Genomic DNA, 55,350 nt, shown 5'->3' with positions numbered 1-55,350 from the left:
TAAATTTTAATTTTTCCAATATGGTTGCCATGCAGGGAAGTTGGCCCATTTCGTGGGTGGGTACGTTGCAGAATCCCTGGTACGTTGGCCAACTTGCCTTCGTGAGGTATTATATGGAATGATAATGATTGACTAATTAATACGATGACTTATTTTTGCAAGATTGAAGTAGCCTATCATTAAGTATCCAAAGTAAGTAAATCGCGGCTTTACATCGGCATTAAATGATCAATAATACACTTCCTAACATCGTTTTTATGCCACAGATTGCGACAACTTATTCCAAACCCATATTGTAATAATAGAATAATGGTAAGTAATTATATCAAGAAACCAATCGCGGAAATGTGTCTCAGCAGGTGCATGAAGAGGGGCTAACGATGTTGAAGTATGGTGTAAGTCTAAGAAAAATATGCAACCACTTCTCAAGCGACGGTTTAAAACGTAGCCTACCCCGTTTCGGAGATACATTAAAAAATGTTCCGATGTTGGTACCCAATGCAAAAATGGGGTTTGTACTGCAAGCAAGGTCCTACGGTCCTACCTATCAGTAGGCCTATCGTTAAACCAGATCGTTAGGAATTAAAGGCATGCCGTTCCAACTACATGATATTTGATACAGCCTTCGTTATTTTCGAAAGCTTATTTGGTATAACTTACTCATGTAAAAAAAAGTTTAGTGAGGTAAAATACAGCCAAGAAATACCGGTAATTAGAAAGAAAAGAAAATTTAGGCACTGTTTAATATACCATGGGTGGACATGTTGGCCACGTGGCCAACTTACCTTCCATGGTGGGCCAAATTACCCGCACAGGAAGGCAAGATGGCCCATTTTAATTTTTTCGGAAAACTTGAAAAATTATATAGCCTACCTAAGAATGTTGGTTTGATGCAAGAATATGTCCACTTTTAGAGTGATAAATTCTCTACTCTTCAATAGCATTCGCTTTAACATACGTTTTGTTATTAGCTCACACATTCAATTTTACATTTTGCTGGGCCAACTTAGCCTACCTGACAGGGCCGGATTTAGCTGATGGGGGGCCCGGGGACTTTTAAATCGGGTGGCCCCCCTGCAAAAAAAATTTTCGCGCCTACGGTGCGAAAAACCACCTCTGCGTCTACAGTAGCATCAATCCAGCACTGCATTTTGCAGAAACTTCAAAGGCTGAAAGGAAGAAAAAATAACACAAAATCACATTTTTTCCACGTAGGGGGGCCCTTCAAAAGTCGGGGGGCCGGGGCACCTGCCCCCCCCTAAATCCGGGCCTGCTACCTGATGAGTCTCCCCTACTAATTTTATGAAAGTATCCCAATCCAATGTGCTCCAATATTGAAAGTAATGCTTCAAACGTATAACTTACAATATCAACATGTTTAGCTGACATTGTAGCCTGCAAGGGTAGTTCATAAAGTTTGAATAACTTTTCAACTTATTTTTAACATCTGAGAATATCTGGATGCTTGCAAATTTTATGAAAAATGTATCCTAATCGTCGTAATCGAGATGTGCCGACAATGATTTTGAAAGTGGTGCTTAACAATAATATCAAAACGCTCAGCTGAAAATGTAGGCTAATCTACTTAACAAGTTTAGTTTATAAAACATTAAAAATAACTTTTAACTTGTTAAGATTTCGTTATGGGGCTTTCGCATTATTTGGAGCCCAGCGTGGTCCAACTTCTTTTCATCGCTGGCCAAAAACACTTTTTTTATCTTGCGGGCCAATGTTTTTAAAATAACGATTCATAGGCTTATTGCTGGAAAATTATACATAGCCTATGGCATATAGTTACTACTCTCTAAAACCTCTAGCCTACAGCTTGTTTCACCCTAAAGGGGGGACCATCTCTAACTTTATCAACATTAGATTTTAATTTTAGACAATATAGCGTTGGTATCCACGAGAATCGTAGTTGTGGCCATGCGAACGCAAGCGGAAGAGTCTCGTTTCCAAGTTGATTTCGATGTTTGGTTTTAACATTGTTCATTACCGAAAACGTACATTCGCAAATGTATGTAGGCCTACTTCCTAACATCCAGAGGCCTACAGGTTCAGAACAGCATCTTCTAAAAGGGGAAACTTCTCCTTTGACACTAGCTTCCAAAAGCTTGCAGGATTTCCTATTTCCTTTTACAGCAAAAACGGATCGTTCTGAAGTTCACATAATTGGAGTTGAAGCTTTGGGGGCTGTGTACTAGCTCTCACGCCCATGGGAAAATTTTTTGAACAAAGTAGGCTAGTAGCCTATAGTTATGCATCACAAAGGATCATTCACAAAGTTTTTTTGTCAATTACAATAACAAAGAAACAAAAATTGAAGTGATATTGCTAGATTAAAGCAAAGCTGACTATCAGTTCGACAGCCAAAAAAACGGAGCTCGCGGGCCTTGCAGTTGGACTACGCTGATTTGGGTGATAGGCTACTGGTAGCCTACCCAGTAAACATTAAACCTTTTCCGACCCGTTACCCCACTTAAGCATGCTTGGCATCTTAAATCTATTGTCTATTAAATCACACAACCTTGTCCATCCATAGCGATTGGCATCAGAGCATGATTGCCCTGCGGTTCAAGAGGTTTACGTCAGAAAAAAAGTAGCACAGATAGGCAACCTTCGACAAGAACACGTTAGTTCGCCCCGTTAGTTCAGTGGTTACGCGCCTCTGCTCAAGATCACGCGGCGCTGGTTCTACTCTGGCACCTAGTGATTGGAATAATTCCCCGGAAACAACACTTCAACAATCGGAAAACTTCATTCTGACAATCTCGGTAACCGGCCCTGCGTCAAGAGCTTCTACAGTCTACAAGTATGCGAAACTACCAGGAATGACCTATCAAGGCTTTGTCAGTCCGAGGATAAAGATTCAAAACCAAACGAAGCATGTGGTTCTGCATCTTCTCATGAAGACTTCCAAACAGCAACATAAAATTAATTTCATTTGTACCCACTTTATTATTCTTTGGCAATCAATTGAATGGAATAGCCAAACCAGGGGCGGATCTACCGGGTGGGCCTGATTGGTACAGGCCCACCCAGATTGACAGTGGGCCCACCCAAAATCAGATTCATGAAAAAAAAAACATATTAATGTTTAACACTAGAACAACCAAGTGGCACTGAATTGTCTGTGGCATTACTATTGCACAGCATTTGTAAGAGATATTCGGTAACACTAAATTTTGTATGCTGGCCCGCTGTGGCATTATTGGTGAAGGCCCACCAAGATATTTACTAGGCCCACCCATAAATTACGTTCTGAATCCGCCACTGAGCCAAACCCAACAATCATTTAATTTTGATTAAAAACTGTAGCAGTGGCCAGCGGTTCTTAACCTGTAGGTAATTACTTAATCTGGGTTAATTACTCAATGCTCATTACCCTCCGGAAGACCTCAAATTTTCCCAGATTAAGTAATTACCCACAGGTTAAGAACCGCTGGCCACTGCTATAGATGCTTGTGTAAAAATCAAAATCGATGTGACTTTATTTGTTTATAAAACTGTTTTGTTAAACGTCTTGTTAAGAAAAGTACTACGGGTATGTTCATTTGTTTTCTCCGTCACTGATCTTCATTTGTGACGATATTACTCTCAGATGAGGAGTAAAGGCAGCTGATATGGTTTCAGAACTGGTTTTATTTCTCACGGTGCTAGGCAGAAGATACCGAAAAAGGTACAATGGCTAGGACCCTCGTCCTGTAAGGGCACTGCTCACACAGAAGGCAACTGCAAACCACTGTGCTATCTTAGTGCAAAGAAAATTATGGTCATAAACAATTAATTGACTTAAATTTTCGTTCATAAACAGTCACGTGCATTATTGCATATTAGCAATGTTAAGCGTACTTTATAGTAGCTTACCCAAAGGTTTGCTAGGAGTTTAGTTTTAATGCCTTGATAATATAAATTATAGTAGGCCTATCTAATAAACTCACTGTTATTTTAACTCCAGCGTCAGTTATGATCATTACCGATTACTGCGATTTTTAAGCTGTAAAGCTTCGCAAGCAGCTGTGATCACACACTTAGGAAGTGAACCTTGCTTCAGTGCTTCTCACTATAACTACACCTATCAACACTATTACTGAACAAAAGCGTTATGCAGCAGCAAGCAACTCCAGAACTACAACAACGCAATTCTGAAAGCTCTGGTAACAAGAAAGAGAAAGCAAATTATACTTCTCAGGGTTATGCCGTCACAAACACTAGAAATATGCAGGAGCATTCCATCTCTACGATACTCGCTTCAATTAAGCTCAAACAAGACAAATCGTTCCTATTCTCTCAATAAGGGTAATAAAAGCATTTCTATTTACTAAACCAGCGATTAGTTTATCACTGGAGCAGAACTTCAAGAAATATGCACACATTTTAAGACTGGACTTTGAAAATCTATCAAACGATAGCAATAATAATTTGTACTGGTTAGAGAAGACAAACGGCGTTAACACGATTACCGTAAAGAATGTGTATTAATGTTAGAGGTTAATAGAACATGACGGTATACCCATTCCCCAACCAATCATATACGAATTACAGAATTATAACATACTGAGTAATAGGGTGGATCAAAAATGGCAAAAAATAATTTTTTTCTCAATTTTAATTAGCTAGATATGGCAAAAGTTGCCAATATATCACCATAACACAATGTTAAAAATTGAAGAGGTTTGAACAAGTTTTTGATCTCCCCCCGCTACATACAAATTTAGGCACTTATACATACAAGAACTGCATGGCAATTTTTTTGTCGATTTTAACTCGCTTTGCAGACATGGCAAAAGGTTCTAATATAACACCAAATACAATGAAAATGTGTGTAGGCTACTTAAGAGTTTTGACTTCACCCTCTTTCAGCATATTAGTTTTAAAGTGACTTGGCTGATGGACCACCCGTGGTTCCAACAGGTAGGCCTAAACGCCTATTAACCATCACCATCAGATGGCCGAGTATAGACTCACAAGCTTAAACTTTGTATGACTGATTTGACAGGTGGCCCATTGGCAAAGTCACTTCCTATTAATTTATGTGCTCATCCATACAAAGACTGCAAGCAATATAACAAACATTTACAAATATTGAAGTGAGTAAAGTCACGTTTAGACTCAAATGTTGGCATTAACTGACGAGAAGCAATTCGGGCACGAATGAAGCCGTCTCGAAATTTCGGTCCACAAACTGCTTTAGATGCATCCGTAACCAGCTTGCACGAGCCTTTCAACAGCCCGCGTGTGACATGGAAATTCGGGAAAAAATACAGTGGGAGTCACATCTATCATGATGAATTGCAGGAGCTCAGCATCCGTCATTGTTTTAATTACAGGAGGCTCCATGATAGGAAGATCTGTCCATTTAATCAATTCGAAGTATTTCACTCCATGATTTCACTGCATCAAAATTATGCTTTGAGGGAACTTTAAATTTTTGTATTTCTCCGCTGGGTTTTGCAGCTCTAGCTATCATCACTCCACGCAGGCCTAGTTCTCGAATATGTGGTCGATGGTAACTTTTCATAACCAAAATTATATTTTCCGGATGAGCAAAGTATGAGTTGCGGTGCATAACTGGGTCGATAATTTTCTTGTGCTCCTGACTAAGATATCGTGATGTGGTTATCATTTGGTGCATGTGTCTAGCTCCATCTTTGCAAGATGAGTGTGATTTTATTGTGAACCACATTGGAGCATAAACGCGGATAGTGAACATAACCAATGCTTGTCGTCTCCCATACAGATTGTTATCGCTGACATATAATCTAAGGGTTCTATTAATTAGCTGTAGTCAGCCATCGTGAGTGTCTGAGTGATTCAAGCATCCTGGGTTTCGCATCGCCAGATCAATGCTACATTCACCAGTGCAGTCAAACTGGTAGGCTACGCTGAATGGTGAAGATTGATGAAGGGAGTACCAAGTAATAATAAAACTAGGCCATCGCCCAGAAGAGTTACCCGTAGGCCTACTAGTCTAAGTGAGCTGCCTTTTAATCTGTAAGAAGCGCATATAACTTTTATTAAACTTTGTGGAACCTGCAGTGCAAGCAAATTCCAATAATTGTACTATAAAGCTTCTTTTATATCTAGAATTCTTTTGAAGAATCAAATGCTACATCAGCTAATTGCTGAGATACCCAACCGAGTATTTTAGCAATGGTGATAAAACGGTCAATTGTAGCCTATCTGTTTAAACACAAGTCGCTTATTATGACAATATGACATCATAAAGCGCATAAGTGTGTACCGACTGCTGTCTTATATTCGTCACCAGCCATATCTGCAGTGCAGTTATCATAATTCTACTGTTTAGCCCTTTCAAGTTTCAATTATTATTTAATTAGCTTTGCGCCTGGCAACCCGCGTATGAATATATTTGGTGATAAAACACGCTAGCATGGCAATATTCGTTCTTTTTTTCAAATTGACACAACTTGGCGTGACCTGTTCTTGTCTCGGCTATCTGATGACATCAACTTGTATGCTAGCATGGCAATATTCGTTCTTTTTTTCAAATTGACACAACTTGGCGTGACCTGTTCTTGTCTCGGCTATCTGATGACATCAACTTGTATGCTGGGTAATCAATAAAGAAACCCTTTTGAGAAGCAACAGTAGTGCTTTGTCTACGTATACAGAATGTTAGTTTAGCCACTTCTGTTACAATGGTGACCCCGAGTACATCTTCAGAACTCACGACCTGCAACAACGACATCCACGCCACCTGGTAATGTACCACGTTTTTTTTCAAATATTTTTTTAACTTTCTGAAATTATCTCTAACTGTAGTCTACATGCATAGTTTCTAACTTCTATTCCTAGATACCTTATCCTTGTGGTTGCCATACAAACCACCGCATAAAATTTTTTAACTTTCTGAAATTATCTCCTACTTTAGTCTACATGCATAGTTTCTAACTTCTATTCCTAGATACCTTATCCTTGTGGTTGCCATACAAACCACCGCATAAAATTTTTTTAACTTTCTGAAATTATCTCCTACTTTAGTCTACATGCATAGTTTCTAACTTCTATTTCTATGGTACCTTAACCTTGTGGTTGCCATACAAACCACTGCATGCTAAAATTTTTAACCTTATGTAATTATCTACGGTAGTCTTTATGCATCGTTTATAACTTCCATTTTTTTCTACGGTACCTTATCTTTACTGTTGCTATAGAAACCACTGCATAAACAATTTTTTTTTCACACTTTTTGTAATCAACCATTACCCACTGTACCCTACAGGCAGTTGCCAGCCATACTTTTTACTAATCTCCCCACTATGCCTCGATTCGTTTCAGTTCTTACTGACATACCGGTAACTCAACATTCCACTCCCGCTTGCGCTGCGGCCACACATTCCACCAATCTTTTTTCAAACTATCAAATACCAATGCATTCCAACAATTCCTTTTACACTTTAGATAGTACAGCCTCCACCACCCCCATTATGACGTCCCACGCAGACGCAACCTTCACCACACCCATGCGCTCCTCCGCAACTGCGCCACACGATATCACTACAATAGGCTCCACTTCTACGCCTACCTACTATCCCCCTGGCAATACTAAACTTCCTGAATTCTGGACGGAGAATGTGCCCCTCTGGTTCAGCATGTGCGAATCTCTATTTAGGTCGCACAACCTCAACAATGAACAGATCCAGTTCGATCTTGTTCTAAATACTTTGTCCTATGCTCAATTGCGTGATGTTGACCACGCCGTCCTCACCGGTCAACACACCCATCAGCCTTATTCTACACTCAAACAGGCTCTCATCTCAGCCAACCAGCAGAGCTTTTCCGCGCGTCTATCCACCCTCTTCCACAAATGCACTCTAGGTGATAAAAGACCTACCGTCCTCCTAAATGAGATGCGTAAGCTGCTGGGCCATGACAATGCTCACAATCCCACGGCTAATGCCATTCTAAAAAATTTATTCCTGGAGCGCATGCCGTCACAAATACGACCCATTTTAGCTGCCTCCACGCATCTAGATCTTGACGCCCTGGCCCTTCAGGCCAACGACATTCTAGACGCCTCCACTTCACAACATGACCCTCTCACATCCCACGATCATTCTTCTCAGTCTCTAATCAATCAGCTCTTAGAACAAAAAATCTCTTCACTTACGCATTCTCTCGAAACCTTCATGTCGCTGCCCAATCAGCAATCTGCACCTCTTCCAACGCGAAGTCATGGTCCACAATCGCCCACGTTCTTATCCCCAGGCCATGCCGCCCTTCAACCCTCATCATCGCACCGATAACAGCACATGCTTCACCCCCCCACCTATCTGTTATTACCATCACAGGTTTGGACACCAGGCATGCAACTGCTCCCCTCCTTGCGCATTCTCCGGTCCACCAAAAAACGGCGCCGCCCCGCTGCCTCGTCAATAGGACTTACAGCGGGGCTATCCACACAGTTATATCCTTCATCGCCTCAACCTTTTTACATTTACGATTCTGTTACTCAGCTTAAATGGCTTATCGACACAGGTAGTCCTTATTCCATTTTTCCCGTGCAACATGCACCTTCTCAACGTAGTACATCCCATCTATATGCTATTAACAATACCAAAGTCCCCACCTTTGGCTACACTAAACTGCATCTCTCTCTAGGGTTCGACAAATCATTTTCATGGCGTTTCCTCATCGCGGATGTTCTTCATCCCATTCTAGGAATGGATTTCCTTGAACATTTCAAAATTTCACTTGACATCCCAAAGCGTGAATTAATTCTACCACCTGATAAGCATCCTCCATGCTCAAACGACGCTCGCTCTTCCACTAATGTTAATATGTGTCCCCGTAAATTGCCTTCAGCAAACTCCATTCATGCACATCGCAACATTAATCGAACTTCTACGGCGCCACTACACAAACTTGCCTCGCATAGCATCTCTAGTACAGTTCCTGCGCCATCTTCCATTGAATCTCTCCTCGCCTCCTTTGCTGACGTTTTTGATCAATCGTCCTTTACTAAATCTATTTCTCACCACGTACAACATCACATCATCACCTCCGGGCCACCAGTCCGCTCACCCAAACGGCGCATGTCCCCAGAAATGCTCGACACAATGTCCAAGGAACTTAATACTCTTTTTGATCTTGGTGTCATTGAGTATTCTAATTCACCTTACGCTTCACCCATACACATGGTTAAAAAAAAGGACGGAATGTCCCATCGCATCACAGTTGATTATTGCAAACTTAACCTCCAAACTCAACCAGACCGCTACTCACTTCCCTTCCTTCACGATTTTGCTAACCGCATTAATGGCTGCAACGTTTTTTCTAGTTTAGACTTACTCAAGAGCTTTCATCAAATTCCTGTAGCATCTGAAGACATTCCCAAAACTGCTGCCATCTCGCCGCTTGGCTCCATTCAATTCCGTTTCATGCCCATGGGCCTATCGAACTCTAGCCAAACCTTTCAGCGCCTCATGGATGAAGTTCTACGTGACTTACCCTTCATTTTTTGCTACATCGACGATATACTCATTTTTTCAAAATCCCAGGAAGAGCATTTATTTCACCTGCAAGAAGTCTTTTCACGACTTGCCAACTTTGGCCTAACCTTTAACAAAAACAAATGCACATTCGCAGTACCCCAAATCACCTTTTTAGCTCACTTTCTCTCATCGCAAGGTATTCAACCCAATCCTGAAAAGGTAGACGCAATTCAATCGTTTTCTCAACCAATTACGATGAAACAACTCCGCAGTTTTGTAGGTATGATCGCTTTTTATTCCAAATTCATTCCCAACTGTGCTGACACTCTGCGACCGCTGCATGCTTTGCTCACACACAACAAAGCCAGTCGCAAATGTCTCACGTGGACTCCTGAAGCCGAAGCAGCGTTTGTTCAAGCTAAATCATCCTTATCCAAGGAGTGTCTTCTCGCATTTCCCGCGCACGAAGCTTCCACTTTTCTTGCGGTAGATGCATCCGCCACTCACATACGTTGCGTACTGCAACAAACCGTACACGGCCAATCCCGGCCCATAGCGTTCTTCTCAAAATGTCTAACTACTGCACAACGCAATTACTCAACGTTCGACCGTGAACTTTTAGCCGTTTACCTCGGCATACAACATTTTCGCTATTTTTTAGAAGGTCGTACCTTCACCGTTCTCACGGACCACAAGCCGCTAATTAGCGCTCTCCACCGTCCTACCGCATCACATTCGCCGCGACAGATTCGCCACATGTCTTACATAGCTCAATTCACTAAGAATCTTTAGCATCTCGCCGGTGAAGACAACGTAACTGCTGATTGTCTCTCCCGCCCTCCTATAGCCGCTATTTTTGAGGACGTTCCGTCTCTTGATTATAATCGTATGGCTATCCTACAGAATCAAGACACTACGCTTCCGCCTCTCCATGACAACTCATCGCTAAAACTGACCACTCGACCCGCCCCAAATGGCCTCTCCTTGTTAGGCGAGACATCTACCGGCCGTTTTCGCCCTTATGTTCCTCCGCTCATGCGCAAACAAGTATTCGACATTACCCACTCTCTGGCTCATCCAGGCATCAAACAAACACAGCGTTTACTATCTGACCGCTTTTTCTGGCCTAAGCTTAAAATCGATGCTCGCGACTGGTGCCGCACCTGCTTACACTGTCAACAAACTAAAATCTTTCGCCACAATCTCTCACCCTTACAGCAATTTCAACCTCCAGCTGGTCGTTTCGCTCACATTCACCTGGACCTCATTGGCCCGCTGCCATCTTCCCAGGGCTTCTCCTACATTCTTACCATTGTGGATCGCTTCACTCGTTGGGTCGAGGCCATTCCATTACGTGATATAACTGCAAAATCATGCGCAGACGCTTTTCTCATGCACTGGGTCAGCCGATTCGGCGTGCCTTCCCGAATTACCACTGACCGGGGCGCTCAATTCACTTCCACTCTATGGAAAGATATTGCACAATTTCTTGGATCTAAGCTCTCACATTCCACTAGCTACCATCCTCAATGCCAGGGCGCTGTTGAAGAATATAACCGCGTGATTAAATGGGCTTTAAAAGCACAAACTACCTCTGCAGACTGGGTCCCCAACCTTCCATGGGTTTTATTAGGTTTGCGCTCTGCTTTGAAGGAACAAATCGACTGTTCTGCCGCAGAATTGACCCTTGGCACACAACTCCGTCTGCCCGGCCATTTTTTTACTCCTTCCGATGACACACCTTCATCTCACACTCCACTCGTCAATGACTTCATCAAGTTTATGGCCGCGTTGCGTTATGCTCCTACCCGCGTAACGCGCAACCGCCAAACTCACATTGACGATGCCTTATTCTCATGCTCCCATGTCTTCATTCGCGACGACGCAGTTAGATCTCCACTTCAGCGTCCGTATCAAGGGCCTTTTCGTGTTCAATCACGTTCTGACAAATTTTTCACTTTAGACCTCGGTTCGCGCATTTCCAACGTTTCCATAGATAGACTTAAACCATTTTACCCGCTTGCACCACTTGACGTCACCCTTTCACCTACAAACACACCTCGTCTACCGTCCGTATCTAATATTAAAGACAACTGTTCTACCTTGTCTCAATTACCTTTCCCCCAATCAGTATCCATCGTGCGCGAACCTTCATTCATTCACTTTCAACCCAAAGCGACTCGTAGTGGACGCACCATCGTACAACCTTTCAGGTTTACAGACTAACCTCCACTCAACCAATTTATTCTACAGCAATTTACCGTCCTGAGCAAGACGTCAAAACTCCATCCATTCTGTAGCTTACGTCCTGGACAAGACGTCAAAACTGCATCCATTTCTCCATTCTACAGTCATGTGACGTTACAACAACTTTTTATGCTCGTGTTTGTCGCTTTTTTTTAATGAGTGCTGAGCCTACTCAGTACCTATACTACGACTCTCATAGTTTCTTGTCTCGTTTCCTACCTATCCAGCCGGCATTGCCTTGCCAATTTAATAACTTGTATGCCTGCATATATCGCTATTCTTTTTTCATTATGTGTCCCATCATCAGCCGGCGTCTGCCGCCCATGGCACTGCCATATTGCAACTACTTGTATCCCGCATGTATCGCCTTTTTTTAATGTGTCTGAACTGCTTATGTGTAACTTTCTAGCGGTCGCTACTTTGTATCAATTTCGTTTCAGACCTGCCTATCAACACGGTTGCTGCGAGAGGTTGATGCGAGACTTCAAGGAACTTCAATACAGCACCACGATGATGACACGACAAGCTCACTGATGAGACCACTTCAACATGGCACCACAGCACCCCATGTTCTTCACGACTTGCACTGAGTTGAACAGTCCCTCATCACATTCCTCACCATGAGATGCCTCCACGGAGATGATTTCAATACGGCTATCCACAGCCACCGACGCAACCAATATGGTCAACCCCATATTTGTCGCTACTCCCTGCGACACACCCTGGACGTGCAATTGCTGCATCGTTCATCATTCAAGCCTTCTCTGCGTCAGAAGCACAACGCATCGTTTCAAGCCTTCTCCACGTCAGAAGCACACCGCCGACGCATCCAACATGGTAAATCCCATGTCTGCCGCAACTTCCTGCGACACACCTTGGACGTGCAATGGCTGCATCGTTCATCATTCAAGCCTTCTCTGCGTCAGAAGCACACCGCGACGTCAACCCAACCAGTGCCGCTATTTTGCGCCACTTTCGACATGCAATGGCTGCATGTCACACAGCTCGCAACTATACAAGCTGGCCTCTTTCCTGTCATATTCGGCACACATCAACGGACTCACAACTCAACAGCTGTCGTGCTCGTCATCCTTCAATGGACTACTAACTGAACTGCTTATCACCTGCTGTCGTGCTCATCATATACATCACCGAACTTCCAAATCAACTGCTGTCGTCTCGTCCTCCCTCATCGAAATACTCGAACTAATAGTATGACTTTAGAACATCTTTCTCGCACAACCGCGCGCACACCGTCAGGCTACATTTTTTTTACCATTCTGGTTTGCTTCCATGGGTGTCGGGTCCTATCTCTTCGGAGGCAGGACATGGACAGCCATGAACGCTTACCTGCTTGTGTAGCCTACTTAATTTGTCCACCACACTTGTAAATTTTACTATCATTGCATTTTCAATTACAGTTGCGCCCCAGTATTCAATTTCAGTTTCTAACCCTAAATCATAACTACTGTTTTCGTCATTCACGACATCTCTCCTACGTATCAATGTCGTTTTGACTGGGGCCAACGTATGTACCGACTGCTGTCTTATATTCGTCACCAGCCATATCTGCAGTGCAGTTATCATAATTCTACTGTTTAGCCCTTTCAAGTTTCAATTATTATTTAATTAGCTTTGCGCCTGGCAACCCGCGTATGAATATATTTGGTGATAAAACACGCTAGCATGGCAATATTCGTTCTTTTTTTCAAATTGACACAACTTGGCGTGACCTGTTCTTGTCTCGGCTATCTGATGACATCAACTTGTATGCTGGGTAATCAATAAAGAAACCCTTTTGAGAAGCAACAGTAGTGCTTTGTCTACGTATACAGAATGTTAGTTTAGCCACTTCTGTTACAACTACAAGTGAGTCACACAGTATTTATGCTTTTGACCAATTTTGCGGGAGACTTTCTCCAACCCGATATTAGGTAAATTAAAACCTTGCGGGAGGCGATCAGGGCTGGGGGCGATCAAAAAATTGTCAAAACCAAAAAAAAATTTGCATGTAGCCTACGTTATTATGCGTATTTCGCACCTTTTTGACATACTAGCTTAGAAAAATAAAAAAATTTCGATCCACCCTACTGAGTAATGTTAGGATGTAATAAAATAATGCTTGTTATTGTAAAATAACCAGGCGTTACATACGCATATTCATGAGATGTGTGGCAATTAGAGTCTGTAATTCTTTCGCGGCACTGTAAACATAATCTAATTTGCACTGTAGGCTACAGTAGGCTATATTGTATTTTCTTTACATAATCGATTAAAATTGAACATAAACTATAAGCTACAAACGTTTTCGGCCATACACACGTTAGCCCTTATCAAGTAACAAAAAATAACTGCTTATCATATCTACAATGAAAATGAATAACTGATCTAAACACTAAATTTTATCAGTTATTCATTTTCATTGTAGATATGATAAGCAGTTATTTTTTGTTACTTGATAAGGGCTAACGTGTGTATGGCCGAAAACGTTTGTAGCTTATAGTTTATGTTCAATTTTAATCGATTATGTTAAATGCCGCGTGGTTGCTTGGTTGTATATGTCTGTGGTTGAAGAAAGTGACCTCTTTACCAAAATTGTATTACATAATTAAGTTGCATATTGTTTTATAGGTACTTGCAGGTCCACAACAACGTCTTCTGATGAGGCATGAAGTAGCGCAGTCCACTGTGTTTGTAGACTTTCATGCATGTCTTCTCGCAGTTGTGAATTGTGCAATTAGTCCTGTAGAATTTCGTCTAAAAATGGGTCAACCTAGAAAAAATTCTTATAAAGACGAATTATATATCGTTGGAAAGATAATTTTATCAGCTTTTCAATGATGGGTTTTGTCATTTTTTTTACTTTGGGGAAAAAAAGTTACGACCAAAAACGTGCCGGAGGAGTAAAAATTGAAATTAGGAAAAAAATTAACATAAGAATATTTATTTTCTTATTATTCCTGTAATGGCTGAACAAAAGGTTAGAAACTTATGAATTATCAACAGTAAAGCAGAATATAGATGCAAAAGGTATAAATGAAAATAGAAATATATATCTGTTTCAGGGGGTAAGAGTGAGCAAGACGGGGGGAGGGGGCACCAGTAAAGCTGTCGTTGTTTATTATAACTTTATTATGTTATAGTTTACTTACTACGGTTAGTGTGACACATTGCAGATGGATTCAAGTCAAGAAGAAACAGCAATTTGTGTTAAGTGTCTATCGGACTGGTGATTCACTGTGTCATGCTGGAGCTTATTTCTGCGGGAGTGATAGTAGCCTACCACACACCCTTTGGACACGATATTTGGTCATGCTTTGAAAATCGATTGTGAAACGTTGGTTGCAATGGAGAAAAATAGAGAAAATGACCAAATTACATACATCTATACATCATGCCGTAATTTCTTGAGAAACCATGCGAGATCCAAGCAACGTCCAGCCTCAAGCAATGAACAATCCAGTAGCAAGACAGTATCGACCAGGTCAGATCAACAGTCGTTCGACTTTAAAAAGCAGTGTTTTTACTGTGGATATACAGGAGTTGTATGTTTGATGAACGGCACCCTGATCAAAATAAATTTGAAGAGGTGCAGACAAAATCGTGAGGAATATATTACGTAACACTTGCTTTATGCCAAAGTAGAGACGATGAACTTGCTAAAACTGTTCAGAAACGACTGCTTAGTGCACACGACCTGGTGTTTGCTGAAGCCAGATACCATGTACCATGCAGAACAAGGTTTGAAAATGCTGCTCAGTATTCAACACCTGGTCGTCCAACATCCACTGAAAAAATGACATTGTTTAATACTGTATGTAAAAAAAAAGGATCATGATAGGCTATGGACTTGTAGGCTACACCGTTGTCAGTATAGGATTGGAATCATGATATGATTACAGAATGCCACCCAAACCGTATTGTTTTTCATATTTACTTTCAGGAAGACCTTCACAATCGCTTTATTGATCTTCTCTGGAGCGCATCTTACATCTTCAAGAAGTCACCCCCCAGTTGGTCTGGATACATGAGTGCGAAAACAACATCGCAATCTAAGCCAAAGTCTGTTGTAACCATGTTACCGGTGATCGACTTACATGCCACAGATTTAACAACTTAACACTCGTTTCTATCGTTTGTGGTTGAACAGTGCCAAAAACTGAATGTCCGAATGGCATGTGTAACCTTCAACCAACAGCTTCATATAAATGCATACGACATAAAATCATCAAATAACATGAACGTATTTGTTCGATTGGGCGGCTTTCACCAGCTTATGAGTTTTCTGGGATCAATTGGTTTTTTTATGGAAGGAAGTGGCTTGAGAAGAGCTCTTGAGACAGCATAGGGGAAGGGAAGGTAATTTGATACGGAAGGTAATTTGATACACCCCCCCTACAGAAATGTACAAAAAATATTGGTCAAAAATATTGTCATTAGGTGGAAGATTTGTGAAAATAATGCCTACAAAAATTGCACCATGCAGCTAACTCGTGCTTTTATGGCATAAAATTGTGAAAGTGTGTTTTTTGAGTATTTTCGTAAAAATTTTAACTCATGATTATCTTCGTCTGGAAAATTAAAGAAAAGTTTCTGAAAGATGAAACCAAACTCATTTGACAGTTCATTGATAAGGCTTCAAGGGCATGTCACGTTTTTTCTGCAATGTGCATCTAAGCATACAAAAATCAGTATTTTATAACTTTTTTTGAAAAAGGTAAATTGATACATGTGAAGAAGGTAAATTGATACAGTATATTAAATTCTTTTTTGTGACTGTAATAAATGTTGACATTGATCTACTTGATTTAAATAAGTTATTCTTTATTAACAAGACCTGCTACTTTGGGAAACAACGATTATATAAGCTTTCGTAGGCCTACACGCTATCTGCTGTCAAAAAATGAGAAAAGTGCAAAGCACTCCCCTTGAATAAGAACTCCAGCCAATGATCCTTCCCATGACCATCCCGCTGCAGAAGCTTGGCCGCACACATGGGCCTCAACAGTCATCTTTGCACCCAAGCACGCCAACCACATATTAAATTTTCATTTATTGCTTTGCTGTCAAAGGGGATTTCTGTATTAGTTTTACTGTATCAAATTACCTTCCGGGTGTATCAATTTACCTTCCGTGGAAGGTAAATTGATACATTTGAGTGACGTTTTTAAAATTTCAATTAAAAAAAAAGTAACAAAAATAAAAATGTGAAAATGTTTTTAAAAAGTGTGTAAGGGATCAGACTTTCATTTCAGCTTAAAATCAATAGTTTGTGTCAGATAATTTTCAGTTAACAGGCAAAAATGTTAAAAGTGTATCAAATTACCTTCCCTTCCCCTACGCTCCTGTAACTGTAGGTAGGGCACATGTTTAGTGGGAAGGCAGTTCCCCGCGCTGTTCGAGGTCATCTGTTATGCGCAACAGCTATTTTGTCGCTTATGTTGGAAGAATTTTGGAGTGAGTTGACGCCCGGAGAGCAGAGTGCTTTGTAGAAATTTTGTGACTCAGACAGTCCTTCTGATCATAATAATGATAACATTGGGCATAAGATGATGGCATTTTTCACCGATAACAAGGAGCAGTTCACACGAGAATCACGTACATCAGCTCTGTGTTTGATCTATGTTAATTACGTTTCAGTTGTGCTGGAGTTTATTCAAGCAGAGAGAACAAGCAACTGGTTACTACACATTTCTGCGTCAAAAAGCATGCTGAAGCTATTTGCTGCCACAGGTCACAACAATTGTGCAAAAACATGTCGCCTGTATCTTTAAACAATTGCAGAATTGGAAACAAGTCCCCCAGATGTCTACCAGCAATTTATGTACGGAAATCACATCGTCAGGCGTTCTAACAAACAATTGTATGGGCAGAATTCTGAACTGATTCTCATGAACTCTTTAAAAGGAAAAGGCGGAGTCATTGGCAAGGGCACCACCGATAATGTATTAAGGGTGTGGAATAAAAAACCATGCATAATGTATTAAGGGTGTGGAATAAAACGATGCACAGGTGTGCAGAAGTGACAGATGCACTCAGTACAGTCTCATCATTGTCAAATTCTGATGATAAACACAAAGAGGCATTTGCTGGAAGAATCAAACGTGATAATGATGATTTAAAAAAAGTACAAACCTGGTTTTGTTCACATAATCCGTTGGAGTTCAGCTTATGGCTCTAGACTCAGGGTTGATTGATAAACAACAACAGTGTGACCTGTGACCGATCTGAGGAGATAGGGGCGTTTATCCAAATTGAACTTGATGATAAGACCTTTACTAATAATTGTTCCTTCAAGAGGAAGAAGCAAATAAATGCTATACAGACAGAGCCTTTATGCCAGTCTAAAAATTGGTCATGATACTATCGCCATTGATCCATTAACACACTTTTTGAGATTGGTTGTTGTCATAGAGAGAAAGCCAGAAAACAAAATTGCAGACTACCGGTACTTCTTCTACGAGTTATCACCGTACCCAATATCACTGTTTAAAGATGGAGTTTTACGAACTGCGCAAAAATCAAAACTGAAGTCATACATCTTGCACAAAGTTAAAATGACAAAAGAACCTGACTCCATTAAAATTATTGATGGCGGTGCCTTGTTGTGGTGTTGTGACAAAGAAGAATGAGAAGTTCCATGAGTTCTTCAAAGAATACATCAGTTTTCTTCAGCACTTATGCGACAACGTTATTGTTTTTGATGGCTACAGGGTTGGTTTTGAATCTTTATCCTCGGACTGACAAAGCCTTGACAGGTTATTCCTGATAGTTTCGCATACTTGTAGAGGCTTTTGACGCAGGGCCGGTTACCGAGATTGACAGAGTGAAGTTTCTGATTGTTGAAGTGTTATTGCCGGGAAATTATTCCATCCATTAGGTCCTGCTGAATGAAAAGCAGTCCTTAGAATGCGTTGCCCAAGCGCACACACCGAGCTTCGAACCAGCGCAGCTTGATGAAGCTTCTTCGTTCACGAAGTCACGGGCTAACCAATTAAGCTATGGGGGTAGACGCACATGGGAAACGACCACAGAAGTACAAGGAAATGGTCATGTCTAATCGTTCACCTGTTGATCCGGCTCTTCTTCCACCATCACCACGAGCTGCATACTATCACGGCCTCAGAGTATATCACCAGCTGAAAGTTTGGAGAACTTTAAGCAACTCAGATTTGAAACCATTGTCATTGGGTTGGCAGAAGAAAGATGACATGTTTTCTCCAGTCATGACGGATGTAGCTGCTGCACCAAAAAATGTCTTGAAAATCTTTCGATGTAGCTGCAAGGGATCATGTGACAGACGCTGCTCTTGTCGGAAAGCGGGCTTAACAGGCACATCATCAAGCAAAGAATGACACGGTGTCAACCAAAGATTCCACCCATCAAAAACGCTCTGGTACGACGTCTCAAACTATTGAATTGAATGATCAAAATTCTTGCCAAACTGAAAGGAACATCTTTTTCTCAAACTATACAAACAAAGATTTGTGGTGGCTTTAACGAAACAACTGGAGTTGAATGGTTTTAAAGTTCATTTGTGCCCTAGTGTTGCAGATACAACAATCGTTCAAGTTGCTTTGATTTCGGTAGGTAGGACACCTGTAACTGTGTACTCCGACGATACTGATGTCCTTTTCTTACTAGTGCATCCGTGACTATTCTAATATCTTCTTGCCAAACATTACAAGAGGGAAAAACTACCAGCAAAGACAGTGCTACAGAGTTAGAGATGTTATTGCGAAGGTAGATGTTCTTGTTTTGGAGTGGCTGTGATACAACTTCAGCAGTTCATAAATTCGGCAAGATGTCTATTTGAGAAGTTGTAATCAAGCAAGTTTGCGAAATGTTGCCGATGTTTTCTACGAAGACGACATGTCTCCACACCAAGTTGGCAGGGCTTGGATACGGTTCTTCGAACTTTTAAACTTGTCTACATATAGGCCTACTTTACCACAAATCATTAAACAGAAGTACGAGGAAATGGTCACGTCTAATCGTTCTCACATTGATCCGGCTCTCCTTCCACAATCACCACGAGCTGCATACCACCACGGTCTCAGAGTATAGCCTATCATCAGACATGCACAAATATTACAGTCGTGTTTGATGACGAATTGGGAGAAGAGAGAAATTTTATGGATGCGTTTGCATCACTTTGAGTGAAATGCGTTTACATTTTATTAGAACTTAAAACTGTAAATGTCGTTTTTACATATTCACAGCTGGTTTAACCCTAGCAAGACCGGGCTTTTTTGGCACTCCAGGACTTGGGGGACACAGTGTTTTTGTAACAAAACACCCTATGAAATAGCATTTTAACTTAAACCTTCTTCACTACGTCCTAGATACCTTTTATGTGTTGCTTACAGTTACATACCCTTGCTTATAGAAGAAAAACCTTTTATTTCGGTGAAATCTATCCTGTTATCTCCGTCTCGGTCAACTTTTACTCTCTTACACGTGTGATATATACCTCCTAATTAGGTTATGTTTTATATTTTTGCTTTCCGATTGTTAGTTTGCTTTGTTGATAGTAAAATTCCAATTTATGGTGTTGTATTCTGTTACAAAAGTAACGTATTTTAGCTTATAATTGTATTATAATATTGAGCAAATTAGTGTTTTACTCCCCCGGCACGTTTTTGACCGCAACTTTTTTTCCCCAAGGTAAAAAAATGACAAAACCCATCATTGAAAAGCTGATAAAATTATCTTTCCAACGATATATAATTCGTCTTTATAAGAATTTTTTCTAGGTTGACCGTAAATTCTACAGGACTAAATGTGCATGCGTGGACGGGTGGTGCATTGCACCATTCGAATAAATGTATCTTTCAACAAATTTACGTTTGTTTACATCATTGACTTAAATTTGCTCAGTATAAGAAGATGGTCATCGTATTGGCATATGGGTCATCAGGACAGTGTCAACTTGAAATTGTAGGTTAAGTTAATCAACGTTGCTCTACAACGATTGGTGCAAAATACGTTGAACCAGTGTTGTACCAACGATTAACTACGATGGCAGTAGAGTTGGGATAACGTTGTGCCAAAGATTTTAAAACAAGTTGGCCCAACTGTGACGAATGGTGCAAGACACGTTGGGTTAACTTCCACCACAACGTAGTGCCAACGGAGGAGCACTATTTTACGCAAGGCAACTTGGCGTGCTTGGGTGCAAAGATGACTGTTGTGGCCCATGTGTGCGCCAAAGCTTCTGCTGCAGGATGGGCATGGGAAGGATGATTAGCTGATTAGGAGTTCCCATTCAAGGTTCGGGCCTTACGCTCGTTTTTTGACAGCAGAGAGCGTGCAGGCCTACGAAAGCTTACCGGTATAAAACATGTAACCTGTAGGTACTGGTATATACCTGTTTCCCAAAGCAGGTCTAGTTAAAGAAGAACAACTTATTTAAATAAACTAGATCAATGACAACATTTACTACAGTCACAGAAGAGAAATTAATACAGGCTACAGTACCAATTTACTTTCTGCACATGTATCAATTTGCCTTTTTCAATTTTTTTTTATAAAATTCTGATTTTTGTATGCTTGGATGCACATTGCAAAAAAAAACGTGACGTGCCCTTGAAGTCTTATCAATAAACTGTCAAATGAGTTTTCAAAACACCTCCTTTTGCGCTGAAAAATATATATTTTTACATAAAAAAACGTAGCACAAACGGTTGCATTGATCAACTAAACTTTGGAGAAGTTTGTAAAACGAACACTATAAATTTATGGTAAAACAGTAAACTTGTCAAATATACCACTGATTTGTAAAATTTGAGACCTCACATTATTTCGTCATAACATTAGTTAAACGTAATTGTTGTGCATATTGTTAAGACGTAACAACTTCAAGATTAGGTTGCTGCGACAGAAGAAGCGTTTTCATTTATAGAAGGAAGAAATCTCGCTATAGCAGACGTATCCACAGCTGACGGCAATTTTTCACTTGCTGTAATCGCCTTCTTTCCAAAGTCTTGTGCCTGAAAATAAATTCAATAAAATGCGTCCAAAGCAATCTAATGACTAAAGCTATTTCGTTTCGATTTTGTAAAAGTCAAAGTGTGTGGTCTGGAGCCATCCAAATAAATTTGCTAGTTGCAGCCTAAAGATAATATTAAACATCTGGGTGTTCATACCAACTCGACATTAAAAGACGACAATGACATTGTCACGGCGGCTCGTTCGCCCTCTCTTGGGTTTGGAATTTGTGCCAACGTTATTTTTTCGTTATCTCGCGTTTGTTTTTGATGACGTGGCCTGTTCGCGGACCATAAGCATTTTCACCTCTGCTTGGGTCTGCTACTATTGGGAGAACCGGATTTGGAGAAATCCCTATTAGGATCCCTATCCTAGTTGGATTTACAGAAGGCGTTGTTGGATTTTCAAAAAAACTCTGAATCGGGATTTCTCCAAATCGGATTCTCCGAAACGGGCCATTCCGCCTCTTCTGCCTGCCAACGGCCTTTGTGCTGAGAAGCAATGTACCTTTTTGAGTTGGAAAGCCAGTAGTAGGCCTATTCGTGAACAAGCAAGAGAATGACAGGACGCCTTCCTAGACATTTGTGATATTAGTTTGATTTATAATAGTGTGTGAGTCCATACAGTGTGTGAAAAAAATCAAGTTTTTATTCTCAATTGCAGACTCAAGTAAATCAAAAAATAAAGGATTGGAAGTTATGTGTGCGACAGTAGAGCGAGCGAAAGAAGGATTGTAGTAAGGCATCAAGCCTCTACTCTTTATAAGAATCAGACATACAGACAAACAAGACATCGTTATTGCGTTCGAGATAAGTTTAGAGCTGGCTTCTCGAAGTGCTCAATTTCATCAAATTTCAGGCGCATTGTGTTTCTTTAGATGCATGTCTTTGGTGTAATTTATTTCGTGCCTCTATCAATCAGTTGCATGTGGCATACAACGCTTGTTGCATGGCTTACCTGGTTATGCTGGTGCTAGCACGATTTAAATTGAAATTACTTTTCTGACAATACCAGTTGTTTTTTGTTTTCAGCCTACTTTCAACAGAAAAATAAATTCAGAACAGAGCAGAACAACACTGCTCTGGTTTTAAATTCAAAGTTATAAATCAGCAGTCTACGTAAACGTTTGTTAAGCGATGATGACAAAATCTTCATCGTCGACGTCGATTAAGCTTCTGGGGCTGAAGGTTCTTCCTTTCACCACTCTAGGTTGGCGGTGTTTCCAGACTACATAAAGAGCCCACGTGGGACATACAGTCTTCATTTCAAAAATATAGCAACGATTCTATGACCCATGAATGGAGAATTTAAATAACATCCGCAAATTGAGAGTTTTTTATTGCAAGGTTCAAAAAGGAACTGACTTCCATAGTTACTCTTTGGTACAATAAATGGAAATGCTTTGAGCTTAGATTCCAGGAAACAGACTCGAAGTTTGCTGAACATGAGTTTAGTATCTACATTTTGGGCTTTTTATTTTTTTAGATTAGATTTGAAGTATCTGTTGATTAAAGCAACTTAAAAACAGAGATGCGTAGTACCGGGTTATTTTTGTAGCGCTGCTACTATCGCACTACTTTTTTGGTAGCAGCGCTACATTTTTGTTGAAGTAGCAGCTCCAGTAACGGCGCTACTTTGTTCCAATGTAGCGGTACCAATGCACCACATTTCTTTCAGTCGCATTCTCGCTACTTTCCAATTTAAAGTGAAAAAAAAATGACTCGTTTTTGGGGATTTTTTTGGAAACAATGCGTAAAAAAATCAAGGCAGAAATCATTTGACTATTGCGGAAATATCAAGCCACGTTGATACCGACAAAAGTGACACCAACACCAGTCACGACTCTGAGAAAGAATTTTTTGGTGTGTACCATCGCATGAAACGTCGGTACGAAGGAAAGTCCTTTGTGAAGGCCTTTTTTCAGACAAAAGCAAGTCCTTGAGTTTTCTTAGTACGATTTAAAGCGTCTTTTTATTAAATACAACACTCCCATTCCTTCCAGTGTTGCGGTGGAGATACTTTTCTCCGTTGGTAGAGACATAAAAAACCCAAAGCTGGTAGAACTCAGCGACTCGCTTTTTGCAATGGTCGTGTTTTTGAAAGATGCAAACAATAAATTACTACAACGACGTTAAAATGGCGATGTAAACGAATGATATCATTAATTTTTAAGGCCATTTTAACGTCACAAAGTGCTGGGTCAGTTTAAGACAAAAGTAGCGGGAGAAGTAGCAACAGCTGGCGGTACTTTAGACTAAGTAGCAGGTAGCGCGCTACGTTTATGGATTGGTAGCAGGTAGCTCACGCTACTTTAACCCGAGTAGTGGGTAGCGCGCTATTTTAAAAATAGCGAATGCCCATCTCTGCTTAAAAAACAATATGACTTTTTATATGAGAAAGTGGGGTTGGCGGCAAAGTCATACTGGTATCATACAATACTGTAACGGCAACATTATGCAAACTGCAAGTTATTGAAAAAACTATCAAAAATATAAAGGGCTAGCATTCTTTGCCACAACAGACCTATGGTTTAAAATCGTTTTTGCATATTCAAACAGAAATTTTTTCAAGCTAGAAGCAATTGCAATGTTATGATCAAGTATTATTTCATCTTACTCTTGTAATGTCGTCCACCATGAAGTAAAGCATGCTGAGGGTGTGACATATCTTCGATATTGCTTCAAAGTTTCGTCTGGCTGATTGCTCTCTGATGTCATAGACAGCGTTAAGCATTTGAATAGCTTCTGATTCTTGCGCTTCGTCTGAAATAAAGTTCAAAATATGATTGGAAGTAGACAAGTAGTGCCGGCGAGTCTATTAGGCGAACTAGGCAGTAGCCTAGGGCGCAGCTTTCAAAAGGGCGCAGAACCTGTGTTATTTTGTATCAATTTCGTACATTTTTTTGAAATAGTTTTTGTTGACATAAAAATGTTTTGTGTTTCGAATGCTAAAACTATATATACTTGTAAATACAAAGTTGATTTTCAGTATCTTGAATCTTTCTTTTTCTGCTTAGGTTGTGCAAAAGTACTAAATAATATGCTTCAAACGTTTATTCTTCCAATTTTGAAACGTTTTCTACAGGATGCGAAAGTTGTGCACTGTCATTTCTCAGCTTCAATCAAACGTATTATAGTTCCGAGTGACACGTTTCAGGTGGTATTCGTATCAAGCCTTTCAGTCACTGGTTCTCTAACCACTGGCTGCGGCCCAAGTTTGGGGCGCGGAGAAATTTAATTGGGATCGCATGGTCAAATTGGTCATTGCTTACAGGGGAATTGCAAGAAGACTTAAAGCGAAGCGAGGTTGCAAGTGAGCCGTGAAAGCCATTTCAGCAAAACGTAAAGGTGTTTTATAGACCGCAGCGAAAAAAGCTCAAGGCGTATTGTTTTAACCAATACAAGACTGAAAATAAGTGATTAATAGCATCGCTAGAAATCTTTTAAAATTGATGATGCCTCACGATTTGCCGTTATTTCTGGTGCAGATGAACATTTAAACAATATATCAAATGTTTTAACTGCTTTATGAAAATTCTTAGTTACTTTTATGAAAATTCTAAGTTACTGATGCTTTAAGTATCTACGACAAGCCCCAAGCAAAATTTTTCGATGTTAAAACTTATTAAAACGTTTGTACAACAACGCAATCAGGTCTGCGCTGGATGAACTGAGCCACGACATCTACGCTATTGAGTCTGATAACACTCATCGATCGACTTAGCAAAACTGGTAGCAAAATTTGCAAATTACAAACATGGGATTTGAACGTAATCTATATTAATTTAGAAGTTTGCGCAGATTCCCGCAAAATTCATAACATTTATTATTCACGTATAAACAATGCAATGGGGCACAACAGTCAACAACTGACGCTTGTCTAAGGTGCAAAATAACCTTGCGCCGGTCCTAATTGAAAGACAAGAGTTTCCTACAAGTCAGCAATTGGGTCATTCCAGCCCAACTCAACCAGTGCTTCCATGGGTACCGTCTCAGATTTTGCTCAAAATTGCACCAAATGTACCCCAATGGGAGCAATGAAAAATCCCCAAGTTTCAGATGAAAATTCCAAGCAGCTTAGATTTTACGGCCATTTAAACTTTAAGGGCCTCATCCCTTTTTCGTAACAGTGGACCGCCGCGTTCATTTTCAGTGGTTTTTGAAGGCACATATCTTCATTTCTATGCATGCAATATGCCTGAAAATTGGTATTATGGGTATTTCTGGGCTGCTCTTTCAGAATCTGCTGTCATAATTGGACTAGGATGTGTTGATAAAAAGTTACAGGCATCTCAAAACTGGATTTTTGTTGGTCAAAATGTAAATTTTTCACATTTTGACCATCAGCTGTGAGTCTCCCTCTATACCAACATCACCAAATTTGTGTAATTTAGGCAATAAGCATTGTGTAGAAGCAATAGAAGCAAAATGTCTTGATACAAACATGAAATAATGGTTTTAAAGGCTACTGAAAATGGTCACCACTTAAAAAATACCCTTCGGCCCCCTTTTCCGGGGGGGTAAATAACAATGTAGATGGTACCCCAGAGTGATGAAACTTTCACCACTTAAAGATACATGTCTCTGGCTATGCCTGATATAAATTAGAAGATCTCAACTCAACTCCTTCTTATATTACTCAGCTATTGAAAAGAAGCAGTTTTCCTGTACTCGGCCTGTACATTTTTAGGGTCATTTCATATCAAAACAGCCAATATGAAGATATCTTGTATATGGTACCTCTCAGATTTTGCTGAAAAGTTGTCATACTATGCTTTAGGCTACCAAACAAAAGAATCCTAAGTTTTAGATCAATTTGAATTTCGGGCGTTACCCTCATTTTTGACTTGAGGGGGGGGGGGGTAGCGAATAGCAATTTCAGCCATTTTCAGAGCCCTATAACTTTTATTGTAATTGTAGTAGAAGACTAAAAATTGCTGTGATAGTTCATCATAAACTATACTACACAATTAAATAGTAGAAAACAACATCTCTTGATGCATAAGTGTTAGGTGGGTCATCAAAATCCTGCTTTTTTGCCTCGTGTAAGTGCTTTTTTTCAATTTTCAAATGCTTGTGCTACCCAAACCAATCAAAATATTTCTCTAAAACCTAATTGTTTGTAATATTGGGAAACTTTTCTTCTGCCAACTTGAATTTGGGAGTTGTGGTGCCATTAACAGAGATATTATGGGAGTTTGAAAACCCTATCAGGCAGAAATGGCCCTTTTTTACCCCTATGTTTAGAGCCCCGAATGACCACGTGGGCATTTTATGGTCATGCTGAAAGTTATACCAGACAAACACATACATTTATTCTTTCATTTCATGAAATAAAATCTTTGGTTATCAAACTCCTTCACTATAAATTTTATGTCTTTAAAATGTAACATTTTGGTAATTTTTGGCAAATAATCTCAAGTCCGTAATGTAGGTCAGAGAAAATTCAACAATAATTTATCATGAAGACAGTGAAAATAATTAGGTACGGTGCTTACTGATCATAAACATTGGAATGCTGACATTGCATGCATCGAAATGAAGATATGTGCCTTCAAAAACCATTGAAAATGAACGCGGCGGTCCACTGTTACGAAAAAGGGATGAGGCCCTTAAAGTTTAAATGGCCGTAAAATCTAAGCTGCTTGGAATTTTCATCTGAAACTTGGGGATTTTTCATTGCTCCCATAGAGGTACGTTTGGTGCAATTTTGAGCAAAATCTGAGACGGTGCCCATGGAACTTTTATTAATGTTGGTTGAGTTGGGCTGGAATGACCCAATTGTAAACTGAGCAAATAGCAGTTGAGCAAGTGACAATCGAGCTTGCAACACATCAGCAAGTAGCTGAAATTGGCAAATGAGGAAAATGAGCACGTAACAACCGAGCAAACTGAAACTTGGCATGTCACAAGTCAGCAAACTCAATTTAGCAAGCGAGTCCGAACTGAGCAATTACATCTCATTTGCTGACTTGGCAGTAGCTGAAGTGTACTTGTTGAGTTGAAATACTTATTGAGTTGTCGCATGCCGAGTGGTCTGACGACAGGTAGACAAGGTTTCTAATTTTCTGATGTAATAATCTTATTTTAATCACAAATAGATTGTTAAATATCGTAAGAGCTGATAACGTGATTTCCCTTCTGAAAAGAAAATGCACAAGCCATATAGTTTTGAGTGCTAACTTTCTTGATTGCCCAAGATAATATATATGATATGATGTCAAGTGACATTGAACTGCGTAACAAGCTATACACATTTTTGCATTAGGCTATCAAAGCTTGTAATCTCAGCTACCATAAGTAACATAAAAATCATTCACCGAGCAGCTTATTCTCCAAGTGTTCTCCTTTATGTGACAAACCAAGCAGGGAGGCATGGGATAGTGGGGCCGTTTTCTTGCTCACCGCATCAAATAGAAAGTCATACCATATCTCTGTCACCTGCAAATTATATTGAATGAAAGAGATCGTTGAAAATCACTGCCATTGTATGTGCACAATGTGATTTCACTGGAGGGTAGGGTGCTGCACACGCTCCATGAAATTTAAAATCTAATCCAAACTTGCTTTGCCTGTTTTTTGTTTTTGTGCTAATGAATATTGATTATAAATCCGAAGTTTGGAAAAATTTCATCAACGTTTGCCCCAGCCATAGGTGCAGTTTTTGTAATAAATTTAGTAAAAAAAAAGTTGTCACTAGAGGGTGCTGTTTTAAAGTTGCACAATTTAAGAAATGTTTAAGAAACACCCCATGTTTTTCTACACAATTTATAAAAAAAACTTTGTTCTGATTGGACCTTTGGATCTACAAATATGGACATAGTGGTATTCAGTTTTTGCTCTTTACTGTCAGTAGTGGCGAAAACAAGTTTTACTCAATGTGTACGCCATTTGCGTCGATAACAAGTCGGAGAAGCTTCGAAAAGGAACTGCAAGAGTCATGAATACCTCTTTGAAGTATTTTGGTCCATTCTTTTTAAGATTAGCCTCCAGCGCTTCTAAACTTTGGTGGTGTTTAGTCGAAACCCCGTTCTCCAGGTAAGACCAGATGCCAAAATCTAGGGGATTAGGGGATTCGGGGATGAAGGAGGCCATTTGTAGTTACAGATATCCCTGGGTCATTCTTCCTTGGAAATGAAGAACGGCACATTGGCTGAAAGCCAGTTTTGCGTTCTCTTAGCTCCATGTGAAGGGGCAGAATCTTGTTGGAATGACCAATAACTGTTGCACCTCAAAAGGAACCCTCAAGAATATAATTTCGGTAGTTTTCTTGGTTCAATTTCACTCCTCAGTCTACAAAAATCAATGGACTATTGGACTCTTTCCTGATTCATTGACTGCAGCCCATACCATCACTGATGTCACCCCTTGTCTCCGAGTGACTACCTGGGGTTCCACGTCACTATCTCTTGACCAAACACGATCATTTTGACAGTTAAAATGATGCTGAACATCAAATTTCTCCTTATCGCTGAACACAAGGTTTGGCAGCGTGCCTCCTCCTTCAATACGTGAGAGCAGAATACTGGCTCTGGAGAGACGTTTCTCAATGGTATTGGCATTTAGCAACTGTTTCTTCATGTGTTTGAATGGACTCATCTTAAAATCCTTTTTGAGAACTGAGAACATGGTTCCATAGGCCACGTTCGCATCCTTTGCCAGTTTTTGAATGGATCTCTTGGGATTTCTTCGCACCCTTTCTCTGGTTGCTGTTATCAATTCTGAAGTTCTGGCGCTACGAGGGCGACCTTGGCCAGGTCGACTTTTGACATTTCCAGTTTCTTTGTGTCTTTTGAGAGTTCTCCAGACCAACATTCTATTAATTTTTAAGTCCTTGCAAATATCACTCCTTGACTTGCCCGATGTAAATAGCTCTATAATAGCTGTTCTTCTATTCAAATTTTCATCCATGGCCTATAAAATTTAGGCCTCTAAAATATATAAAATCGAGAAATATTCAATTTACTAACATTGTAACGTTAAGTATTGATGTTAAACACAGTTGTTCGAAGTTGTAACGTTAGTTAACCCTGTATTTACCGACCACAATAATCCTAAACTGCTATGAGAAATGCCGTCACTGTAAAACGATTTACTAACGATTAAGGGCACAATAGTTTTATTTTGTTATAAGCATCCAGTTACTTGCGCAACAAAAGACCTTAGTTGTGTGGGTGTCAGACTGCTACATGGCCATTCCGCAGGCCACTAGATATAAATTGGGTTGGGTTTATATCAAAGGTTTAGTAAAACATTTAATGTTTTCTGAAATCCTTGATCGTTATTTTTTTGGGACACTAAAAACTTATGATGGTTCAGTGGTTTGCCATCCCGGTTAGGGTATATGTTATCGCAGCACACGAAAAGTATGGAAATTACATCGAGAAAGAAAAATACCTTGAGTGGTGAAAAACATTCGGATCAAAACAATACTCAATAAATTATTTTCAAACTATCCGTGTACCAGCAGTCAAGTGCTTGCGTACCGGCAGCGGTACGCGTAACACAGTTTGAGTAGCACTGCATTAGGCTACAATACACATCCAAATTTCATAATAATCGAATCTATACTTGAGAAATAAAATTGCTACCTGAGAATACAGTGAGTGAGCCACATCCATTTTGTTCTGCCTGAAGAAAACATTTGCCATATGAAAGTAGCCACCAGAGGTGTGAATATCCACTGTGCCCCATTCATTACTTGCGTGGTAAATCTATGGCATATTGTAATATTTGATACCTTAGATTATCATATATGCACACTAGACGATCATTAATCATTATCTTATATATCTATCTTAGACTATCACAAACAAAATCAAAACTATACAACAAAATTGTAAAAGGCGGTGAACGCTTTTTTCATAAATTTGTTACTTAGTTGAACATTAACAAGTTACAATTGAAGACAACAAGACAAAGTAAGGAAAAGTAATAGAGACATGACGTGCTACAAAATATACCATTTAAAAACTGCACAAAGTCATTCTTACAAGCAGCACACTCAAGAGAACTTGAAATTCCTGAAACAGTGAATGGGCTTTTTAAACTGGTTAGATTTAACTGTAATAAACCGGCAAGCATGAATCACTTACATCTTCAGCGAGCATTCGTAAACCATTTTCGTAATCGCCTTTAGCTGCATACAGTAAGCCCATGTTTCGATATAATTTTGATTTGATTTCGTCTGTGGCATCAGAAGATTTCAAAACTGTCCATTCAGCCTGAGCTAAATATTCGTCCGCTTGTGATAACTTTCCTAAACCTAACAACAAATATTTCATTATTTCTAAAACAGCATAACCCCAGAAGTAGACCGCTCCAGTGAATCACGCATTACTTTTGATAAATGTGCTATTTTACAATGTGTTGCTTTACAACATATAAAAACACATAATGACAGTAAATACAAAAAAAATAAAGTAAAGAATTTAATAACACTGTGGTTTAAACTGGGCTGTGGAGTAGGTAGGATTTTGGCATGTCCGGAATCATTAAAAAAAAGACGACTTCGACTTGATACAAAATAATGAACAATAAAAGGTTAGTTTCCAATCGTTTTTTTAAACATTGTTTCTTGATCTCTGTATTGCGCTTTAAAACTTTACCAAAAAAGGATGTGCTGGTTCTTGCCAGTTTTTGTGAAAGTCGTTATTTCAATATGGATCGCAATTTAAACGAAAGTATTAAAAAAAAAAAGAAAATGGACAAACATTTAAAAAAATATGAAACTCTCAAATATTTGGTAACACTGAAGCCGGAATCGTAGATGTTTCGCCCGATTCTACAGCCTTGGTTTAAACTAAACGCACATGTAAGTATAATTGTTTTGTCATGACTGATTCACGTAACAAAACGACAAACATTGACCGAGCGCCGGGTACCAAAGTTACCAGAGTGTCGTTCCTTTTATAGTTGGTGTTGCTTATATTATAATTCATGCTATCCACTAGGTGTCATTAAATGAAGAGTTGTTCAGGTGCATATCGGAAAGTTGAACATCATCGCTGGTCAGTCCGTTTCGTAAGCTGAGTCGGGTTTATATGTCACAGGCTACAGTTGGTTGACTTATTTAATGCCTACTTTTTCTCACCTATACTTGCTTCTCCAAGGATAATGTAAGAAGGTACTAAGTTCACTGAATTCAATCCATGAACGTCAATGCTGAACCTAAAAATCAAATCCTGTATCGCAGCTGTTAAAAGTCTACTTGCACTACATTTTCTACTGAATCACAAGTCACTTAATGTCATGCTCAATATAAGTGTTAGATGATTTTAGATTTTAACAATAAACTTGACTGATTGCAAGAACCTTCAAACGAAATCAAAATAGGATTATAAGTTACACAATTAGGCACTTTTTAGCTTGTAATAGTAAAACATCTGAACCACCAACACAGGTCCGGTCACAGAGATTGACACAGGATTTGGCTTGGTAAAATGTTATTGGTGTTAAATTATTTCATTCCCTAGGTTCTGTTGACTAAACATGCTCAACTAAAGCGTGTACTCTACAGTTCAACGGATGCAACCTATTTCGTCCCCTGAAAACATCGAGAGAAAATAGCCGAATTCGCTGATCGGAGTTCCGGCAAACATTTTAAAATTTTCCCTTGAATTAATCATTGAGAATTAATTTTGAATTAACCATTTTATGGACCACCACAAAATAAGTGTGACTTCTTCTGTGTAATTTTGTCTAGAAATGTTGGTTGGAAGTGAATATAGATCATGCCAGTGTGGCAGCTCGTGATCATTTGCAATGGAATAACCCTGACCCAAAAGTGAAGTTCAGTTTATCAAAATATCCCTAACCCGAAATTCGGTTTATCAACTATTATTTCAAGATACTTAGCGTTGTCAACTGTTTCAGCAACTTCGATTAGCGACTTCGGCGTTTCTGTATTTTTCTCTCGATCTTTTGAGGAATTTGAGGAAAATTTTGAAATGTTTGCAGCAACTCCGATCAGCGACTTCGGCTCTGTTGTTTCTTTTTTCTGGATCTTTTCAGGGGATAAAGTGTTCAGGGGACGAAATAGGTTGCACCCCAGTTGAACCATCGTCGCTTAATTTTGTTGTTTCTCTATTCACATGTGTAGGTAATATTCACTGAACTATTGAGGCGAAATGTGATGTAGCGCTTGTACAGTACTTCCAATAGCGAGGTACAAATAGTACCGTAGCTTATGCGTGTACTAACCAACCAATTTTCTCTTTAATATAGACACCAAAACTCACCGAAGGGATTGGATAGCTGCCGGTACAGCTTGACTGTGCTTGCCTTCAAATAAAAGCTTGCGGCCAATTATTCGTGTTAATTCCATCATACTTTTTTGTCGATGTAAGAGATCTTTTTGCCTGCACCAAAAAAAAAACATTCTTAACGTTGCTTGTCCCGACACTTCTACAATTTATTTTTCTTCTTCTTGCTTATGAGGCAGCAATTCAGGCAACATCTCCCAATTGTTGCAACCAGAGTAATGTCTTCATATCAGGGTCTATGAGATCCACATGTTCTGCAGGTCGAAACACTGGACAGTGATTAATGATGTGCTGTGCTGTTTGACAGTCACCACAAACACAGGCTGGTGAGTCACACAATCCCCAGGTAAACATATTGCGCTTGAAGCGACCAACACCAGTACGGAGGCGATTCAGAGTCACCCATTCTTTTCTTGGCAGGTCTGAGCCAGGTACCTAGTACCGTAGTGTCTGGTGTGACTTGGAACTGGTTGGGTCGTGAGATGGTTTCCCAGCTGTCTCTCCATGACTTCATCAGGTCAAAGTGACCTTCATGAAGCGCCACAACGTGTCGAGAAAAAGGGTGCCTGGAAAGCAGGCGTTGACGTGTGAGCTGTTGTGGGTCAAGGACTACATTGTGGAGGAGATGGCGATCATTGACCTCAGCCTTTAATGCGAGCCGTACGGTGGAATTCTCTCTGCGTACTTTTGGTGGGGTGATGCCTGAAAGCACTGGTAGTAAGTCTGCGGGAGTTGGACGCAGGCATCCAGTGATTATGCGCATGGTGTCGTTAAGGGCGATATCTACTTTTCCGGCGTGTGTGCTGCGGCACCAGACTGGAAAAGCATATTCGGCAGCACTGTACACAAGCACTAGGGCACTAGTGCGCACTGTTGGGGTTTTGGATCCCCAAGTCGACCCAACTAGACATTTGATAAGGTTTCTTGCTGATGCTTTGGCACGAACTGAGTCACAGTGTTTTTATACGTGAGCTGCCGATCCAAGGTCACTCCCAGATCTGTAGGGCAGGGGTCATGTCGGATAAGGGTTTAATATAGGGGGACTCGTAACTGGCGGCCAGCTTCCTTGTTGTTGAGGTGGAAAGGTGTGATGGTGGTTTTAAATTTTACAAACTTTACAATTTATTGAAGCATTGTTTATCCAAATTGTTATTGTGATGAGTATTATGATTTAATAATGCTTTAAGCTATTAGACCGAAGTATTAAATTAGTTTGCCACAAACCCACAGGTTTCATGTGTTCTTAGATAAAAGCTGACACAAAATTGCTAGATTAAATATTTTAGCCTACTAGAAATGTAATTCGTGGTGATACCTAATTTCTCTTTCTTCTGAGGAATTCATAAATGGTACAGAGCCGTCTAATGGTACAAGAAGTTGGCATATTCGCTCTGTGAGACTTAGCCAGTCTGGTTCCTGATCAGTACCTCTGGTAAAGAAAGAAGATAATGTAATAAGCTTTCATTTAAATCTAGGCCAATTCATGGACATTTGGACATAGCACAAAATAATATTGGTTTCATGCAAGATTTTCAAAAGTTATTTCCCAAATGCAAAATAAGAATGAGAACTGCCATAGTTACCAATCACTGGGGCAAGTAGAGTAAATAAAGTAAATTTTTTTTAGTAAGTTATTGCAATGTGATTTTCGATTATAAATGTATTGCGATTGTGGATGTAAGTTCTGGACAGGAGTAAGTTTCCAAATCCTAATTTGATAGGTCAATAAAAAGTCAAGTTTTTATGGTTAGTTAATTTTTCAGTTTTAACTAAAACAAACATAGCTGAGTAACACTACAACATTTAACATTATAACAAACAAAATGTAACACTTCAATACTCTGTATCTGGTTGAGAAAGCCATACGTACAATATTGATTTCATATATATAAAGCCATGTACAATATTGAAATTAAAATAAAATGGGAAATGTTTTGACTACGCATGTAGTCCTTTTCAAGCCTGTAAAAGAAAAATATTTTTACATGCTTAAGAAATATCCGAGAAACATACAATATAACAAAGCATGGTCCAAGCTATAAACTGCTATCCTCGTCGAAAACGTTTCGCTATTTTATTTTTGCTAACTGAAAATTATGGTCATTCCCCTAAGCACGATTTTTTTTTTTCTGAAACACAAAATAGTTTTTATCACCCACTCTTTAATTCTGAAGATATATTGTTTTGGTGGTAATCCACTTCTAGCTACTTGCGTTGCGTCTAACCTACAAAACAATTTATTTCAGGCGAAAACTCCATCAACTTCGGAAACAAGATCGTGAATTGGGAGCAGGATTTTCGTGGAAGAGGAAAAATCCTTAATGCGTAAATGCGCAATTGGGGAAATTCGTGGATACAACAAATCTTTCAATTGCACGTTTATTTTGGAATAAATTTGCTTCCATTTGACACGGTTAGCTCCTGCATACCTACTGATTATTTTCACATAGTTTTATCTGAAAAAAAAACAAACCTTGGCGTAATGGATCCCGAAAACGATGTTGGTCTGTAGGAAAATATGTATAAATTACTGCGAATCCGCAATTTTCCTAGTGCTTATTTATTTAGTGAAAAAATATCAATCCAAACATTTTAAAGACTTGAGAACACAATAGCAGTGATGACATTACTCATCAATTGATTGATTGAATCTTTATCCTCGGACTGGGAAAGCTTCTTGCAGAGCTTAATCCTGGCAGTTTCCCATACTTGTAGATGCTTTGAATCACTGACGCAGGCCTGGTCACCAAGATTGACAGAATGAAGTTTCCAATTGTTGAAGTCTTATTGCCAGGGAATTATTCCATCCATTAGATGCTGCTGAATAGAGCGCAGTCTGTAGCGCCAGAGAGCTCTGACGTCATGTTCACATCATTAGAATTGTTCCAGAAAGTTCTGGCCTTTGAGCACATACCGTGAACGGCTTTGCACGTCTCGGGAATTCAATTCAGTAATCAACCTTTTGTAAGGCGCTATGCCGAATTCCAACCATGGTTCATCATTATGTAGATTTACACTCGTGTTGTGTTGTATGGTCGTATGTAAAACTCGCTATTCCACACTAGAATCTTTCTCGCTACTGCTTCTACTTCTGCTAGTATAACGTTTGAATCAGTTTAGTATTATGTTTAGAGTCTCTGTATGCTATGATTTTGGTGCAGCAGCTATGATTTCTGACTAGACTGTTAATAATGTAGAAGCGACAATACTTTATATCCAGCTTTTGGTGGTGGAACGTTAACCATTGGGGTGCTTTCTTTTCTTCCTTTTTGTGTGATTGGATCGAAGATTAAAATCATAAACAAATATACTTGTGAGCAAGCACTACTCGGTTGAATTTCAGTCAGTGGACAATACAGCAGCAAAGTCGACCTCGTGTCCGATCATTCCTTGCCGACTTCGCCCAGGAATGTCGACATCTGACTGATGGCAGCGACTGCGTAATCAGCGTCCGCTACATATTTCTGGTCACCCCGACGTAACCCCGTTGCTCAAGCGCACACACCGAGAGTCGAACCAGCGCCGCTTCATCTTGAAGCTTCTGCGTTCCAGAAATCACACGCTAACCAACTGAGCTATTGGGGCGGACACCATTACACAATCAACAGTGAAAAAAAAGAAATTTATTAAAGAAATTAAAATCAACAACACCGCATAAGATACACAATAACAACACGGAGAAATTAAAATGATTTAACAAAGTCTTCAAATATTTTTACTCGCTCTGCGTGACGAGTGCGCGCGAGACATACTATGGCATCATAGTTAGTGCATTGCCATTTGTTGCCTTTACAAGGCAGCATGGATGCAACAGATATTACGTCACATGCTGGGAAAATGAAGATGTCCGGATTTAACTGATCCGGGATATTTTGCATATTTCAAACATGAACTATGTTCCTGTTACTGACAAATAAACCATTGATTGATTGACATTTGTAAATTTATAGTTTCGGGAGAGAGTTTGCTTTTTTATACCAAAGACAGGCAAGACACAACAATAACACAGGGTTGAGCATTACAACAGTATATTACATATTTACAAATAGTTCAACATTCAAACGTTTTCGACTTAACTTAAGTCCTCATCAGGAATCTGTAAATAATTATAAACTACAATAATTTCACTTCTTGACAGTGACTACCGTAACTAACTAACTAAACAACTAACTAAAAGCATCGAGAAACACGCAACGATTAAAAGCAATGGAGTGGAAAACATACAGACGAAAAATTACATTAAGAAAAGGCAACTGCACGACTAAGTTACAAATGAATTTGCACCACGGGGTACGTAATGTAATTTTTCGTCTGTCTGTATGTTTTCCACTCCATTGCTTTTAATCGTTGCGTGTTTCTCGATGCTTTTAGTTAGTTGTTTAGTTAGTTAGTTACGGTAGTCACTGTCAAGAAGTGAAATTTATTGTAGTTTATAATTATTTACAGATTCCTGATGAGGACTTAAGTTAAGTCGAAAACGTTTGAATGTTGAACTATTTGTCAATATGTAATATACTGTTGTAATGCTCAACCCTGTGTTATTGTTGTGTCTTGCCTGTCATTTGTAAATTTGTCTCCGGCTCTGAACACCCCCACACTAGCCTACATAATATATAATACATGTTTAAATAAGTTTCTACATTCTCTAATGCATATACAGGGCTCCCACTCGGCATAAAATCATAAAATAGCATAAAATTTTACCCCCATCATAAAAAGTCATAAAATTGTCATAAAATTTAACCATTGGCATAAAAAAAAAACTTTAAATCCAAATTACCTTGATTGGAGTGAGTGATCTTTTTAGGCAGTGTTTATTTTGCCTAAAAAGTAAAATCAACTTTTGCTATTAGACCCAATTATTTCAAAATCAGACCAAACAAATTTCAGAAATGGGTGCATGAATTTCTACAAAAAATGTATCAAATATCTGATTGATCATTTGCTTTTGAATCGACCAATACTGAAATATGCTCAGTATCTTCACCCAGAGAAACGAAGTGCTCATGGTGCTACCAATGCCATCTCGAATTTGACCATTAGAGTGGCTAGTGTGATGAAGGGATGTCTTTCATCTGTGTTTGACATTCCTAACTCAACAACAGTAGAAGAGCTTTGCGACAAGGTTAGGGATAGAGACCAGTGGCTGAGGTACCAGTATGAAGATGTTGAAGAGGAATGGTATAAAAAAAGCACAAGTGATACCACTAATGAGTCTACAACTTCCAAAAGTCAACATAAATATTCCTATTGGCAAGATGCCTTAGAAAGATGTGGGTTGCTGCCGGCTGATGAGTATGAAAACCGTCAATCAAGCTACAAACGAATTGACCACATTGGCTGAAAATAGTACAATTGCTTGACGAAAATGGTACTAAAAAATACACCCAACTTACCAATCTTGCTCTAACTGTTTGTGCATTAAGTCACGGAAATGCTGCTCCTGGACGCGGCTTTTCAATTAATAAGGCTCTACTTGCCAGCCATGGCTACACAATACAAGAAGATACCATTGTATCTTTGCGAATTGTTAAAGAATGGATAAATAAGTTTGGAGGCACTTTAAAATTGCCTATCACACAAGAACTTCGGCAACAAGTAAAAGGAGCAAGAAGTAAATATATGGCTTTTTTGGAAGAAACAAAGATTTTGAAAAAACGGGAGAGGCAGAATTGCCAAGAGCAAGAAGATGCTACAGGACTTGAAACACAAAAGCTGTCTCGTAAGGCCTTGCTGAATGATGACATTGAGAGATGCGAGATTGGGTTGAAGACTGCAGAGGAAATTATTGAGCAAGGGAATGCTAAGCTGCAAGAGGCTCTTTCTAGTAAAACACTTCATAAAAACGAACTATTGTCTGCGCAGGCGAAAATTAGTATTGGCCTTGAGAGAAAGCGTCGGTGTGATAAAGAACTGGCTGCCCTTAAATTGAAAAAAGTGAAGTTGGGGTGAAATGTAAGGGTTATTGCTGCTCACCATACTTTGCATATTTGTGAAGTGGAATAGTGGCTTTTCAAAAGTTTTTGAAACGTTGTAGACTGTAAGGGCAGCCTTTGTGTTACACTTTCTGTACCTTTGTTTGCTTTGTTTTTTAATTTAATTGCATTTCTTCCTGTGGCCAATTGTGGTGTTTTCAATAATCAACCACTTTGTATTGTGAATCGAAGCAATGTTATTCATTTTTAAAGTCTAATACTGAAAATTTTACAAAGGAACCATATATACAGCTGGTAGTTTTCACATTTAAGTATTTTACCTTGTAAGAATGTAGTGTGGTTGTTCTGAATGCAGTATAATAAGCACTGCTGCTGTAAAAAGTGTTGGTTTAAAATAGTTTTGCCAATTTTTAAACCAAAACACTTTTTAACGATTGCATTTTTACCATTCCAAGTCGTGCAATTGTTGTGTACATAATCTTAAAAATTTGCCCAAAACATAAAAAAAGCCATAGAATTGTACTGAATATCATAAAAAAAGCATAAAAAATAGCCTGTTTTGAGCATAAAATCATAATAAAATTGGACAACTCTAGCGTGGGACCCCTGCATATATCTGAATTATATCTGCATCCTAGGCAAAGGCTACTCTTTATTACACTTCCTTACCTTTTTCATGACCAGATCAAAATGGATATAATAAAAGCATGGCCGCTCTTGCGCAATGGCAAAATTGCTCAAAACGCGAAATTTACTATCGCCATCTAGCGGTTGCTGTTTTGAACTTATATTTGCTACATGACGCTAGTGTATTATTTTACGATTTTATTGATGTTTCAATGGCAATTCTAGGTTCACCAGAAGAGATTTAACAGCAAAGTTAGTGCAGACGGTCAGAAAGTTTTCAATTTTATTAGGGACAGGGTTTGGGCCTAGGTGAAATATTTGCAGATTGCTGAAATCAGAAAAGCGGTTTTGGTCTAATTTTTAGTGCAAAAAGAGGGATAGCAATCTTCTTACATGTGCCATTTCAGTTTTTGAGTTTAAACAAACGTTAGCCTGTTTTATTTGAAATTCGTGTTTCGAGTTTTTTTACCAAAAATTCGTGTTTAGGGGAATGACTATATACTGTAGTTTCATTCTTGCAATTTTGAATACAAGTAGAAAACTTTTATATGACCAGTGTTGGGCACGATAATTCATTTTTCAGTTAAGCGATAACGATAATCGATAAACGAAAAATGCCTAAAGCGATAACGATAAACGATAAATCAAAAAAAGTTAAGCGAAATTATCGCCGATAATGTCCGATAACGATATTTCTTTTTTCTTGATTGGCGCTGCCCCATCCCATGCAGCACGAACTGTTTTCATCAACATGCCGAAAAATCGAACATAATATACTGTGAAGGGACAAAACTTTTTGTAAGTTACTGTAATACTGTATGCATAAATAGAATCGCAATAGCGGCAGTGGATATCGAATCTTCAACCTCTTGATCCAGAATCAAACCACTGAGGTAACCGCCGTGCTTATAATTATACCTTCAGATACCAGTTGGATGCTTTTATCAATTGAGTTACACTGCCGCTTACGTGCAGTAGGCAAAATAATTAAATCAAATGAAAATACCATAAAAAATCCCAAACTTTGTATTTTGCTTTCTGCTTAAAGGGCTGTTTACAGCAAAGTCAGCAATAATTGAAAAAATTCTCAAAAACGCAAAATGCTTGAAAATTTATCAGTAATCTTAAGTGTTATTGGTAGTAAAAATGTGCATACTGTGAAATCCATCAAGCTTGTCAAATTAGTCGTGTTTGTTTAAGAACAATAACATAATTATCGTAATTTCTTGATAATTTCAGATAATTTTTTATGTTTTTTTTGTGAACACCATCATTTTATAGCAATGGCAGAACGCTGAGTTGTTGAGATAAGAATTACAATGTAGGCACTGTATTAGTGGGAATAAAAATATTTGATTGAGGTAGGCTATGTCGCGTAGGTAGGCTACAGTAAATGAGAAAGGTTATATATACTGTATTTAGCATAATTTTACCACGCAACTCGATCCACCTATTGTCATGCAAAAACTACTACAAAATGCAAAAAATGTGATGCCGGTCTGCATGTCAAATGCTTCAAGCAATATCATATTCCGCAATGACGATGTTGTGTTACTTTGCTAATTTTCATCTTCATATTTTTTGAACTTTCATTTCAATAAAGTGCTCGTGACAACAATGACAAGACAAGACATGAACAAGACATTTCCCATTTATCACTTTGAGCGATAAGTAAAATGTAATAACACTTAAGCATTACGCACAAGAAACTTGTGAAATTTGATAACGGATTTGCCTAGCGTCTTATATATAGGACGGCTTTTTTCTCAAAAAGTACAAACACAATTAGGAAAACAATAATTGTGATATGTTTTTTAGGTCATATATAATTATGCAATATTTAACTTTTCCGAAATTTTTTTTAAGTACTTTCACTTTTGGCACAAATGGGTTAACTTTTTAAGTTAAATGGCACTTATACGTTTGGTTATTATTTTTGGATTAAAGTTATATCGCCAAGCTAGAAAAAATCGATCTTACAGTCTATAACCGATCTTGTGTTGTTATTGTGTGTGAATTTTGTCTTTTCATCTGAGTTTGTGACGTAACCACATGTCTCAAGGCAAGTTCTTGCAATTTTAGTTAATCTACTCATCTAAAGATTAATGCGCTTAAAACAGTAAGTTTCTTGTTTTGACGAGAGAGATTTTATTTTTTTACGACAATTACTAAAAACTAACACTTCCAACAAAAAAAGAAAACACAAGAATAAAATAGTTGATCGTGAGGTGGCGCGAAAGACCATGTTTCCGATGAAAAAGCGGCCTCGTATTGCGACACTTTCACAAACCACTTGTCAATTTCCTTCGCTTCAAAGGAAGTTGTGCCACCTGTGCGCTTACATTTTAATTGTAAAATTCACTCGCGATTGCCCATTGCAGCAAAACAACAAGAGACTTGTTGCATGCATTTCATTGCATTGCAATTTGCAACACTAAAAATTATTGTGTTGTCAGGGCCGTCGCTGCAGGGGGGCGTGGCCCCTCCCCTGATAACGACCTGTGCACACACACTTTAGGCACTGAAGAAGAACTGGTTTTAATTTTAGTTTCATTAACTAGGTGGCTAGTAAAAATATTACTTTTCATGGTCTTTCCACTTGTGTGTTGATCCGAAATAAAATTTATCAGCGAATAATTATCGGCGATAATCAAATATAGCCTTTGGCGATAGACGATAACTGAAAAAATAATTGATCGATAACGATAAGCGATAAAAATTTATCGCCGAGCCGATAATGCCCATCACTGTATATGATTCTTGTTGAATGAGTTAAAAACACAACAAGTACCTTACCGAAAACTTCTATCACTGAAAGCTTTTAAATCTTTATTGTCTTGACACGCAGGCTTCATGCCTATTTGAACACAGTTGGAAACGTTATTGTAATTTACTTTCGCCTCGAATTTCTGTTGGACTCCACTGTTTCAACTTCATGTTTAATGTTGGAAGTTTTCATGTGATTCAAATGTAATTCCTTGGACTTTATGGTCACACCTCCCATCTTCAGTGATTAAATTTAAATTAAAAAATGTAAACAGAAATTAATACTAATATCCTAATATATTTTAAAATTTATATGAAACATACGAATCTCTCAAAATTTCCATTAGCTTAATTCCTAAATTTTGAAGTTGGTTGAACTTTGTGTCGATGTCATCTTCAAGGTTCGAATTCTTTCGAGATCTGCAACATGAGATTTAACAGGGTAGAGAAATGAGTTTTTTCAAAACAAAGCATTAGCATCAACTACCAACAATATAAATATGCAAAAATAACATAAACCAAACACGATCATTCTGACAGTTAAAATGATGCTGGACATCAAATTTCTCCTCATCGCTGAACACAAGGTTTGGCAGCGTGCCTCCTCCTTCAATGCGTGAAAGCAGAATTCTGGCTCTATGAGAGACATTTCTCAATAGTATTGGCATTTAGCAACCGCTTCTTCATGTGTTTCAATGGGCTCATCTTCAAATCCTTCTTGAAAACTGTGAACATGGTTCCATAGGCCACGTTTGCCTCCATTGCCAGTTTTTGAATGGATCTCTTGGGATTTCTTCACACCTTTTCTCTGGTACATAACTGTTATCAATTTTGAAGTTCTGGCGTATCGAGGGCGACCTTGACCAGGTGGATTTTTGACATTTCCAGTTTCTTTGTACCTTTGGAGAGTTCTCCAGACCAACATTCTGTTAATTTTTAAGTCCTTGCAAATATCACTCCTTGACTTGCCCGATTTGAAGAGTTCCATAATTCTTTCTTTCTTCAACAGATGGACAATGTTTGATCAGCTATGATCTCCCATACGAGCTGCCTCCATTTTGTTCTGTCTTTCGATTTTATTAGCTCTACAATAGCTATTCTTTTATTCAAAATTTCATTCATGGTCTATAAAATTTAAGCCTAAAAAAAAAAAATCGAGAAACATTCAATTTATTGACATTGTAATGCTAAATATTGATGTTAAATACAGTTGTTTGAATTTGTAACGTCAATTATTGATAACCCTGTGCAGTGTACAGTAAGCAAAAGACTACATCACTGATTGTTTATTAGGGTGAATTTAAAAAAAATTAAATTAAAAAATCAGATGTATCGTACTAAAATTGGTGTATGATACTATAGGACATTATATGATGATATAGGACATAATATAATGTATAATGATACTATATAATGATATAGGATGTAAAACCAACTTTTTATCTTTCTTACAGGATAACAAAAAAAGGGGCTGTGTAGTGGATAGTGCATACAGTGAACTTTTAACTTAGGCAGTGGCTATTTGACCGGCGCCGGTCTTTGAATCTGAAACACTATTTGACTGGTCATGACGTCACTCTATAGGCACTTCTTTCTTTTTCACTTTTAAAGCAAAAGACGAGAAGAGTGCGTATATAACTTGTAAATTCGACGATTATCTTTAACTGATTAGATGGCGCGTGGGTTACGTCTCTGGTTGGTGTTCCAGAGGGAATGAGTTCGATACTTCGCGGAAGCGTTTTTTTTTTTAATGTTTAACTAAATTTTAACCCGAAGTGACTCAATCGTTAGGCTGCTGCATTTTTGTAGTCAATTTTTATTTTCGGAAGCGTACAACCCAATTTTTTATGTCTTTTCAACTATGAGTAATAAAGTCAGAGTTTTTTAATTTTCTTGAATTTGAGAATTTCTCTGGATAATTTTCCGTTCGTCATAAGAGGATGTGACCGTGTTTGCCAAACGACGCAAAAATGTAATGCGTTGTTTGGCAAACACGGTCACATCACAAAAATGTAATGCGTTGTTCGGAAAACACGGTCACATCCTCTCATGACAAACGGAAAATTATCCAGAGAAATTCAAGAAAATTAAAAAACTCTGACTTTATTACTCATAGTTGAAAAGACATAAAAAATTGGGCTGTAGGCTTCTGAAAATAAAAATTGACTACAAAAATGCAGCAGCCTAACGATTGAGTCACTTCGGGTCAAAATTTAGTTAAAAATTTAAAAAAAAAACGCTTCCGCGAAGTATCGAACTCATTCCCTCTGGAACACCAACCAGAGACGTAACTTACGCGCCATCCAATCAGTTGAAGATAATCGTCAAATTTACAAGTTATATACGCACTCTTCTCGTCTTTTGCTTTGAAAGAGAAAAAGAAAGAAGTGCCTATAAAGTGACGTCATGACCGGTCAAATAGTGTTTCAGATTCAAAGACCGGCGCCGGTCAAATAGCCACTGCCTTTAACTTAAGGTATTCAGTGCCGTTTTGTTACCTTTCTTTAGCAGATTTTAATGCAGCTGCTATTTTTTGTCGACTTCTTTCAAGTTCTTCTTGTGTTTGATCCCACTCTGATTCTTTAGCTTGAGAAGCCATTTGCTTATCAACTTTTTCACAGATTTGCAATGAAAAGTTGTATGATAAACAACGTTCAGAAATACCACTGGTTGAAGTCAAAGCAAATCACATTTCATCAACCTATTGATATTGGAACTGTTGTGCATTTCTCAGGGTTGGAAAAATCATGATTTTTTTAAAAAAATCAAAAAAATCGGATTTTTTTGATTTAAATCGGATTTTTTTGATTTAAATCAGATTTTTTTTATATAAAAAAAGCGTCGAGTCTACTTGGGGGAAGAGATCATTTTAGTAAGATAGCAGAATTATTTTTAACCATTTGATTGATTGAAAGGCTTTGCTTTGCAAGTGTTTAATCATTTTTGTCATCATATTGTAGGCTAGCCTGTCTATTGCACATATTTTTAAGTAGGTGTGATATGTTGTTTTATACTAAATCATAATGTGCATATCAAGATTGAGGTACGGTACATCTCAGACTGTCATCTCACTACACTAAGATCTTCCCTTACGTTTGAGCACACATCACTTTGCTTTTTTGCTCAACTGATGCATAGCCTACAACCAGACTTTTTGCAAAGAAAGTTTAACTGCGTAATATGATTATGTTACTGACGTACCATACCAAAACAATAAAAGTTCAGATGACACAAAATTGCAGTTTATTTTGCATTGAGAAGTTTGTACATAAATACAAGCTCGCCAGCTTTTGCAGTGCCCAATCAATTTCGAACTTCTGATTGAACCAGATCAAAAGTGGAAAAAACTCGCTCAAAAACTATGTTTAGTGAACAACACTGTTTGTGAACTGCCAAGTAAACTAAGTTGCCTTTCAAAGCATGCATAGCCTATAGCCTTAAGTATTTAAATATAACTTTTGTATTACAGACAGAGAAGCAGTGAAACGTTTGTTGATGGATTTATTTTTATTTTAGCAAATAAAAAATCATTTGATTTTTTTAATTGATTTTTTTGATTTTTATTGTTTGATTTAAATCATGATTTAAATCAATGATTTAAATCAACAACCAACCCTGCAAATAAATGTTGATCAAAGTTTTAATATACAAAACATCTGATAGAGGCTACAAAATGATCAAAACATTTAGCTGCCAATAACTGAACTCTTTCAGTTGAGTTGAGATTTGAGGACGTTGGCAGTCATTCAGTCAAGATTGCTTAATTTGCTTTTAATGAGTCTTTCTGCGTCACGATGGTAACATTTAATTTTTACCATAAGGTGGCAGTCACATTGTATAACTTAATAAATAATCGAGGTTCGAGTCTGACGAAAAAAAAGTGGTTTGATTTGGTTTACACGAGCTTTCGGAACACAGTTCCCTAGTCATGTGCTATGACGAATGGTGTTGAATTTAGTGAGTGGTTCTTTCATGTGGCTCTTTGGTTTAGCTTGAGGCTGCCGGCTGTTGAGTTTCTGTTCTGTTAGGCACTATTGCTGTGAAATTTTGTTGAACCAGTTGTTAGTAGATTAGGTGACGTACAGAGGTGGGCAGTAGCGCGCTACTTTTGTAGCGGCGCTACCAGCGGCGCTACTTTTTTGGTAAAAGTAGCGGTAGCGGCGCTACTTTTTAGTTGGAGTAGCGGCTGCAGCACAGACCAATAGAGTACGCGGACGAGAAAGCTTTTTCTATCGTAAGAGAGAAGTGACATTAGTAGTCTCGTTCCATCGCTCGTCTTTATCTAGCGCGCAATCGCAAGAAAAGCAAGTCTTTCGCAAGGTTCTTTACGCAGCGTTAGCTATGTTTTTGCTTTGGAATGAATATTGATTGGTTTTTGTCATTAGTTGACCTGTTTGATTTAGACAGGCTTAAGGCTTGGAAAGTGAGTTTTAAATAGGTCTTCAAAAGGCCTTTGTTTTAAATCGCTAAACAAGTAGGATAGGCTACGGTATTTTGCAACGTAAAAAGTTTGGATAACATTGTGAAATAAAGACAGGCAAGATACAACAATACAGCAGGGTTGAGCATTATTGCAATAGATTTTACATATTTACAAATAGTTTTAACAATCAAACTGTAAAATACATTGTTATAATATAGTGATAATGCTCAACCCTGTTGTATTGTTGCGTCTTGCCTGTCTTTGGTACAAGAACGCAAACTCTCTCCCGAAACTGTATTGTGCCATAACGTGAACAAAAGACATTCAATTCAGTTGGTTTTGCTATAGAAGCATGGCAGCTAGCATAGTCTTCGGATAGGTTTTTTGTGTCTTAATTTTTTACCTGGAGTAGCCTGGTCAGGCAGTATTTGATTGTATAAAGAGTTTCAGTTATTTTTAAGGTTGACTTGTTTCAGGGGGTGCAGCAGGTGCATTCTGGTGAATTTTTTGGCTAATACGATGGTAACAATATGATTTGAAGTAGCTCTCCTGTCTACTGAACGGAAAGTTTGACTGTGGGCCTGGCCTATAGCTAGGGTAGTGGTCACAGCGGTAAACCATAATCTCTTCTTGGGAAAATTTTAACATAAAGTTCCCGAATCCGTTCGTCTGTATATAATGACCGAAGAAACACACACTTGAACTTCTTTTCAAACAGTGTATTTCTGTAAAATTAGCCCACGGCTACCGAAAACGAGGGGGTGCAACGCCTTACACCACTGAAAAACTGTCACTACAGAACAGATTACTTGGATAAAAGACGGAACCTTTGTCCAGCTAGCAAGCACTAAGCCAACAGTTAAATGTGCGGCCAACTTTCAAACAATCATTTTACGAATGACCAGAATAGATAGCAATATCTCAAATTCACGTATGCAGTACTGTGACGCAATAATGAAAGACAATTATGAAGTCATTCCAACAGGTGTTTAAAGCTGATGTAATATTTCCTGTTTAAACAGGCCCAAACAGGCCCAAACAGGTTTGACACAATTCTTATGAACGCTGGTGCAATTTTGGCTCATGTTTTAGGAATTTCCATGACGTAATATTCAGTAGACCCGAACGGTTTCTACATGACGTTTGACCAGGCGAAAATTGTCGGGAACAGGTAGGCATGCCCGAGTTATATGCCAGGAAAAACGTCACATGTTGAAGTAAAGAATTACTTTGAAACGATTTTTTTTTAAATATGCAGAGATTCTTCCACTGCGCGTCGGCGTTTTCGCTAACCCACGCAGCGGCGTTTTTTATTGCGAAAATCTGTGCCGGCTTTTGGTCTGTACCAAGGTCTTGTAAACCGATATAAAACTACTTCAAATGGCAGATATTGTTCTTCAAACAGTAAATCAGCCTCTTTTACATAGATTCAACGTATTCAGGTCTTCAATCAATGTAAAATGACTTGTTTAAAACCAGTTGTGAACAAACAAGCTTTTCTTCAATTTTGAGACTCCTAAAAAGCATGTGAACTCATGTGAAACGATTTCCGCTGGGTAATCTAGCTGGTGTGGAGTAGGGTGGAGTGAAAAAAAATTTTTTTTTCAAATCAAAAAATCAGATTAACCCAAAGTGGCGTATGGACCTAAAATCAACTTCTGAAAAGGTTTTGGGTTTGTGCCACCTACACCCAGGTGGCCCATAATTTTTAAAGGTCATCCGAGGGTTAAATTTCATAAAAATCCCATAACTTGGAAACCGGTTAAGCTAGAATGTTAGTTTTGGGCTTAAAATTTCCAGAAGGTCCATGTTTATATATGCTCTAATGCAACTTTTGTCTCTATTTTAACTACATAAGCTGATAATAATAATAAATGACATTTTAGTTTAAACTAAAACTAAAATGTCCTTTGTCTCTAATAAATTGACATTTTAGTTTAAACTAAAACTAAAGTGTCATTTTTTATTATTATTAGCTTATGTAGTTAAAATAGAGACAAAAGTTGCATTAGAGCATATATAAACATGGACCTTCTGGAAATTTTAAGCCAAAAACTAACATTCTAGCTTAACCGGTTTCCAAGTTATGGGATTTTCATGAAATTTAACCCTCGGATGACCTTTAAAAATTATGGGCCACCTGGGTGTAGGTGGTACAAACCCAAAACCTTTTCAGAAGTTGATTTTAGGTCCATACGCCACTTTGGGTTAATCTGATTTTTTGATTTGAAAAAAAAAATTTTTTTCACTCCACCCTAGTGTGGAGTAATCAGCATTTTTTACATGGATTCAACGTGTCCAGGCCTTGAATCAATGTGAAAAGGCTCATTGAATGTGAATAGCCAGTTTGAACAGACTTTTCTCGAAACTGCTTGTAAGCAGACCTGCTTTTCGCTGAGAAAACAGAATCATAACGATGATTTATTGAAGCCAAACTATTTCTGATATAGATAACAGAAGCTTCAGGGAATTTACCAAATCATACAAGCTGTATACGACCAATAACGCTGTTTCAACGTTAAGCAACAAAACGTTGCGTCGTGGTTACCTTACTGAAAACGCGCGGCGTCGATCAGCGCTTGCGGAGCAAAGTGGTTGATATAAGCATTGAATTGAAATAGAAATAAATTGCCAGCGATAATGCTACGATACGCATAGAAGCATACAAACTGGTATGGTAACCTAGTGGCAAGGGCGGACCTGAACTTCAAATTGGCCCTGCACTTAAAAGAAAAACCGGGCCAAATAATTTTATCGGCCAACATTGCGAAAGCAATGGCCCACAATTGTTATTAACACTTTAGCTGCCAGCGTTTTGAAAAAGTGAGAGGAGTTCTCCTTTTTCTCTTGTTGCCATGGTAATGAAAAAATGGGTTGCCAAACTGTTGAAACGCACTTTGAAATTTTGGAGCAAATCGGTGTTGCAATTGATCGTCGAAATGACCATTGCATTTACAAGCGCGCCAGTCAGCAAAACAGTTTTTTTGCATTGAATCAACCTGTTCAGACGTGAAATCAATGTAAAGAAAAATAATAGGCCGAGTGATTCAACGTATTCAAACATTGAATCAATGTAAATACGAACTGTTAGGCTAATTCGGTTCTTTGAACAAATCGAATGGCTTTTGTAAATATTTCTCAGTTGCAACCTATACCTGGTCAGCAAAAGTTCCTTTTTTACACGATTTCAACGTCTGGCGACGTTGAAACGATGTAAAAATGACAATTTTTGCTGGCCGATAGCTAGGCTACTGTACGGTACCGAAGTTTAACTTAACCAACTAGGCGATTGCAAACATATTTCCTTTCGATGAAACCTATAGGCTACCACGCTTGGTTTGCCTTTACATTACATTCATAAGTTTTGTTGACATCATAGCATAGTCAATTAGTCATGGCCTATATTCATAAGAAAATGCTTGCTTGGATTTTTTTAGCGACTAGGGTTAGATAGCCTACCGTACAGGACTTCTAGCTAGTACCAGTAAGCAGTCTAGTCTAGTGACTCTAAATGAATAGGTATATTAGTCTAAACCTTAAAAAATAATAGAATATTTCAATTACCTTGCTGCATAAAAACTAAGCTCTTTTACATGACCTATGTGCATTGATCAATATACTAGTTGCCTGGCAACATGATCCCAGTCTAAGAATCTCTAGACCTCGAAGTTATTGCTAAATTCCAAGCTTTGTTCACACTGATTGGTGTTTTGACTTTTATTTAATTTTAAGAATTTGGCGGGGAAATGGGTTAAAAATCGTTTTTTTTGGTTGAAAATTGAAGCAACCTGTCAGGCCCCCAGACTGGCAACACATTATGATTTTTGCGGCATTGTGACGTCATGTGACGTTAAATTACATCACAATTGCACGAGCTAACTCGTTTCCAGCAGCAGAACTGTTAAGCGGCATATTTTGACCAATAAGCACCCATTTCAGCATTTTACTAATTGGATGTCATTTTACTCCATGGTGTTTTACTCATTGGTGGCATCCAGTTTAGATTAGGTGCTCCGACACAACTGATAGGATTAAGTTTTTCTATGTGACTTTCAGGGTCTGAAAGACACATATGAACAATTTTACATATAATAATTAGTAGTATGTACATTTTATTTCTTTCAGGCTAATACTTTACTGCAAGTAAAATTTCATATTCTACTTTGAAAACAATACCTCCCTTCTGAGACTATGGGGTTTAAATGTTGTGTGCCTGGTTGCAAGAGTGGTTACTTCTCTACTATGAAAGTTGATCCACTAAAACAACATTATTTGGATTTCCCAAAGATGCAGCATTACGAGAAAGTTGGGTTAAAGCTGTTCCTCGTAAGGATTGGACTGTGTCAGATACACATAAAGTGTCTGCAAACCATTTTCACGAAGAGGATTTTATACAGGTTTCTTCAGATATTCGCAAAAATAGACGTCTTGCCAGAGACACGCAAGAGTTAAAGCGCTTACGCATAAAATCCACTGCTGTTCCAAAAGTATTTCCAGAATTTCCAGGATACCTTTCGAAACCATCTTCTTCAGCCCGTGCTACTTTTGCTAGTACTGCGTCAGCAAGGCGATATGTGGAAAATGAAAGAATCCAGCAGCAAAATCAGCGCTTGCTTCAGCAAGATGTTTTTGATAACTTTGCATCACTTAAAGCCAAACTGAAAGATGCGCATCTTCATCTACCTTTTGGATTTGTAACTGTTTTTAAAGAAACCACAGTTGTCTTTCATTATGTAAAATATGCTGAGGATTTTGCAAGTGCCCCCCAGCTGCTTGGATCTGTTATAGTGACTGAGAGCTGGAAAGTTACTGCATTTGTTTCTTTGGCTGTAGTGCCACCACATTTGTATAAGCATTTGCTGCAGTCTCAATCATTGAAAACCACCTCTGAATTGGCGAATATTCTAGCTTTCTGCAAATCTATTATGGATGAACAAGATTCTAAAAATACCAGCAATCGTATAAATTTTGTTAGCATTGCTGTATCTGCATTACAAAACTATCTCTCAGCGGAGACACTGCCTGACTGCGGAGATGATGGCCATTCAGATGCATCACTAATTCTGTTTATATGTGAACAGCTTAACCTGCTTCTAGTTGCAAAACAAAGACGCCGTTACTCCAGCAACTTAATAACTGTGTCTTACTTGTGGCAGCTGACGAGCACTTCTTTGTACAAGATATTAAAGAAGTTTTTTATTTTGCTTTCTATAAGCCGACTTCAACAGCTTTCTGTTTCAAACACTGTGAATGGTGGACAAATTGATGTGCAGTACACAGTGGCGTAGCTAGGGAATGTGCCGCCCGGGGCGGATTCAGATTTTGCCGCCCCTTCAAGAAAAAGCATGTGAAAATGAAATGCGTTTTTTTATCAGCACTGCAATACGCAACGTGCTATTTTCAATTTGCGGTGTAAAGTCAGACGAACGTACCATTATCAGTAGCGTAGCCAGGAATTGTGAGAGGGAGAGGTTTTGACGGCCGGCGGGCGAAGCCCGACGACGTACTCGCCGAAGACGACACTCATCGGCGGGGGGTCTGGGGGGCCTCCCCCAGAAAATTTTGAAAAATTACTTTGAATTTGGTGCATTTTGAGAGCATTTTCAACAAAAATGTGGATATGAATATTCCTGTAAAATGGTGCTGTCCGGTGGCATAGCAAAAGAATAAGATCATGTTTTCTTCGGCATTTTTCAAAAATAAAGCTGAAGTCTTTATGTTTTCTTGTTGCTAATTCCTGACTGAGATATTTCAATGTTTGGTATTGGAAAAACTAGCTCTTTTAATGCAGTTTCGTTTAACATTAGGCAAACTTTTTTTTAGAGACATAGGTTGATTGCTTTTTTTTGCGAGATTATTACTCTTTTATTATTTATCAATTTTCTCCTTAGTTGATCCAAAAAACGATTTTCTTCCGGTAAGTCACTAACTTTTATGTTTTAAAGTTAACCCAAAGTTTAAAAAATGTAACGTCATACATCTTAATGAGTGTCAGACAAAAAGCTTTGAGACAAAGAAGTTACTTTATTTCTGATATATTCAAGTTTTGTATAACGAATCACTGGAATCGGGTATAGGCTATAAAAGGTTAGTGCAATTTTTCACAGCTGTAGATATTGCGGTGTTTCCATCGACTGCACGAGTTAGCTGCATACCATGGATTAACAGTTGTAGAGCGGTCACACCCTGCTATATGAAAGGTCATTCGAATTATAAAGCATATGACACACAAGTTCTTACTCATTTTAAAAGATAAAGCACCAGAATTGCTACATGTCGAATTAGTAGAATCATGCTTACAGCTAACAGTAACAGCTATGAAGAATTCATCAACACAAGCAATAAGAATGCAAAAAATCATTGATACTGATGAAACTAAAGGGAAAAAGGAAGTAGACGAACCTTTTCTCACATCTTGTTAATGACATCCTCAACAGTTGGGACCAATTTTCTATACAGATTAAGCAAAGCCAAACCATTTAATCGGTTTTCAGAGGTTGAATTTCTTAAATAAGTTTAAGTCTTCGAAGAGCAGAAAAAGATCTTTTATTGGTGCAAGTGGTAGGCTAACTGGAAGAGTAGCCAGAATGCGGAGTAAAATATTAATGTTTGGAAACGTTGACTGCGGGAAAAATGGCAATGCACTTAGGCTACAGCACTTTTTGGCAAGCTGGTTTGGGAAGAATTGATAAGACATCGATACCACATATACGCAGTTCAGATATAATTTATACACGGCAGATCTGCTTCGTAAAATTCAAAGAGTGATTCAGTTTTCTCCATTTAGTTTTTCTCAAAAAGGGGGGGGGTGAACCCGCAACCCTCCCCCCCCCCTTGGCTACGCCACTGACCACTATAATTTAGTAATATACTGAATGCAAAAGCACAAAAACTGCTGCAGAATTAAAATAATCAATTTGTAACCTTTTACAAGGCTACCCAAGTTTGAAGAGCATGTTTCCGCCTCTGCTTAACAAAATGCTAGTAGGAATTTTGTAACGTATTAAAAACATAACGGCAGAAAAATTCATGAAAATTTGAAACGTTTTTAGATGTTTAAGATGTTTTGAACGTTGCCATTCTGTTTGCTTTTATTTTTCGTGTACTTTTGCATTATCAAAAAAAAACAAAAAACCTCCTGTCTGAAAGTGCCGCCCCCCAGACGTGCCGCCCGGGGCGGACCGCCCCCCCCCCCCTAGCTACGCCACTGGCAGTACATAAAGCAACGCACTGCTTCCCTACGGAACGAAGAGCGAATTGTCACTTTGATGATAGATGAGGTTTATAGAGCTCAAAGAATAGAGTACAGTAATGGAGCCTTTGTTGGACTTACGGAAGATGGGACTCCTGCAAAGACGGTTCTCACATTTATGGTGCAGTCAACATGTGGAAAATATAAGGATGTCATCTGCTTGATACCTGTCAACAAATTGGACACTAAGTTGCAGCGCTTCTGGTTCAACAAGATAATGGTGGCACTGCATGACATTTTGGTCGTGATAGCTGTATCTGTTGACAATCATGTTTGTAATAGGTACGTAAATTAATTAGGCCTACTGTATATATATAATAGTTAATTAGAAGGTCTTATTCAAATAGAATCTAATTTGAATAAGACCTTCTGATGATCCGTTAGGTGAAACAATTTGTAAAGGCTTCAGATAGTAATAACTATATTTGATTTAATTCGCTCTGCTTTGCTTTTTTGCTTGGCATTGAGCAGTTTTTGTAGTATTAATAGTTTTCATTGTTTTAATAGTTAATTATATAATAGATACATTAACTTTGTTGGTTGAACTACAATGCATGTGAAGTAGACTAGACCAGTGGACAACATTAAAATATTATCAAATATCCTCTATGGTATGAACTTTTGAACGGGTAATTCCATCTTTGATTTAGATTTTTTTTTAAATTTGACATTAAATATGTGCCAGAATTGTTTGCTTTTTTGAACAAGGAAAAAAAAAGATTTCTATTGTATGTTTTTGCGGATGCTAAATTGTTGCGGCAGTTTTATTTTTTCTACAACTTCCTCAATTGTTATGTACCGTATAGTAGCCTATAGTACCAATATAACCGTAATAGTTGTGCTTTGCTGCTATTCTATATTATTTGTTTGAACAAACTGTCATGGGTTGTATTAGACTGTCACAATTTACTAGTGCTGTTGATAAAGTACCGTTACTAAGTGGAAAATGGTAGGAGGGTGCACATTTTAAAGATACATGTAATGTAACATCTAACCATCAATGGTTGGATGCATCCGTCGTCGCATGGTGTATACCTTGACTGGTAAGAAACTGTGGTTGTGGAGCACTAATTGCAATTCATTTATTTTAGGAAGATGTTCATGGACTTGTGTGGAGGCAAACTTTCACACAGCATTGTTCACCCAACAAAGCCGGACGAACGCCTCGATCACGTGAAAAGATTGTATTCTATAATAGAAAAGCACAAAACATTAAAGATTGCTCACACACTGCAAAAAGCATCTTTAAATCCAAGCAATCTTCCAAAGATGCGTCTGCCACACTGTCAAGTAACCGTAAAGTTCGCAAATTGACAAGAAAAGGTTCTGTTAGAAAAGAATCGTTGTAATGCCTTTTGTTGTTTTCTGTTTTATTTTTGTATGTTGGA

General features: G+C 38.6%; 1 protein-coding gene across 2 annotated transcripts; it reads right to left on the bottom strand.

The window, feature by feature from the left end:
- Nucleotides 1-21,346: 21,346 nt before the first annotated feature.
- LOC145787733 (zinc finger MYND domain-containing protein 12-like) lies at nt 21,347-44,997 on the bottom strand. Of its 2 annotated transcripts, XM_082599543.1 has the most exons (10): nt 44,786-44,997; nt 42,612-42,707; nt 34,274-34,387; nt 32,935-33,054; nt 31,788-31,864; nt 30,790-30,959; nt 30,286-30,408; nt 28,015-28,135; nt 24,312-24,457; nt 21,347-21,697 (listed from the first exon to the last, which is right to left on the bottom strand). In XM_082599543.1, the coding sequence occupies exons 1-10, from the start codon at nt 44,884-44,886 to the stop codon at nt 21,572-21,574; spliced, it is 1,194 nt and encodes a 397-aa protein (XP_082455669.1). In that variant the 5' UTR covers nt 44,887-44,997; the 3' UTR covers nt 21,347-21,571. The 2 variants fall into 2 exon arrangements, with proteins under 2 accessions (XP_082455669.1, XP_082455677.1); XM_082599551.1 differs by lacking the exons at nt 42,612-42,707; nt 44,786-44,997 and adding an exon at nt 42,318-42,540.
- Nucleotides 44,998-55,350: the final 10,353 nt, after the last annotated feature.

The sequence above is a fragment of the Aplidium turbinatum genome, chromosome 2 (genome assembly GCF_918807975.1).
Source record: "Aplidium turbinatum chromosome 2, kaAplTurb1.1, whole genome shotgun sequence".
NCBI classification, from domain to species: Eukaryota; Metazoa; Chordata; class Ascidiacea; order Aplousobranchia; family Polyclinidae; genus Aplidium; species Aplidium turbinatum.
Note: the sequence above shows the minus strand (reverse complement) of the source record. Positions and strands in the feature narration are given on the sequence as shown.

What these genes read in the sequence shown, in the direction of transcription:
- LOC145787733 (XM_082599543.1), bottom strand. Translation starts at nt 44,886, where the DNA reads ATGGCTTCTCAAGCTAAAGAATCAGAGTGGGATCAAACACAAGAAGAA. An exon ending in TCAGAAGAAAGAGAAATTAG is followed by an intron (nt 33,055 to 34,273) that starts GTATCACCACGA and finishes TTTTTGGTGCAG; the next exon opens with GCAAAAAGATCTCTTACATC. An exon ending in CCTTGGAGAAGCAAGTATAG is followed by an intron (nt 30,960 to 31,787) that starts GTGAGAAAAAGT and finishes ATTTGTTGTTAG; the next exon opens with GTTTAGGAAAGTTATCACAA.